This window comes from Miscanthus floridulus, chromosome 12 (genome assembly GCF_019320115.1).
Source record: "Miscanthus floridulus cultivar M001 chromosome 12, ASM1932011v1, whole genome shotgun sequence".
NCBI lineage: Eukaryota > Viridiplantae > Streptophyta > Magnoliopsida > Poales > Poaceae > Miscanthus > Miscanthus floridulus.
Window position 1 is genome coordinate 29,040,910 of NC_089591.1, and position 72,089 is coordinate 29,112,998.

General features: G+C 46.6%; 2 protein-coding genes across 2 annotated transcripts; one reads left to right on the plus strand and one right to left on the minus strand.

Annotated features, from left to right (window-relative positions):
• Positions 1-33,289: 33,289 nt before the first annotated feature.
• On the plus strand, positions 33,290-36,873 carry LOC136496959 (chloroplast envelope quinone oxidoreductase homolog). Its single transcript, XM_066492738.1, has 4 exons — positions 33,290-33,569; positions 34,985-35,126; positions 35,567-35,658; positions 35,901-36,873. Exons 1-4 carry the CDS (start codon positions 33,471-33,473, stop codon positions 36,591-36,593), a joined length of 1,026 nt encoding a protein of 341 aa, XP_066348835.1. The 5' UTR covers positions 33,290-33,470; the 3' UTR covers positions 36,594-36,873.
• A 944-nt stretch (positions 36,874-37,817) lies between these two features.
• On the minus strand, positions 37,818-42,283 carry LOC136496462 (nuclear transport factor 2-like). Its single transcript, XM_066492144.1, has 9 exons — positions 42,056-42,283; positions 41,796-41,939; positions 41,300-41,654; positions 40,977-41,212; positions 40,264-40,423; positions 40,061-40,182; positions 39,895-39,960; positions 38,783-38,849; positions 37,818-38,372 (listed from the first exon to the last, which is right to left on the minus strand). Exons 1-9 carry the CDS (start codon positions 42,134-42,136, stop codon positions 38,110-38,112), a joined length of 1,494 nt encoding a protein of 497 aa, XP_066348241.1. The 5' UTR covers positions 42,137-42,283; the 3' UTR covers positions 37,818-38,109.
• Positions 42,284-72,089: the final 29,806 nt, after the last annotated feature.

Below are 72,089 nucleotides of genomic sequence, written 5' to 3' on the forward strand. Positions count from 1 at the left end.
AAAACCGCATCCTTGGGGTCAGGTGAGATGGAGCCCTTGCCTAAGGGGTCGACAAGGTAGAAACCACGTCCTTGGGGTCGGGCAAGACAGAGCCCCGACCCATAGGCCGGGCAAGGTGGAGTCCCCCACCCAGAGGTCGAGCGAGGCAGAGCCCGTCCCCTAGAGGTCGGGTGAGGTGGAGCCACGCACCTAGGGGTCAATTGGAGCTGTAGTCGCGCTCTAGACTGCTCGAATGAATCAATGTTGATGACCATTAGCTCCTCTTCAGGTACCCTAGTATTAGTCCCCGACTGTAGACCCTGTGCCTGTGGAGGAGTAGAATACTTCTTTAGAGGCTTTTTTGAATGGGAGGACTCTGAGGGCCTTGGCCTTCTTTTGTCACCCATGGCATGTCCTGGGGACGATGATTCCCTTTCATCGTGATCGAACCCTCAGGGGTATAGCCATGAGATTTGGTGGGTCAAAAAAAGTCTTTCCTGGTTCCGACCCCTATGGGGGTCTATCGTTCTACAACCACGTGTTCGGTCTTCTTGTGAGTCCAACTTTCCTCGAGCCTCCACCTATAGTAGAGGTCTGATCGAGCGTCGGCTCGTCTTTGTGATCGTCTTCCCTCAAGCATTTTTTCTAATAAAACAGAGGGGCTGAGCCATGCCATGATTTTTCCTCTATAGACGAATCATGGTGCTCGGTGAGCTATTTAATAGGCTAGTCCGAGTGGGGCCCAGCATCCCATTCATGGGGGTCCGACTTGGGTCAGCTGGTGACCGACTCCAGATTCTCAGCGGTCAATCCATATAGTTCTCGGGTCCATTCGACCAGTCCCGAGGGCTCTCTAACTTTCTTTGAGGAAAAACCATGGATCGTATCTGGCCGAGACTCGAACATGGGCTGCGATGCCCACGGCGCTTGTGCGCCCGAGTATTGGCCGCTAGTGGGCCCATCCCTTTCCACCCCTCACTCTAAAGGTGCCTAGAGTGGTTGTCGAACCCGTGGGTGGGCCAACCTTCGAACTCCTAGGCCTAGACGGGCCATAGGAGCATTTTTAGCTCCATATCCCTCTTACCTATGACGGGTCATGGCCTGTTTGGGGAGGCAAAGTGTCTAGCTTGTTTTTCAAGGAGACGCCATATGTTGCGTGCGTATGCCTTGCAATGAGATGTGGTGATAGGTCATGGTAGGCGCGGAGATCTAGGCGAGTGGTTGGTTTCCTCGCATCCGTCGCCCCTATAAAACCAAAGGGCTAGCCCTTCGTGTTTCATACTCATGCATGCATCCTTACCTCCACAGCCACGCTACCGTTGCCAACACTTAGGTTTCCTGCCTCCACATCTCCGCCGCTATTGAGCTCGCATCCATCCAGCCCCACCACTAATGGATCCATGGTGTCGTTCCGACATCACCTTCCAGCGCATGGAGGGCCTCATCCATCATGGTCTTCTCCACGTGTGGACCTCGGGCAAGGAGTGGTAGCTGCCTGGCAATAAGGATTCATCGTCACCGCTCGATGGCTACGTGGTGTCGTTCGCCCACTTTCATGAGCGTGGGCTCGTGACCCCCACCCACAAATTCCTTCAGGGGCTGCTGCACTTCTACAAGATTAGCTGCAGCATCTCAATCCCAACAGGATCTAACACATGGCAGCGTTTGTCATGCTGTGTGAAGGATTCCTAGGGATTAGACCCCACTTCGATTTGTGGAGGTATTTCTTTGCCGTCAACCTCTAGAAGAAGAGCGAGAAAGGCGGTAGGCAGGAACTACACATGCTAATGGGGTGCGTCGGCATCCAACTTCAGAACAATCAGGTCGGTGAGTACCCATCCATGTAGCTCTCGACATCCAACAAGGGGTGGCACCCATAGTGGTTCTACCTCAAGAATGAGATCACCGCCCTTCTGCCAGAGTTCACCAAGCGCCTAATTGAAGAGGCCCTAGAGCAGTGGAGGAAGTGGAGCATCCCGAAGAAGGACAAGAAGAAGATACAAGACCACATTGCCGCCATCCACATCCTGAAGGAGAACATCCTAAAAGGGTCGGGCGTCATTGGGGCTTACCACGTAGGAGGGTGGCGCCGTTGATGACGTGCATGCTCCCGCTATACGTGATGGCACCCGAGGTGTTGTTTGACGGAACGACGCTCACTGAGAGAATGCTCCCCAACTCTAAGATCACACAACGCATCAAGAAAGCGATGGAGCCTTTGCGGGATGATGCGGGTGCCGCCCTTGACTTCGTCTACCTAGTTGTTGGGTCATCCTCTGATGTGGCCAGAGCTAGGCTACATTGTCTTCGTAAGTTTCCCTTTCTCTAGCCTTCTCTTCAATTGATTTCCTGACCCTATGAGACTAACTTTGAGAGGGGTGGGACCAGCTGAGGGACCTCATCCTCATGATCATGTGGTGCCATTGCTGAGGGATTTAGCCATGAGGGTGGTGAATCACACCGAGGGCGAGCGGCTAAGGAAGGCGAAGGAGGACAAGAAGAGGAAGAAGTAGCAGAAGTTGTAGGCGTGGGAATGAGGCAAGGACATTGACAACGATGATGACGATGGTGATGGTGACAATGATGAGGTGATAGAGGAAAAAGAAATGGTAGCTGACGATATCGAGTGGGACAACCTAGAGAACCAGGATGCGCTGACAGGCATCGGTTGTCCTTGTAGGTGTCGGGACCCTTCCTATTCCATGGAGGGGAGCGTACATCTGGGGAGCCGGCAAAGGCAAGCCATTTCAATGACACCCCTAGGAACCAATGGAGGTGGGACATACCATTGGCCTGCACTAGGAGCCGACAATAGCGGGTGGTTCTACCGTCATGCCTGAGGTGCCAACGGAGGCGGGCGGCTCTGCCGTCGTGCCCTAAGAGCCAAGGGGAGCAGGGCGCTCTGCTAATGTGCCCTAGGAGCTACCAGGGGCGAGCCCCTCTGCCCAGGAGCAGGGGGCGGGCTCGAAACGGCCTCATTCTGACGAGGCAGAGCAACGGTTAGGGGGTTCATCCCACAAACACATCTATCATCCGACGACGCTGATGTGAGTTATCAATTTCTCTATTTTTTCCTATTTTAGTCGGATTTCATCATGAGTTATGTTTTTTGTCCCTTGCGGCATCAGCAGGCAGCAAAATCCTTTGGCACTGGCGCCGAAGAAGAGCATCGCCCTCTAATCGGGCCAGTGGTCGTCGGCTAGTGTCGCACCCGTTTTGGGTGGTAGCGGTGCTAGTGTGACCACATCGTTGGCCGATCAAGCGCCGCCCATGTGCCTATGCCCTCAGCTATATGGGTGGACGTGGGTGTTCAAGGGGTGCCTTCGGAGGTCACGGAGCAACCGGTGATGGCCGTGATATCGCTGCCAACGGTGGGGCAGACAGGGCTGCCAACTGAGCTCATGGTGCTGACTGTGGCGGGTGCAACATAGCCAGTCATAACCCTACTGATGCAGGTGAAGGTGGCGGTGGTTGAGATAGATGGGTCACAACCGGACACAACCACCGTGTCGCCTGAGGCATCAGCGCTACCTGTGCCATCGGTGGCCCAAGCAACGGCGCCTGTCATAGGCCAGACAGAGGGGGACATGGCTGAGGGGTCCCCGAGAGTCATGGTGCTAGGAGAGAGGTTCGTGTCCATACCCTGACTCCTTCCCTCACCAAAGGAGGCATCCTGGTAGGGATGTCACGGTGAGAGGGGTCAGCAGTGCTTGGGGTCAACGAGGAGTCATCCCTAACCTTGACGTCGGTGGGTAGCGGCTCACCCATGTTGGGCATCGACGCTTTTTACCCTTGATGACGCCACAGAGAGCATGGAGTTGGAGAGCCTGGACGTAGGGATCGCGTCCGTGCTCTAGGCCATGGACGATGCCACGGACACATTGCACGATGTTGTTGTTCCCTCCGGTGGGGTATTGCTTGGTCCTGCTTCTCGCCCTTTTTTCCTCTATATACTATTTGTATCCTAACCATCGTCTCCCTAAAGTCCCATATAGCTCACAGCTGGAGGAAATCTCAATTCCTTCATCAACAGAAGGAAGCCTGGGACCACCTCATTGAGGAGGCGCGGCTACACAGGGAGGTGATAGCTTAGCTTGTTGCCGCCTAGTAGAGGGTGGTCAAGCTAACTCCCCTTATCGAGGAGGCGGCCAATCTTCAGTCACGGGTGGCCAAGGCCCATCGAGATGCTGACAAGGCCAGGAAGGCGTTCAAGGCCCTGTCGGTGAGGTCATAGAAGGATGATGAAGAAGCCGCTAGGGTCAGGATGGAATGGGATGAGTTGCTCTAGAAGGATGTTGAAACCCGCTAGTGGATCCTAGACCTTCTTGGCAAGATTGAGAAAGAAAGGGATCTAAAGCTAGGGACCGAGGAGAAGATCATGGCCCTAGAGAAAAGGGCGAGCCTAGATGCCGTGATAGTCGTTTGACTACACAAGGAGTAGGATGAGATGATCCAAACCACAGAGAGGCTCTGCTCAGAATGCGGCATGGCTTGCGAGGAGCGTGACTAGGCTTTCGAAGAGCATGACCAGGCCTGCCAAGAGCGCGACAACGTGCAACAAAAGGTTGGCTCCCTTTAGGATGATCTTGAAAGGGAGACGACCTGAAAGCTAGAGGCCGAGAGCGTTTCTACTAGGCTAGCTATGGATCTCGCTGAGGTGAGGAGAAATCTTTAGACAAAGAGTGACGAGCTTGATATCCTAAGCGTTGGCCTCGGAGTGGTCTATGACGACCTTGAGGTGGTGCGGTCAGAGGGGACCAGCTCGCTCATGGCTCGTGCTGTTGAGATCATGGCTCGGGTACGCCAACTTGAGAGGAATGCCCTTCACACCGGGGTCAATCAATCCTTCATGATTGCTCATTCTCATTATGGGGAAAGCATTGATCTAGAGGCGATGAGCCATGGCTACGTGCCCAGTTGTGAAGTCCACAAGCTAGAGGAGATGGAAATGGTGGTGGCCCCCCTTTCATAGGACCTAGTGGATAGGATAGAAGGCATAGTTCTCCCCCAGAGGGGCTAGTTAGTTAAATAGGTCGGGCGGTCATTTTTGTAATAAGCGGACAAGTTCCATCTTTTGTTTCGTTTGAACAAGTCTATTCTTTTGTTTCGTTTGAACAAGTCTATTCTTTCTCCCTTTTATGTGTAAAAAAGGGGTAATGCGTTTCGACCCTTCCCTTTGTTAAGACTATAGAGCTAGAGGTGTGAGCGAGAAAAACTTTGGTCATGCTGCCACGCTGGTAAGCAAGAGTGTCGTAGCCGCTGGGGCGTTGGTTTCTTGCAGTCCGACCAATTTTACTCGGTGTTTGTTTCTGCAAACCTTACCTCTAGGTTTTTAATGTGAGAAAGGGTCAGGCATGGCGACTATTTCAGAAAGGGTATATATATATATACCCTTATCAGCCCACGAGTGAGACCTGACCCCTTATCATTATCGGGGTCGGGTTTCACTAAAGATCGAGGAGACGATAGCAAACTAGTAGGAGAAAGCGTCTCTTGTTTAAGAAACATTATTCTTAGTTTTCCTACGTACCCCCTCCCAAGGATCTGAGCCATCGTTCTACGACCGCACATTCGGTCTCCTTATGAGTCCAACTTTCCTTGACCCCCACATGTATTGGGGGTCTGGTCGAGGGTTGGCTCATCGTTGTGATCATTACCCCATCCATAGTTTCTGTAACTGGAGGGGTTGAGCTAACATCACTTGCCTCGATGGCTCGAGTGTCGCACTCAATGAGCTCATTAACGGGCATGTCCAAGTGGAATTTGGGTCTATTGTTCATAACAAGGTCAACATAGCCCTCATGTGGCATTCCACTGCTCCTTAACCCACCTTCCGGCAGATGCCCGAGTCATTCTAGAGACCGACTCAGGTGGCCCGCTGGCCTTCCCTCGATGGAGATTCTATGGGTATGGCTCGAGGTTAGGATTGAACAAGAAGGTCAAGATGATCCTGTCTGCTTCTGAGCAGGTTGGGCAAGTGCCGCTAGGGCTCATCTGCTTTTTCTCCCCTAGCTCTATTTGACGCGAGGTGGCCTCAAGCCCTTCACGGGCCGGCCTTCGAACCCTAGTCGGTTGTCGCTTATGTTGACGTGAGGCAGCCTCGAGCCCTTCATGGGCTGGCCTTTGAATCCTGGTCGGTTGTCGCTCATGTTGAATGAGATGATTGTAGCTTTGTGTCATGACATGAAGCATTGTGATGCAATAATTGCATATGCGATGCTTGGATGTATAAGAATGGATGAATGCTCATGCACTGGAAAAGTAAAGTGGGGGTTGGTAAAGTTACCTCGATGGCTCAAGTGATGGGTTCGGGGAGCTCTTACCGGATATGTTCGAGTGGGATCCAGGTCCGTTGTTTATGGAGGAGTCAGCATAACCCGCACGGGACATCCTACTACTCCTTACCCATCTCTCGGTAGTGGCCCGAGCAGCCCATTCGACTTGGGTGACCTGCTGGCCTCTCCTCGATGGAGACTTCACCAGTGGGCCCCTCCAAACCCTTCCTAGGAAGGCAAAGGCTAAAGCTTGGGGTGTGGGCAAAAAAACTCTGATCATGTTAGTGAGCAAAATCGTCGTAGCCGCTAGGGCATAGGTTTCTTGTGGTCCGACCAGTTTGATTTAGCGTTTGTTTCCACAAAACTTGCTTTTACATTTTTTCACGTGATAAAGGATTAGGCATAGACAATGTCTACCAAATAGATATACTCTTAGCAGCCCCCATGTGAGGCTCGACCCCCTACCATTGCTAGGGTCAGGTGTCACTTAAAGATCGAGGAGTCGATAGCAAAATTAATAAGAGAAAACATGCATAAATTAAAGATGACCCGTCTCTCGATAGCGGCCCAAGACGTCTGATACACTTGGGTGACCCACTAGCACAGGACTTAGCTCGATGGCATGAGTGACGGGTTCGAGGAGCTCTTGCCGGATATGTCTGAGTGGAATCTGGGTCCGTCGTTCATGACAGTGTCGGCATAACCCACATGGGGCATTCTACCGCTCCTTATCTATGTCTCGGCAGCGGGCCAAGCTGTTCAATCGACTTGGGTGACCCACTGGCATAGGACTTACCTACAGAGATAGAGGATGAGATCATCTCGCCCAAGAAATTAGTTAGGCAGATAAGCCAGGCATCGAACTTGTAATAAACGGACAAGCCCTTAAATTTTGTTATGGCCAAACAGATTTTTAGCCCTTCTCCCCTTTTTGTATAAAAAAGTTAATGCATTTTGACCCTTTCCATTGTTAAGGCTATAAAGCTCAGGGTGCGGGTGAACAAACTCTAATCATGCTGGTGAGCAAAAACGTCGTAGCCGCTGGGGCGTAGGTTTCTTGCAGTCCGACTAGTTTTACTCAACACTTGTTTCCGCAACCCTTGCTTCTAGATCTTAACATGAGAGAGGGTCGGGCATAGAGAATATTTGCCAAGGAGATATACTCTTAAACACGTATTGACTCTATCCATAGTTAAGGCTAAAAAGCTCGAGGTGTGGAAAAACTCTGATCACGCTGGTGAGCAAAAATGCCATAGCCGCTGGGGCGTAGGTTTCTTGCAGTCCGACCAGTTTTACTCAACGTTTGTTTCTACAACCCTTGCTTCTGGGTCTTAACATGAGAGAGGGTCGGATGTAGAGAATGTCTACCAGATAGATATGCTCTTATCAGCCCTCGAGTGAGGCCCGACCCCCTGCTATTGCTGGGGTTGGGTGTCACTTAAAGGTTGAGGAGTTGATAGTGAAACTAATAAAAGAAAGTGTGTGTAAATTAAGGGTAAAAGCGATGTAGCTATTCGATGTTCCAGGCATTGACGAAGACTTCGCCATCGATAGTCTTGAGCTTGTAGATGCCTAGTCGGAGAACATCCGTGATGACATACGGTCCCTCCCACGGCGGAGAGAGCTTGTGGTGGTTCTTGTTGCTCTAGACGAGGTGGAGCACCAGGTCTCCAATGTTGAAGGCCCAACCCCACACTCGACACCTATGGTACCAGTGTAATGCTTGCTGGTACTTGGCCGAGCGGAGGAGGGCGACATCGCATGCTTCATCTAGCTGGTCCATGGCATCTTTGAGGGACGCCTCGGCTCCCTATTTGTCATACGTCCTGACCCTCGGCACTCCATAATTGAGGTCGATCGGGTGGATAGCCTCGAAACCATAGACCATGAAGAATGGTATGTAGCCAGTGGCCTAGCTGGGGGTCGTCCTCAGGCTCTAGAGCACCATAGGAAGCTCTATGACCCATCATCTGCCAAACTTGTTCAACTGGTTAAAGATCCTAGGCTTAAGGCCTTGCAGGACCATGTCATTTGCACGCTTGACCTGCCCGTTCATGCAGAGGTGCACCATGGTGACCCAATCGATGTGGATGTGGTATTCATTATAGAATCGGAGGAACTTCTTTCTGGTTAACTGCGTGCTGTTGTCCGTGATGATGGAGTTTGGGACCCCAAAGCGATGGACAATGTTAAGGAAGAACAGCATGGCTTGCTCAAACTTGATCACGAACATCGGTCGAGCCTCTATCCACTTTGTAAACTTGTCTATGACGACAAGCAAGTGTGTATAGCCCCTGGGGCCCTCTTGAGAGGTCCGACTAGATCGAGCCCCAGACCGTGAACGGCCACATGATGGGGATCGTCTAAAGTGCTTGGGTCAGTAGGTGGGTCTACTGAGCATAGTATTGACACCCTTCATAGGTGCGCACAATCTGTTCAGCGTCGGCTACTGTGGTTGGCCAGTATAAGCCTTGTCAGAACACATTTCTAACTAGAGTCCTAGGTGCGGCATGGTGCCCACAAACCCCACCATGGATATCACTCAGTAGCTACTTCCCTTGTTTAATGGGGATGCAGCATTGCAGGATCCCGGTGTGGCTTCACCTATAGAGCTCACCCTCAATAAGGACAAAGGACTTGGCACGACACGTGAGCCACCGAGCCTCCATTTTGTTCGTTGGTAGCTCCTCACAGAGGAGGTAGTTAAGGTAAGGTGTCCTCTAGTTGACCAAATGGTCAGGCTCTATCGCTAGATCCTCATTAAGGTCCATGACTTCGGGGTCAGATGGAGCCACCGACTGGTTAGCCCCCGAGCCTAGGGCAAGCGGTGAATCACTGGTCTATTCCAGCTCCTCATAGTGGACCGAGGGCTTGTACTAGTCACTGGTAAAGATGCCTGTCGGAACCAGCTCTTGGCCGGGCGCTGTTTTCACCAGCGCATCGGCCGCCTCATTGAGACACCTCGAGATGTGATTGAGCTCAAGACCGTCGAACTTGTCCTCTAGCTGGTGGACTTTCTCGGTAATAAGTAGCCATCTTGGCGTTGTGGCAGCTTGATTCCTTCATGACTTGGTCGATGACTAGCTGAGAGTCATCCCAAATGTCGAGCCATCAGATACCCAACTCGATGGTGATGCGTAGGCCATTAACGAGTGCCTCATACTCGGCCACATTGTTGGAGGAGGGGAAATGGATGTGAACCATGTACCTCATGCATACTTCGAGGGGTGAAACAAAGACCAGCCCTATGCTGGCGCCCTTCTTCATTAGCGATCCATTGAAGTACATCATTCAGTACTCTTGGTCGATGACTGCTGGTGGCATTTGGACCTCGGTCCACTCCATAACAAAATCAGCCAGCACTTGGGACTTGATGGTCGTCCGAGGGCATATGAAATGCCTTGACCCATCAGCTTGAGTGCCCACTTTGTGATTCATCCTATGGCATCCTAGTTTTGGATGACCTCACGAGAGGGAAGAACATCATGACCGTCACTAGATGCGACTTGAAGTAGTGATGTAACTTCCTTTTGGTGATAAGGACGGTGTATAGGAGTTTCTGGATTTGGGGGTAGCGGATCCTAGAATCGGACAAGACCTCGCTAATGAAGTACATGGGACGCTGCACTCTGAGGGCGTGTCCCTCTTCTTCTCGTTCTACCACCAGGGTGGCGCTGACCACTTGCGTGATGCCCACAATGTAGAGCAGAAGCAGTTCCCCATCGGTCAAAGGGACCAGGATCGGGGCCTATATCAGAAGCTGCTTGACCATGTCAACTACCTCCTAGGCCTCAGGTGTCCATTTGAAACGGTCAGCCTTCTTCAAAAGCTGATAGAGGGGGAGACCTCATTTGCCGAGGCGCGAGATAAAGCGGCTAAGCGTGGTGAGGCACCCTATAACTTATTGTACCCCCATTATGTTCTGAATTGGGCCTGTCCTTATGATGGCTGAGATCTTCTCTGGGTTGGCCTCGATGCCAACTTTGGAGATGATAAAACCCAGCAGCATAGCCCTTATGACCCCAAAAACGCACTTCCTGGGGTTGAGCTTAATATCGTTTGCTCGGAGTTTCATGAAAGTCTGCTCTAGGTCAGCTATGACCTGGTCAGCCCCTTCAGACTTGACCACGATGTCATCCACAAAGGCCTCAACGGTCCACCCGATGAGATCCCTAAAACACTTGAGCATGCAATGTTGGTACATAGCCCCCGTGTTCTTCAGACTGAAAGGAATTATGATGTAGCAAAATGATCCGAATGGGGTGATGAAAGATGTCGCAAGCCGGTCAAACTCTTTCATTGCAATTTAATGGTACCCAGAGTACGCATCAAGGAAGCAAAGGGTTTCGCACCCTGAGGTCGAGTCAACTAATTGGTCTATGTGTGGCAAAGGAAATAGATCCTTTGGACATGCTTTGTTGAGACCCATGTAGTCAACACACATTCTCCATTTCCTGCTCTTTTTCATACAAGAATAGGATTGGCTAACCACCCGTGTAGTCAACCCGGACACCAAAAGCTTCGCACTCTCTTCGCCAATGGCCCGGTGTTTCTCCTCGTCCAAGCGATGCAGGCGCTATCTTACCAGCTTGGAGCCTAGCCTGATCTTCAATGCATGCTTGGCAACTTCTCTTGGAATGCCTGACATGTCCGAGGGTCTCCATGCAAAGATGTCTCTGTTGGCGCGAAGGAAGTCGACGAGCGTGTTTTCCTATTCAGAGGAAAGTGTGGTGCCAATGCACACCACTTGACCCTTGGAGCCGCTGGGGTCTATGAGGACCTCCTTGGCACCCTCAATAGGCTTGAAAGATCCGGCTAACTGCTTGGGGTCAGGCGCTTTCTCGATGACCTCCTTCCTAATGGCCGCAAGCTCTTTGGAGATGATAATTGTCGTGGCATATTCGTAGCACTCAACCTCACGCTCATAGGCACGCTGGAAGGAGGTGCTGATGGTGATGACCCTGTATGGACCTAGCATCTTCAGCTTTAGATAGGTGTAGTTGGGGACAGCCATTAACTTCGCGTAGCATGGGCGTCCCAAGATGGTGTGGTAGGTTCCATGGAACCTGACCACCTTGAAGGTGAGGGTCTCCATCCAATAATTGGTTAGATCTCTAAAGGTGATGGGTAGACCGATCTGCCCAAGTGGCATGGCATGTTTTCCTAGCATGATGCTGTGGAAAGGCGCCCCGGTTGGCCGAATGCATGATCGGTCGATGCCCATGGCATTGAGCATTTTAGTGTACATGATGTTGAGGTTGCTACCTTTATCCATCAGCACCTTGGTGAGCCGCTTCATGCTGATGATAGGGTCAACCATGAGCAGATATCTTCTCAGCTGTGGGACACTTTCTGAGTGGTCAGTTCAATCAAAAGTTATGGCGGACTCCGACCATCAGAGGAAGGTAGGCGCGGCTGGCTCGACCGTATAGACCTCGCGGCACGCAAGCTTCTGGCGTCACTTGGAGTTGTAGGCTATTGACCCTCTGAAGATCATGAGGCAGCCATCTAGCATCAAAAATCCGTTGTCCTTCCCCTCAGCATCGTCTATAGCTGGCTTGGGGTCCCTCCTATGCTCCCCCTTGTTGGAGCTTCTAGACAAGAACCACTTCATGAGGACGCAGTCCTTGTACAGGTGCTTGATGGGAAAAGCATGGTTCAGGCATGACCCTTCAAGTAGCTTCTCAAAGTGGTCTGGGGTACCCTCGGCGGGCATTTGACCCCCCTTACGGTCAATAGTGGCCACAAGCGAGCCCTCATGCCGCTGCTTGTTCTTCTTCTTGCTAGGACAGTTGGAGGTGCCTTCGTCAGTGCCCTAGTCCCGCTTTGCCTTTCCTTTGAGGTGGACAAAAATTGCCCCGACCGCCTCCTCGCCTGAGGCATGGCTGGTGGTGATTTTGAGGAGCTCCTTGGTGGTTCATGGGCCCTTATGTCCTAGCTTGTGAACCAGGGACTCGCAGGTCATCCCAAACAGGAATGCTCCTATGATGTTGGTGTCGACGGTGTTGGGCAGCTCATTGCACTGCTGGGAGAAGCGCCGGACGTACCCACAAAGTGTTTCCTTGGACTTCTATCGGTAGTTTTTTAGATCCCATGGGTTCCAAGGATGAGCATTTGTGCCCTAGAAGTTTCTATCGATGTTTGACCACCGATAGCCTGCCATGGGGGTACCTAGGGTAGTATGTTCGGGCTTCAGCGTATGCAGAACTCGATGGTTAATGCAAGAGACAGTCGATTTATCCTGGTTTGGACCCTCGATCTTTGATCGAGTAATAGCCCTACGTCCAGTCGGTCGTTAGCCTTTGCGTTGGATTGATTGTTAAGTGTTGTGTTGTACAATTGTTGTCTTGAACTCCCCGATCTAAGGAGCCCTGCCCTCCTTTATATAGTCAGGAGGCCAGAGTCCTAGTCGGTTTACAATGAGAGTTCTAGTAGGATTACAGAGTAATACTGTTACTAAGATTATAGGGGAAGAATATTAATTAGACTAGGTCCTCTCCCTTCCTTGTGGGGTATCCCATGGGTCCCGCACCGACAAGCCCCCGAGCACTTCATGGTTGAGTTCTAGAAGCCTCGTCTTGTTCCTTCAAGTCTCGTTGAGCAGGAACAAGCGTCGTCCGAGTGCTTTCTTGAGCGAAACCGTGCAGCGCTTCATGAGATCTTTGCGTGGTTGTGTATCTTTTTGAAGAAAAAAGTACTCCTATTTGGATGTAGCCCCCGAGCCTCTGGCTGTTTGGTACAAGGAGCTTGAGGGTCTTTTCTTGAAATCGTCCTGATTCTTCGTCGAAAGGCTCCCGAGCATATACCCGGGTTCTTTGTCGAAAAGAACTCGGATATAGCTTGGTCTGGCTTCTTTTTGTCATGAGCCCTTGAAGTAGCTTTGTCTTGAAGAAGTCTTCTTGGTGACATGTGCTTTTTTGAAGAAAAAAGTGCACTCACTGAGTGTAGCCCCTGAGCCTCTTGCTATTTGGAACAAGGAGCTCGAGGGTCTTGAATCTTATGTTGTTTGAAAATTGCTGTCTTGAAGAAGTCTTCTGAGTGACGTGCACTTTTTGAAAAAAGTGCAGTCACTGAGTGTAGCCCCCGAGCCTCTTGCTATTTGGAACAAAAAGTTGGAGGGTCTTGAATCTAAATTTTTCGAAAAGACTGTATACCTCTCCTTTTGCAGCCCCCGAGCATATATTTGGGTTGTTTTATTTAGGAGAACTCGGATGCAGAGCCTTGGCGTGTTCTCTGGTAGTCTGCTATTGTCAGATGTAGTTGTATGGTGGTGGTTGAGTGTAAATGCCTTTTGTTCATGGGTTGTACTGTGTTGGTATATTCTTTCACATATGCTTGTCTTTAATTACTATTCCTTCATGCCTGAGTCCTCTTTCATTGAATTCTGTCTTTTTCACTGTGTCCTTTGTTAGCCTTGTTTTGTTGGTGCTCTTGGTCCATGTGCACCGCTCCTTTGATCTATAAATACCTTCTCGGAGTGCTTGTTTTCATCCATTGAACATTCTGTTGAAACCTTCGTGGTCATGAACATGGTAGTTTGTGAAGTAGAGCAGCCCCCCGAGCGTGTTTTATAGTTCCTTTGTGTCTTGTTGTAGCTGGAGGAAGTCTTGTGATAGGGATTAGAGGTAGGCTAATCCCATAGTAGCATTGTACCAGGATGTACGTGGCGGTAGTTGGAGGAAGTCTTGTGATGTGGGCTTCATTCCTTCATCTGGTAGTTCTAGGTTGATCCACATCGCCTGTCTTGAGACTATCTAGCGCAGATCGACACCATATCCAGCATCACATCGGTCTTGGGTAGACAAATGCCTGCCGGCCTTTTTTGCTCCATGTTGTCCTGCCATGCTGCTGATTTTTGCCTTGGATGCACTGCGTCCGTCCTTCGAAGAAAATAGTGTAGCCGACGGCGATTTGTCCTTCCGAGTAGCAATTTGGGACACATAGTCATTCTAGAGCCTAGCCATGTTCGTGTTCCTCTTTGCTACTTTACTTTTCATGGTATCGAGTTCGTTGGGTCTTGTAAGATTTGTAATCTTCTATTTTTGAAGTCGCTTGTAATGGAACGAATCTTGTCTTCTAAGTTGTCCTTAACTTTTGTGTTGTAATCCCTGTCGTACATGAGATTACCGAGTTCTTTCCGCAATAACCGACTTCTTATGTTCTTTGTGAGGTAGCCCTTCTTTTCTTCATGGTTGACGGGTAGTTTTTTGCTAGTAATCTAATAACTCTGTCGTAGTGCTAGGATGGATAAGTCAGAAATCTGCCCGTTGAATTGTACCATTACATGGATTTGTGCCCTCCATCATTTTAGCTAGTGTTGGTAAATGGACCATTGTGTTTTCACACGGTGCTTTAATGGGCCTGGTGGGCCAGTTTTTATCGCTGTAAAAATCTATTTAAAGACCCTTCATCTTCTTTTTCTTTACTGCCCTTCTTTTTCCTTGAAACCCTAGCTCTCAGACATCCACCGTCGCCATTGCCGCCGCCGTCTTAGCGCCGCCGTCCAAGCTTTCTTTTCCCCTAGTTCCTTTTTGCCTCCATTAGTACATGGGTAAGAAGAAAGCCGCAAGCAAGTCCTAGTCAACCTTCGTGGACGAGGAGTCCTCACTCTCCGTGATTGAGAATCAGGAGTTCATGGCCATGAGGGCTGCCCAGAAGTCTTGGCCAGCTCCAACAACAACCGAAGAGCAGCTTCGCGAGCTTGTCAGCGATGGCTTGATCCAGAGCAAGGCCTTTGCTGAATGGAGAGTTCTAGGCGAGCATCGGGTCCCTGCCCCAGGTCCTGGTGAGATCGTTCTTTTCATCTCTTTCATTTGCGCTAGACTTTGTCTTCCTACCTCTGCCTTTCTTCATCAATTTCTCAACTATTTTGGGATTTTCCTGGAATCATCTTGCTCCTAATGCAGTCCTTCACCTTTCTGTCTTTGTTCATCTTTGTGAAGCTTTCCTTGGAATTCCCCCTTCTCTCTCTCTGTTTCGTTACTTCTTCCGCCTAAAACCCCAACCCCGCCATGAAGACACCAGTGTTCTTGGTGGTTGTGGGATTCAATTTCGCCATGGTCTTAAGAGCAAGTTCTTTAACTATGACCTGGTTGATTCTATAAGGGATTGGCATGCCAACTGGTTTTATGCCGCCAATTTGATCCCTTCTCTTGCTGTCCACTCTGGATCTAGGCCCTTAGTCAATGACCGATGGGATAAGAACCCTATGATGTCTGCTAAGGTTTAGGCAATCCAGCCATTCCTTGATAGGATTAGTATGCTGAAACAGCAGGGCTTGACCGGTTTGAGCATTGTCTCGAGCTTCCTTCGTCGCTGAGTTTAGCCTTTGAAGGAGCGAGAGCACCTTGGCTTTGAGTAATCTAGGGCTGAGGATCCTTCACACATGGTCTCAGCCCTTGAGTTGACCGGTGAAGAGGTACTTGAGCGTCTCTAGAAGATGCTGAAAGGAGCAAGCATTGTCCCACTTACCATCTCTGAGTTCTCTGCCAACAACCCACCTCCAGTTGTAAGTCGTTTTCTCTTCGTTCGGGTACTTTCTGTATTTCTACTATATCCATTTTTTGCTTAACTTTTCCTTGTCTTGTTGTTTCATTCTTTTTTGTAGGAATTTGGGCGCAACTTTGCTGACCCAATCCCTCTTGATGTTCTCCCTGCCATGGCAAACACTAGGGAGAAACTTGCTGGGGCTTCTGCAACCAGTAAGTTCCCAATCTCCACAGTGTTTCCTGGGGTTTCTTCCGGATTTGGTGATGTATATGAAGAATATGTTCCTTGTCTAGTCCCTCGAGGTCCTCATAGTGTCTCAAAGAGGGGGCAAACGGATGGGTCTTCACCTAGTCTGCCTGCTTCGAAGAAGTCTCACAAACCAAGTACTCATCCAGGTACTCTAGTTATAGCTAGCATGCTCTTAGGTGAGCATGTTTAATACTCTCTATCCCTTTGTTTTCTTGTTTTTATCTTGAACTGAGTACTTTTGTTCTTTTTTAGCGGCTGCCCTAGTGACCTTGGTTGAGACCGAGGGGGAAGAGGATGATGAAGTACCCCTTATCATGCGGCGGTGAGTTGTTTTCATATTCCCCTGCCGTTGAATTTCTCCTCTTTGTCTTGACTTTTAGTCTTGATCTTTTTGTAGTAACCGGACATTGGGTATGGGTTCTTCTAAGGCTCCTACGCCGGCTTCTTCTGAAGCTCTGGTATTGAGATCTTTGGTGGCTCTGGTACCGAGTTCTTCCTTAGCTCCGGTGCCGAGTTCTTCTGAGGCTCCAGTACCAGCTTCTTCCGGGGCTTTGGTATCGACTATACCGCTCCTACCACCAAGTGGCGGGGATGTTTTTGCTATCGTGGTCCCTCCTACGAGGTCCTCTTTTTGTTTTGCAAAGAAGAAGGTGGCTGGGTGAGTGGGTTCTGGCTTTATCTTTTGCTTCTGTTCTCCTGTTCTCTGGTTCTCATTGGTGGTTTCTTTTATCAATTTTCAGTCCTTTGTCTTCTATTGTTTCTTCGTTGACTTCTTTTGAGCCCTCCATTGTGCCTCCGAGTACTGAGCTTCAGGACTTGCAGCGTACTGTTGGTGAAGTGGCTGTGAAGGCGATAAAGCTTTCTGGCGATGGTGCCGCCACAGACTTGGTTGCCCCGGAGGTGACCGTGGCTATGGCGGTAGGTCCTTCGAAAGCATTGGCCCTGGCTTCCCGGGAGATTGCTCTGGTCATGCCCCTCTTCGCCTCGGTCGGCTTCTCCTTCTCCTTCTCTTACCTCCGGTGGTCCTCCTTTCGCTGATGATGTGGTGCAGCAGTTTGATGCCACTCATCGGCTATCGGAGTTAACTGCTGCCTAGGGAAGCTTGTTGTCCCTTGTGACTTCTTTTGGAGAAAAGCTCCAGGTAAGTTTTTTCACCATTCCTTTCTTTGGATGTTCACTTTTCTTTGGTCCTCATTCTTTGTTTTTCTTTGTATCTTTTTGCTCAGTCCTTCTCTCATGATCATACCAGCTTCTTTTTCTCGTCTAAAAATGAGAAAAATTGTCTTTAGAAGTGAGCACCCTGAAAGATGATCTTGACCTCCTCCGGGCCGAGATGGAGGCTGAGCGTCAAACGCATCAGGATGAGGAGAAATCACATCGTGCCCGAGTTGTTGAGACCGAGAAGTAGAGGGATGCTGCTCTTTAGGAGGTTCAAAAGAACTCGGAGGCCGTGAAGAACTTGGAGGCCGTGAAGGAGTGCAACGGTATTGAGGGTTCTTTTTGTTTCTTTCTGCATTTAAACTCTCCTTTCTGTTGACTTGTTATTTGTTGTCTTGTCCAGCTCTCTGGGTTGAAAAGCAGAAGCTCTCAGAGGGCATTGAAGAAATGAAGACTCTTGTTCATACAAGTCACAACAAGGCTGAGGAGGTAATTACTCATGCTGAGGAGGAACTCGCGCTTGCTAAGTTGATTAGGCGCGGAGCTGATAGAGATCTTGTGCAGGCCCAAAAAACCATTGAAGACTTGTCTGGCAAGTTGGTGACGGCTACTAAAAACTGGAAGGCTTTGTGGAAATCCTTTTATTTAGTAGCTGATGTTCTTCGAACTCCAGCGGATGACGGGCAATCTTGGGCTCAGTTGATTCCTCGAATTCCGACTCGTTTCCAAGAGTTTGTGAAGAGGTGCGCTCAACTATGTACCAAGAATGTCCTGGCCTAGGTCCGAGTTCTTTCTCCAGCGGCTAATTTGTCCAAGATAGCAGAGGAAGCTCATAGTTAAGAATACATTGATGCCGTTGAGAGGATGGAGCCTGAGGTTGAAGACTTAGCTAGTAGAATAGTAGATAATCTCAACATTGTTCTCTCTTCTCCTGATGATGAGGCTTGATGTATTTGACCTTTAGGCCCGTGCCTTGTAATATGACATTATGCTTCTTTTGAATGAAGATTTTTGTTGAGGGTCTTCTCTGCCTGGATGCCTTGTTTATTCCTTGGATGATTTATCTAATTGGCTAAAGTTAGTTGACTTGCTGAGCACTTTGTCTTGCTTTCGTCTTAGCCTTGTAAACAACTCTGCGCGCTATTTTGACAAACATTCTTGATTTGTCGATTACTTTTCTATCTCATATAAACAATTCGTTATATATATAGATCTTTGTGCTGACAACCCTTCCTGATCTATCGAGTGCTTGTCTGGCCTTCTTCTGTGCCATGTAAACAACTCGTTATATGTAGGTCTTTGCTGATCTGTCGAGTGCTTGTCTGGCCTTCTTCTGTGCTATGTAAACAACTCGTTATATGTAGGTTTTTGTGTTCTTGGGTATCTCCAGTGTAGCCCCCGAGCCTCTTGCTATTTGGAACAAGTAGCTGGAGGGTCTTGTCTTGAAATTTCTCTAGTCTACGCCCAGGCTTAGTTTCAGTCATTTTGCTTTTATTTCGGGTTTTGGCTTGTTAGCAACCCTCATCGGCAAGCTCAAGCGTCTTTTCAGCTATTTTGCTCTTGGCCGGGATGCTCAGGCGTATTTTTAGCCATTTTGTGTTTTATTTCGGGTGTTAGCTTGTTAGCTACCCTCATCGACGGGCCCAAGCGTCTTTTCAGCTATTTTGCTCTCGGACGGGATGCTCAGGCGTATTTTCAGCCATTTTGCATTTTATTTCGGGTGTTAGCTTGTTAGCTACCCTCATCGGCAGGCTCAAGCGTTTTTTTTCAGCTATTTTGCTTTTGACCGGGATGCTCAGGCATATTTTCAGCCATTTTGCATTTTATTTCGAGTGTTAGCTTGTTAGCTACCCTTATCGGCGGGCTCAAGCGTCTTTTCAGCTATTTTGCTCTCAGCCAGGATGCTCAGGCATATTTTCAGCCATTTTGCATTTTATTTCGGGTGTTAGCTTGTTAGCTACCCTCATCGGTGGGCTCAAGCGTCTTTTCAGCTATTTTGCTCTTGGCCGGGATGCTCAGGCGTATTTTCAGCCATTTTGCATTTTATTTCGGGTGTTAGCTTGTTAGCTACCCTCATTGGCGGGCTCAAGCGTCTTTTCAGCTATTTTGCTCTCGGCCGGGATGCTTAGGCGTATTTTCAGCCATTTTGCATTTTAGAAACAACTCGAAGAGAGCCAAGAGACATTTGTTTGTCGAGAGATAATCATCTTTATTGATCATGAATATTGATGAGTTACAATGATACATAGCGCTATTTGATCATGAACGTTGATCTCCTGTGTCTTGTATACATATTTTCCCTTAAGTTGTTTTTATGCGTAGAATCTTCGTAGCTGACTGATGTGCCATGTATTGTTGACTTCTTTCCCGTCTTTAGCCATGAGCTTGTATGTGCCTGGTCCAATGACTTTTGTGATGATAAAAGGCCATTCCCATGGACTGAGTAGTTTGTGGCGTCCGTCGATTTTTTGTATTCTTCTTAGTACTAGGTCTCCGACTTGTAATGATCGAGACTGGGTGTTCTTGTTGTAGTGGTGTCTTAGTCCTTCGAGGTATGTTGCTGATTGTAGGGTAGTGTTTACTCTGACTTCTTATGTACTATCGAGTTCTAATCTTCGGGTGTGTTCTGCTTCTCCTTCATCATATTGCTCTATCCTTGGTGACATCCAGATCAAGTCTGTGGATAGTATGGCTTCTGATCCGTACACTAGGAAGAAAGGTGAGTATCCGGTGGCTCTGCTTATTTGAGTCCGTAGCCCCCATACAACCTTGGGTAATTCTTCAATCCATTTTGATCCATAGTCTACTAGTTCTTCGTATAGTCTTGGTTTCAATCCGGCTAGTATGAGTCCATTAGCCCTTTCTACCTGTCTGTTGGCTTCTGGATGTGCGACTGACGCGTAATCTATGCTAAAGCCATAATCCTATGCCCAACTTTTGAATTCTATAGCTGTGAAGGGAGAACCCAAATCTATGATTATTCAATTAGACATGCCGAAGCGGTGCATGATGTCTTGGATGAACTTGACTACTTTGGCTGCGCTGTATTTTGCTAGTGGTTTGTATTTGGTCCACTTGGTGAACTTGTCAATTGCTACAAAGACGTACTCAAAACCGCCCTTTGCTTTCTTGAGAGGTCCTACTTGATCCAGCCCCTAGCAGGAGAAAGGCCAAGCGGGTGGGATGCAGATGAGGTTGTGGGCTGGCACATGAGTCTGTCTTGCGAACATCTAACAACTTTTGCATCTTCTGACGAGCTCTTCTATGTCTTTCAGAGCGGTTGGCCAGTAGAAACCAGTGTGAAATGCTTTGCCGACTAGTGTTCTTGAAGCAACGTGATTTCCACAGCAACCTGAGTGTATTTCGTCTAGGATTTGTTTGCCTTCTTCAAATGAGACGCATTTTAGGAGTACTCCTGATGATGTGGCTCTTCTGTATAGCTTGTCCCCTACTAGGACATAATTCTTGCTTCTGCGAACGACTTGTGTGGCTTCCTATTTTTCCACTGGCAACTTATTTTCTTTGATGTAATCAATAAAAACCTGTGTCCATGAATTGTTGATTACCAGAATCTGGTTGTCTTTGGGTGTGAGTACTATGGTTGTCTCACCGGGTTGTTTGATAGAGGGAGCTGATAACTCCTCTATGAATACGCTGGGTGGGACCTTTGCCCTGTTGGATCCAAGCTTGGCAAGAACATCTCCTACAATGTTGGAATCCCGTGGGACAAGTAGAATTTCTAATCCTTAGAAATGTTTTTTGAGTTTTCGGATTTCTACGCAGTAAGCCCCCATGTTCTCTTTGGTGCAATCCCAATCTTTGTTGACTTGGTTGATGACTACTACCGAGTCGCCGTATACGAGTAATCGCTCGATTCCGAGGGTAATGGCCACTCTTAGCTCGTGTATGAGAGCTTTGTATTCTGCATCATTGTTGGTAGCTTGCCAAAATATCTAAAGGACATACTTTAGTTGTTTTCTGTTCAGAGAAATTAGGAGGACGCCTGCACCGGCTCCGCCTAGCTTGAGTGATCCATCAAAGTACATTTTCTAATGATCAAGGATGGCGCTTGATATGGGTTGTTGAATTTCTGTCCATTCAGCAACAAAATCAGCAAGGGCTTGAGATTTAATTGCTTTCCATGGGGTGAAACCGATGTTGAGAGCACTGAGTTCAACCGCCCACTTAGATATGCGTCCTATTACGTCTTTGTTGTGTAAGATGTCTCCTAGTGGGAAATCTATCACCACGGTAATCTTGTGGCTTTCAAAATAGTGAGGAAGCTTGCGTGAAGTGATCAGCAGGGCGTAGAGTAGTTTTTGCACATGCGGGTACCAGATTTTTTATTCTGATAGTACTTCGTTGATGTAGTATACTGGGCTTTGTATTTTATAGATGCGCCCTTCTTCTTCCCTTTCCACTACTATCATCGTGCTGACTATAGTAGAAGTTGCTACAATGTATAACATCATGTCTTCGTCTTTCTTTGGAGGTGTGAGGACTGGTGAGGAGGTGAGGTATGCCTTAAGTTTCTTGAAAGCTTCATTGGCTTCTTTCGTCCATTCAAACTTGTCTGTCTTCTTTAGCAGTTTAAAGAAAGGCAACCCTTTTTTGCCGAGTCTTGATATGAAACGGTTGAGTGCCGCTGATGCATCCGGCCCAAGTGGGGTTGGCCGAGGCCCAATAAATTAAGGCTGCCGGACCCCAACAGTTCTCAGGCACACCCACTCGGGGAAAGGCCCAATATCCCTAAAAGACTAGTCCAATAGGGGAAGGGTGGCTCTCCCTTTTAAGGTGGCTTCCTCCTCCCAAGCTAAGCAAGGTGGGATTATTCAGAGGCTCACACGGTCGCCGCCCGACTACAACTAGGCCACTTGGCCCCTTTGTTGCGTCTTTGCCAGCGGTTAATAGTGGAGGATGTCCTCATCATTCCCACCCCCTTAAACAAGGGCCCAGCTCTAATACCAAATGATGCATCCGGCCCAAGTGGGGTTGGCCAAGGCCCAATAAATTAAGGCTGCCCGGACCCCAACAGTTCTCAGGCACACCCACTCGGGGAAAGGCCCAATATCCCTAAAAGACTAGTCCAATAGGGGAAGGGTGGCTCTCCCTTTTAAGGTGGCTTCCTCCTCCCAAGCTAAGCAAGGTGGGATTATTCAGAGGCTCACACGGTCGCCGCCCGACTACAACTAGGCCACTTGGCCCCTTTGTTGCGTCTTTGCCAGCGGTTAATAGTGGAGGATGTCCTCATCAGCCGCCATGCAGCCTATTAGTTTTTGTACATCTTTGATGCTTCGAGGAGGGCCCATCTCTATTATGGCTTGAATTTGCATGGTGCTTGCTTCTATTCCACGATGACTGACCAAGAATCCGAGTAGTTGTCCTAAAGTAACTCCGAATACACACTTGTTTGGGTTCAATTTCCATTTCCATCTTTTTAGATTCTCAAAGGTTTGTTTTAAGTCTTCAATCAGTGTATCCGGGTTCTTTGTTTTTACAACCACATCATCCACATATGCTTCTATGTTTTCACCGATCTAATCACCAAGGCATGTTTGGATGGCTCTTTAGTAGGTGGCTCCAGCATTCTTAAGTCCAAACGACATGGTCTTGTAGCAGTAGGCGCCGAACGGAGTGATGAAAGATGTCTTGCTTTGGTCCTGTTCTTTTAGTGCGATTTGGTGATATCCAAAATAGCAATCAAGAAAGGATAATAGGGTAGATCCTGCGGTTGAATCAACTATCTGATCAATGCGTGGTAGTCCAAACAGATCTTTTGGACAGTGTTTGTTGGGATCTATGTAGTCAACACACATGCGCCACTCGTCCGTGTTCTTTTTCTGTACCAAAACCGGATTTGCTAGCCAATCTGGATGGAGGATTTCCCTGATGAATGTAGCTGCCATTAGTTTTGTAATTTCCTTTTTTATTGCTGCCTTCTTATCGAGAGAGAATCATCGTAGTCGTTACTTTATAGGCTTGGAGCCTTCATTGACATCAATTCCGTGCTCAGCCAACTCTCTTGGGACCCCTGGCATGTCGGTCGGCTTCCAAGCGAAGATATCCTTGTTGTCCCGAAGAAAGTTAGTGAGCGCGAGTTCCTATTTTGCTGATAGGTGGGCACTGATGGTTGCTATTTTTGAGGGATCACCGGTGCCTAAGTCGATCTGCTTGACGTCGGCTTCTTTTGGTGGTGCTAGGATGCTTGGTCTTTTAGTCGGTATCTCTAGTTCTTCTTGGCTTATTTCTACGGCAATGGTGGCTATTTCTTTTCTTCCATTGTTTGACTGTGCTTTTGCTGCAATTTGGATTGCTTGAACATCACAGAATGCACGCTTTAAATCACTTCGAAGAGAAAGAACGTTGTTAGGCCCTGGCATCTTAAGCAACAAGTATGGATAATGCGGTATTGCCATGAATTTTGCTAGTGCTGGGCGCCCGAGGATTGCGTGATATGATGAATCGAAGTCTGTGACTTCAAACTTGATGAATTTTGTGCAGTAGTTTGAGGGAGTCCCAAAAGTAACCGGTAGAGTGATTTGTCCAAGTGGCATTGCTGCCTTGCTGGGTACTATGCCATAAAAAGGCGTGCTTGTCGGTGTGATCATCCCGGCGAGTTGTAGTCCCATCTTCCTTAGAGTTTCTGAAAAAATAATGTTGAGTCAGGCTCCTCCGTCGATTAGTACTTTCATAACAGTCATGCCAGCAATGGTTGGATCTAGAACTAATGGGTAATGGTCTACATTTCCTATGCTGGTCCATTGGTCTTCTCTTGAAAATTGGATTGGGTATTCCGACCAATTGAGATATCTTGGTGTAGCAGGTTCTGCTGCCATGATGGTTCGTAACGCTAGTTTTTCTTGATATTTGCTTCTGGAATCTGGAACCCTGGCAAAGATTACTGCCACTGCCCCTCTGGATTTTTGGAATCCCTTGTATTCATGGTTGTCTCCTTTTTTCTGATTGTCTTCTTTATTGTTGCCCTTGCTATCTTTTCTAGTGTATCTTTCGTTGAAGGAGTAGTAATTTCTGATGGTGTGTTTTCCATTGGGGTGCAAGGGGCAATGTATGTTCTCAATGTCATCATATCTTCTGGGCATGGTAAATTTCTTTGATTTGTCAGCCATTGCTATTGTGTTGTCTACACCTCGCTTTCTCTCCTGATGTCTGTTACTTCGAGGATTTTGCCTATCCGGGTTGTCTCTATTGTTTCTATCTGGAAATCTTTCTCTTGTTTTTTCCTCTGCAGTAATCATCTTTTCCACTATTCTTTTGAATTCTTCATTGTTTCTTGGGTTTTCTTTGTAGAAGTCTTGAAATTGCCACCTAGCCATGATTCCGTGAGAGAAAGCTTCGATTACTTATTGTTGTGTGATGTCATGTACTTGAGCTCGTTGTTCTCCAAATCTTCGATAGTAATTTCTGAGACTTTCACCTCCTTTCTGCTTGAGTCCTTTTAATTCTGCATGGGTGATTGGATGTGTAATAATTCTCGCGAAATTTTCACAGAAAGCACTTTGCAAGTCTTCCCAATTTCTGATTGATCCTGGATTCAATTTGTCAAACCATTGAAGCGGCATGGTTTCTAGGGCCATGGGAAAGAATAAGGTTTTGATGTCATCGTCTCCCCCGGCTAATTCAATCGATTGTGAGTAAATCCTGAGCCATTGCTTTGGTTCGGTCTTGCCATCGTACTTGGAGTGGTTGGATGGTTTGAACTTGTGAGGTAGTCGTATCGAAGCAAGTCTGTTTGCAAGGCAGGGGAATCTATCATGCGTTCTGGCTTCTGTATATTCTGATTCTGCACCCCCTTCTTGCCAACTATCGTCTTGGTGAGAGTAGTTCTGTGTGGCTATCCGAGTAGGTGCTCTGCTTCTGTCCTTTCTTGGTTGCTCGACTCGGTTGTTTTGACTGTGGTTTCTTCGGCTCTCTCCGTTGTGACTTCCACTTGGTCCAAGTATTTCAAAAGCAGACTTCCTTTGATTTTGATCTTCCTATTCATGAGATGTTGCTCTTCCATCGCACGTCCTAAGGACTATTGATCGGAGGAAGTCCCGGAGCTGTTCTTGTTTTTCATTGGGATGTGAAGTTGCTCTGAGTTCTTCTAATGCTTCCCGGATCTTATCATAGGGTGTATTTGCTGCTCGTCCTTCTTCGACTTCTCGCTCTGATTTTCTTCTATTGTACTCGGCTAGATCTGACTCATATTCGATCCAAGTATCCTTTCGTTGCTTAGCACGGTGTTGACATCCTTGTTTCAATTTGTTCTTTCTTTCTCTCGCTTGCCTTTGACTTTTAGTCTCACCATCGTGCCCCTGGATAAATGGTGATATGTTGGATTCGGATTTATCTGAAGACCTTACGTTGGGTGCTTTTGGGGGGATCAATGGTGATCGAGGATGGCGAATCATCAATACTTCTCTAGCGTGAGTTGTTTTGTCATCGTTGTTGATCTCCGTATAGCCAGAGCTGTTGATAACTTCAGTAGAGGTTTCAAGGTCATAGATTGAATCTCCTTCTTGGTAGGGTAGAATTGCTATTATCGTATCGTCGACTAGTTGGGTGTCGTCATCCTCAGGAACGGTACCTGGCCAGTGAATGATGTAGTCTTGAGATGTTATAGTTAAAACGAGACCTTCCTGGGCTCCTTTTAGTGGCATTCTAAGCATAGGATAGGTGGGTCCTTCGTGCCATGTCTAATAAGGTGTTGCCATGTTGTGGAGTCTGAACGGAAGAGGACCTGACTTCTTTGAAGTACTTTTAGTGAACTCCGAGTAGTATTCTTGATATGTTGACGTCATGTTCTGGAGCTTTGTCAGAAAAGAACTCGGTTTTCCAAAAGAACTTAGATAAGACTTCGTCTCAGAAGCGGAACCTGAGTTCGAATCGGATGCGTGAAGTCGCAGAATCCAAGTTGGATTGGAAATCGATAGATGCGTGAATCTTCCAACAAGCTGATCTATCGTTGTCGTCAAACTAAAAGAGTCCTGATGATGATCTAAATCTTCGAGGAGATGGCCTTGGAGCTTGCCATCATCGCCTGCCTCACAGATCCATGAACCGAAGATGAAGATTGATCCCTTCGAGAAGATCATGTTGTCGAGGTTCATTGAGCTCTCGGATGCAAAGTCACCGAAATGCCCTACCTGGCGCGCTAGCTGTCGATGTTTGACCACCGATAGCCTACCACGGGGGTACCCGGGGCAGTATGTTCAGGCTTCAGCGTATGTAGAACTCGATGGTTAACGCAAGAGACAATCGATTTATCCTAGTTCAGACCCTCGATCTTTGATCGAGTAATAGCCCTACGTCCAGTCGGTCATTAGCCTTTGCGTTGGATTGATTGTCAAGTGTTGTGTTGTACAATTGTTGTCTTGAACTCCCCGATCTAAGGAGCCCTGCCCTCCTTTATATAGTCAGGAGGCCAGAGTCCTAGTCGGTTTACAATGAGAGTTCCTAGTAGGATTATAGAGTAATACTGTTACTAAGATTACAGGGGAAGAATCCTAATTAGACTAGGTCTTCTCCCTTCCTTGCAGGGTATCCTATGGGTCCCGCACTGACAGTTTCCCATGAAGATCTCTTTTAGGTTCACCCAACTTTGGATTTGGTTGGGCGGAAGGTGTTCCAACCACGTTCGCGCCGAATCAGCCAAGACAATGGAAGGTTGCGGATAATGAAATCATCATTATCCGCTCCACCGGCTTGGCAAGCAAGCCAATAATCCTCGAGCCACAGTCCAAGATTTGTTTCCCCAGAGTATTTTTAGGATGTTGGTTGGTGGTCAATACCATGGTGGGAAGACGACGTTGAGAATGTGTTGGCCAAAGGCCTGAGGTCCCCAACAAGTCGGGGCTTAGGCTTCGGTCCTCGCCGCTATCATAGTGTCCGCCATGACAAGGGTGGTAGCCATGGCTAGCCTCCACCCTCGCATCACCACGGGTACACCTACAGGTGTCGAGGGTGTCACGCACATCACGGTTGAAGGGTCGAGATGGTGACTAGAGGGGGGTGAATAGTCATTTCTAAAACTTAATCGCGTCGGCTAACCAAAACAAGTGCGGAATTAAAACTATCGGTCTAGCCAAGACTACACCCCTCTATCTATGTTCTCTAGCACCTTGCAAAGATCCTAATTAAGCAACAAAGGTGTCGGGCTAACTAGAGCTCACCTAACCTATTCTAGAAGCAAGGTCACACAAACCTATGCCACTAGTATTTTAAGCAATGAGGGAGCTCCTACACATACTAGTAAGCAAAAGCACAAATCCAACTAAGCTCACTAGCAATGCTCAATAATAAGGCAACCAATGCCAAATTAGAGAGCGCAAATACTTAGCTACACAAACTAAGCAAAGCGACTAACAAGGTTACACAAACCAAATTAGCCACACAAGGGAGCTACTTCTATGCTACACAAGCAAGAAGGTAACTAGTGAGCTACACAAGCTAACTAATTACAAGGGCAACTACACAAGAACAATGTATATAAAAGTAATCACAAGCTTGTGTAAGGGGATTGCAAACCAACAGGAAGAACAAGGTTGACACGGTGATTTTCTCCCGAGGTTCATGTGCTTACCAACACGCTATGTCCCCATTGTGTCGACCTCTCACTTGGTGGTTCGGTGGCTAATTGGCATCACCCGCCAAGCCCGCACGTCAGGCACCGCAAGAACCTACCCCAAAAGTGAGGGTAGCTCAATGACACGCTCAACTAGAGTTGCTCTTCGTGGCTCCCGTGGGGCGAGCACAATGCCCCTCACAAAGCTCTTCTCCAGAGCACCGCACAAGCTTCTTGCGGGCTTCGACGGAGACCACCACCAAGCCATCTAGGAGGTGGCAACCTCCAATAGTAACAAGCACCACCGGCTTGCAACTCAATCACCTAGTGCCACTCGATGCAATCTCACAATGAAACGCACTAGAATCACACTCACTCGCAATCGATTTGCACTCTTGCAAGCACAAGTGAGTTAGAGGACATCCTAGCACTCCTACACAAGCCACATAGGCATGAGGGTGCTAAGCGACCAGCCCAAGGCCGACCACACACTCCTTTTATAGCCCTAAGGGCTAAAATAGCCGTTACCCCTTCACTGGGCAATTTTGGGACGACTGGACGTAGGACCCCAGCGTTCAGTCACCCAATACCTGCCACGTGTCACCGGCTTCAAATGCTATTCACCCGATCTCAATGGTCAAGAGATGACCGGACGCAGCTGCTCAAGTGACCGAATGCTGAACCCCAGCGTCTGGTCGTTTCTAGTAAGCATCTAGAAATGACTTTTCACGACTGGACGCGTCCAGTCATGCTTGACCGGACACACCCAGCGTCCGGTCACTCGGTGACTCCTCTGTCCACTACCACGTTAGTAGGACCGAATGCACCCTGTCAGCGTCCGATCACTGAGTGACCCAGCGTCCAGTTAGAAACCGATGCTGCGCGCCCTCTGCTGCCACTGACTGGACACGCCAGTCCAACCAAGACCAGCGTCCGGTCACTTATAGTGACCTCCGTCTTTTCTATCTAGGGCGCTGATGGCACCATCGGACACTCCGCCGATAAAGTTCCTAACCCTTCTCGCCTCCGTTCCATCGCTGAGTTGATCTACATCAACTCCAACTTCATCTCCTTTATAAATGTGCCAACACCACCAAGTGTACACCACCATGTGTATGTGTGTTAGCATTTTCACAATCATTTTCCAAAATATTAGCCACTCAACTTGCCACGCCACTCAATCCTAGCGATGATGCAAAGTTAGATCACTCGAGTGGTACTAGATGACCGATATGCAAACAAGTTTGCTCCTCTTGATAGTACGGCCATCTATCCTAAACTCGGTCACCAACTTCTCTGCACACCTATGACCGATGAAATGAAATGCCCTAGGTTATACCTTTGCCTTGCGCATTCCATTCCATCTCCTGCAATGTCGATGCAACACATGCACCAATACAATCAACAATGATATGATCTACTTCATATCATCACATGATCATATTGGTTCATCGATCTTGACTAGACTTGCTTTTCACCGTTGCCTTCATCCATCGGTACCAAGTCTTGCTTAAGCTTCACCGCCACGTGGCCCATCGCTCCAAAGCCTCCAACTTGCCCTTCACACTTGTAACCGGTCCATCAAGCCAAGTTATGTCTTGATCTTCTCCACCTTGATCACATGACTCAATGTCATGTCTCATTTGCAATGAGCTCCTTCATCATCACATGTGTGAGCTTTGCAACATCTCCAAGCCATTTTCACCTTCATGGCATATGTTGCTCACACACATGTACCTGTGGACTAATCATCTGTGTATCTCACATAAACACAATTAGTCCACCTAGGTTGTCACTCAATTACCAAAACCACATAAGGACCTTTCAACGGTGGAGGCCAAAACGTTGATGCACTAGGACCGCGGTGCATGGCTCGCTGCCTTGCCATGCCTGGTGGACTGACATGTCCTTGTCAGGTCGCTCTAAGGGCGTGCACTAGCTGGCAATGAGCTCGCATCATCGGGACAGCGAGCTCTTGGCCTGCTATGCCGCTACACGCTCAAGTAGCGTGTGAATCTCATGATGGCCCGATGATCCTTGGGTGTCGCAGGTCCCAAAAGCCCCTGGAGCAAGGCTGTCGCAGGAAGGATGTTCTGGCTTGCCCGGGTGAAGTGTGGGAGGGCTTCATCATCCTCGATGATCCTTCAGTTCACGTCACAGGCCATAGCATGCGCACGCCCACTGTCTCTATGGCACTCGAGCTCCATGCGTTCCTGCTCAAGCTAGAGTCGTGCTTCCTTGAGGTCTTGGTGTCGGGCCTTCAGCTATTCTACCCACAAGCGAGGTGGGCCCCTACATCCCCCTTGACCTCATTGTCGAGGTTGTTTGTTGGGGTAGCCTCTCCCTCGTGGATGCTTTCGACATATCCCTCGGGGATACCCACCATGAAACATTCACGTGAGGGGTGATGGCTCCTCCTGCTAGAGTCAGAGTCGGAGAGCGACTCTAATTCTCCCGCGAGGAGGTCATGGAAAGATTCCACGACATATTCGATCATCCCGACAAACTCGTCATTCGTAGGGGATGGAGGCGTGCATTGAATCACAAGGTGGCCAACGGTCTCTATGGCGTTGCGAAGATCGGACGGGAGCGCTGTCGGGGCGCTTCGAATGAGGTATTCTAGGGAGAGCGGCTCTCCTCCAGCAAGCTGCGTCATGACATTGATGAACGAGAACATGAGGCGGCCCAGGTCCTCCTAGGATGGTCGGGGTCCTAGGAAGGCGCCGAGCTGGCGCTCTAGCCTCCCGTAATCGAAGCCGAGGAGCTGGTCGCTCCTGGGGGCATGGTCCTTCGGTGCGTGCAGCTACAACTCCTCGATCGCCTTGGCGATCACGTCGAGGCCGATAGAGTGAAGAGGTTGGACGGCGGCGGGAGCCTGTGCCAACTCTCCCTCTGTTGTAATGATGAAGTCCAGGTTTCCAAAGCGCATGTGCGCACCCGAGACCTAGCTGACACCGTGACTAGCCATCCGAGGCCTGATGTGAACGTCGAGACGCACAAAAGGCCCCTACCTAACGCACCAACTATCGGTGTTTTTGAACCATCGATGAGTAAATTTGTATTTGCGCGTTTGGCTCGGATGGTGTGCTCAGAGGACACAAGGGTTTATACTAGTTTGGGCAGAACATCCCTACGTCTAGTTTGCTGCTGCTCATGTTACCGGCACTTGGTTTGCAGTAGGGGTTATAAACAGGCAAGAGAGGGAAAGGATCCCAAGTCTTTGGTGGAAGGAGTGAACGGGTGCTGAGAGCTCTATTGCTGCTCAGCCGTGTGTTCGTGTCGTCCTCTGGTGTTTTCTATCTCATAGTTTAGCCTCGTGCGGATCTGGATCCCTCTTCATTGGGTGCCCTGCTTCCCCTTTTATAGGTGAAGGGAAAACACAGGTTACAGCGGAGGAGAAGGAGAAGAACGAGAGAGAGAAGAAGGCTTCCAGGATCGCTGGGTCCTTCTTCCTCTTCATGCGGGTCCCACCGATCCTGTAGATGTCAACGGGGATAGCTCCACGTCGCAGCCCTGTTCGTCACTAACACCATGCGTAGGCGTCGTCTGCCTGTCATGGCGTTCTATTCCATCCTGGCGGACGTCGTGGTGAACTGACATGCTTGTCAGCATTCGTACGAGGGTTAGGCAGAACAGCACCAGCACGCTATTCTTGATATGAACCATCAGGTTGGCTCATCATGGCCATGAGTTATATCGAGGCGTGCCAATCTCTTCCCTGGTGTCAGAGTTTTAACCCAAGCCCATACGCTTAGACCTGAAGTGGTAGGAGGTGGTATGGGTCCCCGTCGGACGAGACGGAGCGCGAACCCAATGGGTCGGGCGAGACGGAGAACGAACCCAAGGGGTCGGGCAAGACAAAGCCCGCACCCAAGGGGTCGAGCGAGGCGGAAACCGCATCCTTGGGGTCGGGCGAGATGGAGCCCGCATCCAACGGGTCAGGCGAGGCGGAAACCGCGTCCTTGAGGTCGAGCAAGACAGAGCCTGCACCCAAGGGGTCGGCGAGGCGGAAACCGCGTCCTTAGGGTCGGACGAGACGGAGCCCCCGACCCAGAGGTCGGGCGAGGCGGGGCCCCGACCCAGAGGTCGGGCGAGGCGGACCTTGTGCACCTGGGGGTCGATTGGAGCTGTAGTCGCGCTCTTGACTGCTCGGATGAATCAATGTTGATGATCATTAGCTCCTCTTCGGGTACTCTAGTATTGGTCTCTAACAAATATGTTCATAAAGGTATATTTGTGGGTTCATACAAATAAGCATATGTGTATACCCTCTGTCCGTTTTTAAGTGTCACTATAGTATTCTTGTTGGTCAAACTCTTTTAAGTTGGACTAAATTTATAAAAAATATTACTCTCTCCGTCCTAAAAAAAATACAATCATAACATTCAAATTTTGTCCCACACAAAATACAATCGTAGATAGCTGGATAAGATACCATGCCCTACGTGGGACCCATTTGCTAGGCACATCCATCCATTTTGATGTTACAAAAATGGCTGCCGTACTCGTCAAAAAGTAAAATGATCTCACATGCGAACGTCCAGGCACCCTCTCCTACACTCATTTTTTGTCCACACCGTATGCTCCAGAAGCTTCTGTGGAGTACTACAGCATGGCTGGTACGTGGTACCTCGAGTGAATGCACCGTGTGTTGATCTCAGGGGCATTTTAGTAATTTTCCTATCTGCATTGGTGCGCTCGCCTCATTCTACCATTGTATTTTTTTAAACAGAGGGAGTAACAATATTTATATCTTCAAATAAATTTATTATAAAAATAAATTTGAGAATATATCTAGCGATACTATAATTATGTATCATAAATATTAATATTTCATATATATATATATATAAGGTTAAATTTGAGTACGTTTGACCTATTGGGAAGCGAGAACGACGATTAAAAGAAGACGGACCAAATATACTCACTCTGTCTTAAAATAGAAGTCGTTATGGTATACATGCAACCCAAACCTTCTAAACTTTGATTAGAAAATGCGTACAATATTTATATCTTAAATTAAGTTTATTATGAAAATCTACGTAATAGAAATAATTATGTATTATAAATATTAATATTTTTTATATATTTAATCAAAGTTAGAAGTGTTTGACTTCTCGAAAAGTAAAAAAAAATGGCATCTACTTTGGCACGAGGGAGTACGTGAACATCTGTTCGTACTGCTGGGCTTGCAAAACCTGAAGTTCGGAGTTTTGGACTTTGATTTGAAGGCGAAGACAGGACACGGAGTGAACGAGACAACGTACAACCACTAATCTGTTTGTTTGCCGCCCAACGAAGCAACCTGGCGGCAGGCGATGCGTTGAACCTGGACGTGTACACATCGCACGCCGGAACCTGGCGGCACGCTCGGGCACCCGCCTGCTCGCGGACGCACCGCGTCAAAACCAGGTCACGCGAACCCTGACGGCGCCCGCCCGCGTCATCCTCCCCGTCCCGTGTGCACACCTTTCCCGCCGGGCCTTCTAGAAGTCACCAACACACCCGTCCGGTCCCGTCGCTTCGCGTCACGTCGCGCACCAACGCAAATCACCAACACCAACACGGACTCTCAGATTCGGTGCGGCCATATATTCCTTTCGCCACCACGCGGGAGAGCCCAACCCAGAAACAGAGAAGGCGTTAGGCGTGAACACCGAGAAGAAGAAGCAAGCCAGCCAACAAACCGACTCCCTAATCGAGTCATTGTCCAATTGTCCCCTCCCCTCTCGCCGGCGCTTCTCTTGCCTGCTCCGATGGCCGCTGCCGCCGCCCCCACGAAGACGGCGAACATCCCTGCGACGATGCGGGCCGTGCAGTACGACGCCTGTGGCGGGGGTGCCGCGGGACTCAAGGTAACCGGCTAACCGCACAGCAGTTCCAGTTTTGTTCCCCCCCCCCCCCCCCCCCCCCCCCCCCCCTTTCTTGCTACTTCCTCTGCTGAGGCTTGGTTCGCCTGCCCTTAAACCTGGCTTAATTATTTTTTTTTTTCGGAATAATGTTTTTCTCTTACAAATTCATCTAACATTTCTCCAAACTATCCAGATTCCTCCAGAATTCGAGGGGCCCATATTGCCCACGCATGTACTAGATTGGATTGTTCGTTAGCGTGCGCTAAGGACGACAACAAGTCAATTGGTGGATTCAGCAGTCCATGTAACAGTCGGTTTATATCTAATTAATGTATGACTGGCTTAGTGCAAGCGATTGGTTGTTTTAGGAGGCTTTTACTTGCATGCCATTAAAAAAGTTTGTAATTATACATAAGCTATTAAAAAAGTTGAGCTGCGACGACATGGCCTGTGACGGCGAGCAAGTGGTCACCATCTCTGGGTACGAGGACGTGGAGGCCAACGACGAGCAGGCGCTGCTCAAGGGCGGGCGTACCAGCCCGTCAGCGCCACCATCGGCACTTCTCTACCGTCGCTGAGGTCAGCTCAGCCTCCGCAGACTACCGTGACGAGAGGTTGTCGTGTTCGTGCTCACCGTGTCGCGGGATCCCCAGTTGAGGGGACGCGAGCCGGGGCTCATCGCTCTGGGCGTCGGTGTCTCTGTGTCTCTGTCAACCTCGGCCTTGGCATCCTGCACTACTGAGGCTCGCCGCCACGCCAAGCCGGGATCCAACCCCACCGTCTGTGACCTCATCAAGCTGGCGTTCAAGCCTAAGGCCGCACCACCTTGAGCACTCGGGACGGTAACGAGGGCGGAGAACCTGGCCACAGCGCAGAGCTCCCTCGGCCCTTCGTGTGCATAGGAAATAGAAGAGAGAGAAAGAGAAAGTTTGGGTGGCTAACAAATGGACTCCACTGTAGGGTAAAATGGTCATTTCACCTGTCGGTTGACACCGTTAGATCTTTCTATATATAGTCTTTGTTGGCGAAAAGAGCACAGCAGATTTCCACTTGGTGTCTACTGCAGATTATCTTGCCCACAACTCCACGACAGGTCAGAGGAATGAAATTAATCTACGGTTACTGGGTGGTGTCAATTGGATGGCTGAGTGTAGACTGGTTCTGAATTTGGGTGACTCTCTGACTGATGAATGCTTTTTACACACAGGAAAACTAATTTGATCTGGGGGATCTGGTCCTTTGCTCTAGTACTTTCTGTTGTTACGTAGTCTGAGTCAGCAAGATTTTAGATTTTTCATTTTGTTTTTTGGTTGAAAATATACTAGGTCGACAAAATATTCCTTGTGTTTTGAGAATCTTTCCTTTGTGAGGCAAAAAAAAAAAACCAGCCCACTGATTTTCAAATGCCTCTAATGCAGCATGTGGAAGTTCCAGTCCCGTCGGCCAAAAAGAACGAGCTTCTATTGAAGCTGGAAGCAGCAAGCATCAATCCAGTGGACTGGAAGATACAGAAAGGGATGTTGCGGCCTTTCCTGCCTCGTAAATTGCCTTTTATCCCAGGTAATCATGCTTATTACTCATTCGATAGTAGTTGATTCTGACTACGATCAATAGTTGGCCATTTATATTTCATTTATGTGTTACTCCACTTGCCTTTAAAAGCTTGTTATCATGCTGATGTTTATGCGTTTAACTTGGCCTGTGCCGTACTATTTATGTCCTTAATCTTATCTATCATCTTCTTCTTTTGATACTGTCTATCATCTTCTGATAACAGTTATTGATGACATGTATTTTAGGAATATTGGATCATTTATACATTGTTATGCTTGTATCCTAGAAACAAATAAGTCAGTTTCTGTTTCACCTTATTTGTGCATATGCAATATCCTGAACATAGAAATTTGCATCACACAAGAGATAACCGGGCAATGACTGTCATGCAATGCTCTGTCCAACTTCTCTAAGGTTGTTTCTGCTAATTCCTCCATCTTCTGCAGTGACTGATGTGGCAGGAGTTGTGGCTGATGTTGGTCCAGGAATCAATGGATTCCAAGCCGGAGATCAAGTCTTTGCTATGCTGAACTCATTTGTAAGCACATGTTCTTGACTTTTTTTTTGTGAACAACTTGACTATGTTATTTTGAGTATGAAGGCATCAACTCTGCGACATGCGGAACCTTGGTGATCTTTTTGTAGTTCAAAGCTGTATGTTGGATTGCTAGAATCATTTGTAGTGCATCAGTCGACCTCCATATGTTGTGTTCAATTCGCTGATCATTTATTGGAAGGGATGTTCTGACTTGATGTTAACAATGTCCTCTGTTTTACCAGAATGGAGGTGGACTTGCAGAGTATGCTGTGGCATCAGAAAATCTGACCGTCAAGAGGCCTCCCGAGGTATCTGCTGCTAAAGGCGCAGGGCTGCCCATTGCTGCTGGTACTGCGCTCCAGGCGCTTAGGACCATCGGTGCCAAGTTTGACGGTACTGGCCAGCCCTTAAACGTTCTGATCACCGCAGCATCAGGTGGCGTCGGTCTCTACGCCGTGCAGCTCGCGAAACTGGCTGGTCTCCACATCACTGCTACCTGTGGCGCGCGTAACGTAGAGCTGGTGAAGAGCCTGGGCGCAGATGAGGTGCTTGACTACAGGACGCCAGAGGGTGCCAGCCTGCAGAGTCCCTCAGGTAAGAAGTACGATGGTGTCGTCCACTGCACTGTCGGGATCAGCTGGTCGACGTTCGAGCCTGTGCTAGCCACCGCAGGGAGGGTGATAGACCTTACCCCAAACTTCACTGCCATCCTCAAATCAGCGCTGCATAAGATGACCTTCGCCAAGAAGCGGCTGGTGCCGCTGCTCGTGTCGCCCAACAAGGCGGACCTAGAGTTCCTGGTCGGGCTGCTGAAGGACGGCAACCTCAAGACGCTGATTGACTCGAGGTTCCCACTGAGCGAGGCGAGCAAGGCGTGGGAGATGAGCATCGAGGGCCATGCCACCGGAAAGGTCATTGTCGAGATGGGAGGCTGATCTGGGATGCCTCTATTACCGACGGACTTGCAGGGAGAATATACTTAGTATGCTTAGATTCTGAGTACTAGTGTCTGAGTTTGGTCGTCGTACAAATTATTGGTGAGTGGTGAACCAGTTTATAGGCTTGTTTTTCTTTTGTTTTCAACTATGAACTTAGCTTCTTGTACAGTTCAGGGGTTTATGGATTTGCACGATTGATCAGCAAAGTCGCATTGTAATTACATGTTTGGGAGTTGCTATATTTCTGCTTGAATTTTTAGCAATTTTTAGACAACAATCTCACACAAACAATTAGTACAACTGAAAAGACAGCTCATAAGAGATTTTTTTTTCTGTAGACAAACAATGACAAAATTACTTGCTAGTCTACCAACTAGCGTTTTTTATGTGAATGCAGGCAACTGTGTAGAAATCCTAACAGTACAAATCTATCTCGTGTTTGTTTCTTGTGACTCGACTGTCAACATAGTTGCCGGTTTACTCTGTAGGAAATTTCTCACTGCTTAGTGCTTACACTGACCCAAATTAACACACATCTGATGTGTTGTAGTTATATTGCATCGATGACACATTTAGAAACTTAAGAACTGTCCTAGTCTAGTGGCTACCTGATGTGTTGTAGTTATACTACATTGATGAGAAAGTTAAGAACTGTCCTAATCTAGTAGTGGCCAAGGAAGACGTTGCAGGTATAGATACACTTACATGCAGGCATGGAGCTATTCTCTTGATAAAAATACATCAAACAAGGGCTTGAAAAATTAGAACAAAGGAGCTCAAAATCAAGAAAAGCATTGCACAATACAAAATAGCAGATGCTTACAGAGGCATGTTGGGCTGGACGTATTTCACAAGAAAGTTTTGTTCACCTCAAAACAGTTTCAAAGCACAGATTGGGGGTATTTCCTATTTAAGTTTTGAAATTTAATACAAAATTTCAATTAAAAAACTCAATTTTACAAGAAAATAGAGCTCAGCCAAACGGAAGACATTCCGACTGTACAAGATTCCAATATCCCAACTGTTTTCCATGCCTTTCCTCCTAGCAATAATGCAATATGGCACGGAATGTAGCTGCTGACAAGAGGTAGCATAAAAGGAACAGACATTTCCCAGGGCATTGGCATAATCCAGAAACAAGAAAAATATCTTATTCATATTAGCAGCACTAGACCATAACTTATTCCACGACAGCCAATAAAATAAAATACTATAAATTGCTGGCACCTCAAATCAACCTCTATAATTTGGCAATAAGTAACAAAGGGAAAACACAAATCAGCTGCTCGCCGAAGCCAGTCATACTAGGACATCTCAACAGACGTATATTCTACAATTAGTAACCGATATCACCACTGCTTTGCCTTGCCACAAAACAAGGAAGCATCAATTTATGACCTGACTTTTGTTGATAATCCTCACATGAACTCAAATCCCCCATACCCACCACTCTTTTGGTCAACCTTGATGGTGGCCATAAAACTCAACTATTACCGACTCAGCTACCAAGAACTCACTTTGCAACAGCAGTGGAGGCAGATGGTGCCCTGGCACCACGACCACTGGCTGTACCAGAGTGGTCAACCCGCTGGTAGCCGACGTCACCTCCACGTGATGAGCCACCCCTGCCACCACCTCGGCCTCCATAATCTGATCGATAACTGAACTCGCCCCTTCCGTACCCTCGGCCTCCATTGTATGTACCACGGCCTCTAATGCCTTCACCTCGGAAGTTGCCACCTCTACCCGGTGGAAACCTTCCTCCCCTGCTACCACCTGAAGCGAGAAAATGATGACCATCAGTTTAAATGATAAAGACAAAAAAAAAAGGTGAAAGGCAAGCTGTCTATCATGACCAAGAAAAATGCACATGCATGGTTTTACGCCTGAACTTATCTTGTTATTTTCCAGGTCATTTGTGCTTCAGAAATGACACTTTTCCATAGACAACCAAAATAATAAGTTAATACTCTATAATCATTTTGTCTGATGATTTTCTAGGTACTATCATGGACTAATAGTCTTCACCTGCATCCTAAAATGCAACCTGCAACAGCCATGCTTTTGTTTACCAATATTGTCAGAAACAAATACATATCCTTTCCCAAAATAAACAAACTGGCATTCCACAACTAGTAACTATTATTTTAGGTAGAAAATAATGGCAGAGGATTTTATGGACTTGCCACGAGAACCAGTAGTTCTTTTCTCTTCAACATAACATTGCCGTTCACCAATAGTAACAGGAGAAGCCTGCAATCAAGAACTATTATCAGATAAAGAAATATCAATTATAATAGGCCCATAAGCCTATCATTCAAGTAGGCAGCACTTGTTGGAGCAGTTGTAGAAGATACTCCATTAGAAAGAGAAAAACATAACTATTGCATTCATGTTTAAAAAGGAGTTACACAACCCCCAGAACACCATAGTACCATACCAGATGACCAGACCCAAAACCACACAACTGAGCAGAAGGAATCAAGAAAACAATCAAAACATAGTGGGTAATCGAGGTTTGTGGATGGATGAGGGTGTGATGCTCTGTGCCAGAGGAGAAAGATATCCAGACAGGGAAAAAAATATAGCTGACTTCAAATTTAAGAATCTATCAGTTGTTAACTAGACAAAGCACTGGAGGGTAACAAGAAGAAAGCAAAAACAAATTAGTTCACTGGTGGCGTTCCAACAGCATCTTCATGCCAAAACAGCAGACAAGGGTCATCGGTAAAAAGCCATGGGCTAAGGCTATGACCAAGAGAATAAACAAAACAATAGTGGGTCTGGATCCCCCTCTATAGTTTGATACACAATGTTCTTTGAGGGCGCTTGATGTGATCCAACCCAAACGAAGCATGCCAATCTAATCCCCTGTGATACTACTATAACAAGAACTTGCCACAGAAACTATAATTCAGAAATAAGTGCCATCATCCAACACAGCGCACAATCAATTAGCAGAAGTATGATAAATGCCTGTAACTATAAAAGTTAAGTAGCTCAAAGAAAAACTGTGCTCTTTTGTGTTTTCTGCCAAAGATTGATTAATGACTTACAGAAACTAAACCCACAATATACCAATATACCACCTAACTTATCTACTGGAACACCACTTTAGTGACACAAAATTGTTTACTCCAAGTAAACTAAACTCACTAGTTACACAAACCTTATGGTTATGGAATGACCCAACAGTCATTGAAAAGAAACTGACATGAGAACAGGGCGTGCATAAAATTAGATTAACTACCTATACCTCATATCATAAAGCAACCTGAGAAAAATGTAAGGTTAATACCTCTATTGCAGTTTGAACTGCACTGGCATCCTCAAATTCTACAAAGCCATAACAAAACCCTTGGATCTGTGTTTACTCAACAGAAATACAAAGACAAATTAGAGAGTTAGACTCACTGAAGGCTCTTAATTTTTTTGAGAACAAAATTGAGAAGAAAAGCAAGTACCTTGTTGCTTCTAACTTGGATGCCTTCATGTTTAATGGCGCCAAATCTCTTGAATTCTTCCTCTAATTGTGGTGGTGTGGCATTTAATGGCAGACTTCGCACATATATGGCATGAGCATCAACTTTGAAGATGATTGTAAAGCATGTGAGATGGCGCCAACTGAAATCAAAGTTTTAGCTCCAAATTTGGGTTTGGATAGTACCTTCTGGATCTTGAAAGCTGCCGCTCTGAGGATTAGGGGTGAAAGCTGGAGCATCGGCAACCGGAGCGGGGGCAGGAGAGGCTTGCTTCTCTGTTTTCGGGGGTGCAGGTCTGGAAGAAACTGCAGGTGCTGGTGGTCGATAGTCTTTCACGACTTTTACCTGGAGCATATAACAAAAAAAATGTCACAATAATGGTAACAACAGAAAAACATAAATGGCATGAAAAGTAGACTCATAACATGCTATACAGGTCACAACCAACATCACAAAATCAAGAAAGCCTCAGAATTTCTTCACCAGAAGGCAACAACTCCATTACAAGTAAAACAATACAGCCACAAGAATCAACATGAAAATAATCAAATTTTCATTCATGTTCCCAACCAGAAAGTTACTTAATGCAGCAATGTTGGGAATTGTTCAACAGATCACTTAATGCAGCATTGACACTAAGAACTTAGAAGTTTGACAACATTTAAGCTTCCGGTTACAGACAATGTTGGGAATATGGCAAAATCATCTCTATTGCTAACACAAATTCACTATAATGATACAAAATATAATAAGAAATCCCAAAAAAAATTGAAAAAACTTTTTTGCCTTGTACGACCAGATATAAGATTGTCAGAAATGCATGCACAAATTAAGGTACTAATTTTATTCCATGATGTTGAGCATGATACAAGAAAATGAATGGCTTTTGAAAACCTACAATTGAAGCATATGACTTCTTTGGTGCCTCCTCCAGTGGTACAGGGGGAGATGAAATTGGTGGAGCCACTGCTACATTATTCGGCACTTCATTTATGACCTCAGGAACCGGTGTTTCCTCAACAACAGGCTTCTCCACATCATTTGGCAGGTTACAAACCTCCTCCCCGTTCAGAAATTCCTCCTTTGGATTAAGGAAAGGCTCAGCCACCTGGCACTCGGGCTGCGGCGAAGCATCTACAAACAGACAAAGAAAAGCGGTTCAAACACATGATTCAGATCACAGCAACAAAACAGTTTCAAAGATGTTATAGTGCCACACACCCCGAGGAACCGTCACTGTGTCCCCTCCGACAGTACCGTTGGCCAGGATAGGAGCAGGGGTGGCGGTCTCCACATCCGCAGCAACCTCCGGTGCCAGCTGCGGCGGCGGCGGCTGCTCGTCCCCCTCGTCCCCTCCCCCCTCCCCAACGTAGCGCAGTATGTCGTTGAGAACGAAGTAGCCCTTCTCCTGCGGCGCAAGGAAGAATGACTGCACGAACTCGCGGCTGACGCCGTTCCTCCCCGTAAGGTGGCCCATGACGAGCACGGCGACCCCGCCACAGAGCGATTCCTGCGCGTCCACCGCCTTGATCTCCGCCCGATCGATGCCCATGGACACGATCTTCTCGTTAATCGCCTGCAGAACCAGACGCGCGCGCACACACACAAATCAGAGGCACACCAAAACCCCCCCTCCATTGAGGTGAGAATTAGGCCTGGGGGCGCCCAGATCTGGGCTGCGGGAGAGTAAGAGAGGCGGCGTGTGCGAGGAACTTACGTCCATGGTGGTGACCGTGTCCATGCCGTCGGCGCCGGTGCCGGCGGGGCGCCCGAGGCGGCTGGCCTCCTGGTAGAAGCGGTAGACGAGCTCCGGCGACTGGTGCAGGATGTTGTAGTACTGATGCACGAAGGCGTTGCCCACCTGCGCAGAACAAGAGGAGGGCCGCCACGGAGCACGGCGCACGAATCGAGTCAGCGCGGATCCAGCGGGCGAACCCGGCCCCGGCGGCGGGCGGATCGGGGGCACGGTGAGCTTACCACTTGCGCCGGCGGCGGCGATCCGGACGCCGCGGCGGCTGGGGCAGCGGCTGCGGCGGGAGGCGGCGGCGGCGACGCCATCTTGGGAGGTCAAGGGGTTAGGGTTTTAGGAGGAAGTGGAGCGGGGACGAAAGAGGCAGGTCGGGACTCGGGAGAGAGGCGGAGAGGAGGCGGGGTTTGTCTCTGGTGACCCTTTTCCCGCAAAGCTGGCGAGAGGAAACACAGAGCGAGAGGGAAAGGGTGATGGTGGCGGCGGCGGCGGGGGTCATACACTCATACGGGTACGGGCTGGGGGCAGTGGCACGTGCGAGCCAAACGCGCGTGAGGGGCCGTGGGCCGGCCCGTGGGACGTTGGGCGTTGGGACTCGGGAGCGCGGAGGCTGAACGGCCGTGATGGGACGGGAAGGACGGCGCGGGTGGGTCCGTGGGTGATGCGGGTGATGCAGCACACGCGCGTTTTCACCGTCGGTTTGAGTAGTTGCCGATCGGGGCCTCGTTTAGATGCTGAAAAAATTTAACCCAATGAATAGTACTATTTTTTTATTTTATTTGACAAATATTGTTTAATTGTGGACCAACTAGGCTCAAATGATTTATCTCATGATTTTCAACTAAACTGTGTAATTAGTTATTTTTTTACCTACATTTAATACTCCATGCAAGCGGCTAAAAATTGATGTGATGGAGAGAGAGTAAAAAAACTTGGAATTTTGGTGGCATCTAAACAAGGCGCGGCTGCAGGTCGCGCAACGGCGCAGGGGTGCCCGCATTGATGGAGACAAGTGAGATTTCTGTTTTATGAATAGTACTAGTTAGCGCGCCCGTTAATTGCTACGGGACAACTAAATCTTTTATACTAAAAATATACGGATCATACGATAAAATAATAATACTGTTAAATTAAATACCGACGTCAAAGTAATATTTAATTCAAAAAGCAAAGTTCGTGAAATTAACACAGTCACGGAGAGCGCGACGTCATAGGCTCACAAACTCTGCTGTATAGACTTTTTCGTGATACGGCTAAGATAATATTTTATATCGGCAGAAAGAATTCTACGATATCAATTTTTTTCATGCGCCAATAAATTCATGAATAAGTTCCACTGTATCTCTATATAATCATATACACACAGATTCGAGTATATATGTAAATAGGTTCGTGCTTGTGTGTTGCTACGAGACAACTAAACTTTTGTACTAAAAACACACGGATCGCACGATAAGATAACAATACTGTAAAAGTATATGACCGACGTTAAAGTGACATTTAATTCAAAAAGCTAAGTTCGTGAAATTTACACAGTCACGAAGAGCATGACGTCGCAGGCTCATAAAATCTACTGTATAGATCTTTCCATGATGCGGCTAAAATCATTTTTTATACCGGCAGGAAGAGATTTTCGATATCCATTTCTTTCATGCACCAACAAATCCACGAATAAGTACCACCACATCTCCATACCATCCTATACACGGTGCTGGCAAGCGAATCAGCCACAACTTATGTAATTAATTTTATAATTAGCTCTTGTTTAATCCTCCTAATTGATATCTAAAAATTCAATGTGACAGGGACTAAAGTTTAGTCCTGGAATCCAAACACCCCCTAATTATTGACTCCTGCTGGCTACTCACTTGCACCACCATGCCTATGTGTCTACACGTATATACTCTAATGCCAGAACATCTAAGATGGGGCTTGTTCGGCAGGACTGAAAAATACTGTTCCGGCTGATTGTTGTGAGAGAAAAATACTGTTCTGGCAGAACGTAAATAGTATTTTTGTGAGGTGGCTGGCCAGCCGGCAACCAGCCAGCCAGCCGAACACGCTCATGGTCTTTATTGTCCACCCTTTAAAAATATCGTAACTTTAAGGTTGTCATTTGTGTTTGCTATAGGATTGGATGCTTTGCACTGATCCATAAGGGTGTTCATGAGAGTTGAAATTTTTTATGCCATTATGATGTCTAAGCTTACCAATCAGACAGAGACGAACTTGCTTTCATATACTCCCTCTGTCCCAAAATATAATTTATTTTCGCTTCCCAAGAAGTCATTTTTTTAACTTCGACCAATTATATATAAAAGAATATTAATATTTATAATACATAATTAGTATCATTACATAGACCGTTGAATATATTTTTATAATAAATTTATTTAGAGATATAAATATTGCACGTATTTTTTATAAACCTAGTTAAAGTTGAGAAAGTTTGACCTACACACATTTCATAACGACTTATATTTTGGGGCAGAGGAAGTATATGCTAATGGGAGTAGTCAACTAGAAGTCGTGATGAACAACACAATACTTTCATATTATATGCTAATTGGAGCACGAAGAAACGCAGGGGAATGGACCTATATACTAATGGTGGGAATATTTATTTAGGAAATTGTAGAAGGTTCACCAGTCTCACCATGTATAACCTGCACATCTTTTATTTGGCACCACTGATGTTCTCAAGGAGTAGCTACTTTTTAATTTCAGGTCTGCATGCTGGAAACACTAAAATTAAGGGCCAACCTCATTAAGTTGTCTTGCGTGATCTTTATCAATTGTTTCCTTCCATGCATGATTATTGTTTTCTTCCATGCATATGGCCTTAGATGATCGATTTGTTTCTTTCAAAATAGACGGGGATCGTAGGGATGGCAGTTTCTTTTTCTATCGCGCGGGGTATCGCATGGCCGGAAGGGAGGAGTCTTACTTGATATTTGCCAATTGTTTCCTTCCATGCATGATTATTGTTTCCTTCTATGCATATGGCCTCAGGTGATCGATTTGTTTCCTTTAAAGCAGGCGGGAATCGCAGGGATGGCAGTTTCTTTTTCTATCGCGCAGGGTATTGCACGGCCAGAAGGGAGGAGCGACCCAAAAAAGTCGCACCAAAAAATAGTCTTACTTTTAGTCTTTTTAGTTGTAGGAGATGAGTCGAATATGATACGATTGATATCGATATCATAAGAATGTGATTTAAGTATTTAAATTCAGGTACGGTATTATATATTGAATATTCAGACGTGGATACGAATGGATCTAAATTTCTCTACGGCTTTGTTTGGATGTCATTGAATTCACCTTAATCCACATGTGTTGAGATGGATTGAAGTGGAGTTTAGTTCAAGTTTCACTCTAATCTATCCTAACACATGTGGACTGATACGAATCTGAATACATCCAAATAAGGCCTAAATGGAGTCAAACTTAGATACGGTCAGAAAATATATGTACCATTTTACACACTTGCTAAGGGTCACTTTGGTTCATAGGCAAAGAAAAATATATAGGAATCAGCGATCCTATGGAAAAGCACTTTAGATGCCTTCAACTTTTGTAGGAAAAGTGGCAAAGAAAAATATATAGGAATCAGCGATCCTATGGAAAAGCACTTTAGATGCCTTCAACTTTTGTAGGAAAAGTCAAGGAAGAAACATCTAGTGAAATTTCATTGTTTTGGTTTCTTATATGTTTTTCTTACACTCAATCAAACACCCGTTCTAACAAAAATTTCTCTATTTTTGGCATGCATTCCTATCATATTCATGTCATTTTTCTATTCCTATGCTTTTTTAATCCTGCGTTCCAAAGAGGGGCCTAAGAGGTTTTAAGAGCTCAAACCATCTTCATCGTGCAAAAATATTTACCTTGTATATTATAGTGATTTTTAATGATATAAATAAAACTTCCTTTTAAACTTCACTATATGCCTCCTCATGAGGCGAGGCAGAACGAGATTTTATGGTATGGGTTTTGTTTGAATGGGTTCTAGTAGTTTGCGGGTCGGGGCCAGTTGGGTTTATTGTATATGCGAGTTGGTTTGGGTTGGAATGGAATGGGATGCAAACATGTAGTCAAACGCGCTGACGCATCTCGACAGCCTGATGAGTTGCGTTGCGCCTCAACGTCGCTCGCTGCACAGGCTCCAACTGCAGCCTCACACATAAACTTGCATCATCTTGCACCACGATTGTGTGTCGGCACACTATGCCATCATGGAGTACCTATTGCCGACCACCGGGGAAAAAGGACGCTAGCAATGGAGGAGGAGGTGATAGCTAGCTACAGGCGATGAGAATTCGAAGTCGGTGGATGGACACAAAACAAAACTCACTCTGTAAGATCCTCCCCGTCTTATCCCAACACAACACTCCCCCGTGTCTCTCCAACGAACCAACAAACATGTCACCGGCCACCATTCTCCTAGTGTGCATAGCCATGCCATCGGCTAGGTGCCAGCGAGGCATGCCCACCATCCATCAAATTCTCCTTGCTACTCGGAGATACTGGATAGCACCTGGTGGAACCCGCCCCCACCATGACTGGACGGTCAATGTGGAGAAGGCGGGCATGGTCGATGCGAGCTTATGGCCGTGGGCGCCATCATGGCAGTAGCCAATGGGATGGCGTGGCCGCGCATGACCTTCATCTTCGTCCAACGGGGCTCATAATGGAGGATAAGATTGGGTACTCTGGGACAGGGCGGGATCACTCATTGATTTTTTATGTAGGGTCAAGTTGGAGGAATCCTCTCATGAGCTATGAGTTGGGGTGGGTTTAGCCTCATTAGCAGGCCTACTCCACCGAGCAGTTGTGGCAGAACCGCCTGAAATAACACGCTTTCGGAGGCGCTTATGGCAGAACCACCTAATTTAATGCCTCATAGGAGTGCTTGTCTTTCATTAGATACTAAGCACTTGAGGGAGAACACTAAATTACTCGGTTCTATCGGGCACACCCCAGAGGAGAACCTAAAAATCCATATTTTTGCCATCAGGATCATAAATGAGAGAATAAAGCTTACATCATTCGTAACCATTTCTTACATCACTTTACATGTACATCAGAGTATAATATTTATTAACATAACAACGGAACAGAAACATATGAACAGAGTTACAGCAAAAATAAACATCTAATAATGTCATGATGAAGTATTGATATATAGACTACGACAACAAATTAGGAAACTTTCGTTTATAAAAGTATTTAGTGAGAGTTATAAATAACAACTATGATCGCAGCGTAAAGAAAATCCTCTTTGAGCCCACCAGGAGGAATCCACACACAAAGGTTAGCTCAAGCCTCCACCTGTTACCTGCAACAGGGGAAATAAAACCCTAAGTACTCAATTGTACTCAGCAAGACTTATTCGACAGGAGAAAAGAAAAGACTTCAAGGATATGCAAGGTTATCTGGCTTGTGGGTTTATTGCATTTGTAGGAAGCATTACTAAGCGTGCGTCCTTATATTCAATTTTTATTAATAACCGCATTGGTTTATTAACTAACCATTCTATGTAAGCACCTGTGCTACTTTCAAGCAGGTGGTAAGCAACCAAATTACCTTTATCCATCTTACATCTTTCATCTTTCAGTTCTTACTACGATGCTAAACCGTAGACAAGCCATACCGGATAGTCCGGCGATTCGTGAATCAATGCCCCCAGCTGGGTACCCTGAAAACACACGCCCCGCTTTTACCCCAAGCACAAGCAGGACCAACCCATCACTCTCCTGTCCCGGGTGTCCAGGTCCCCATCCAAACTAGGACTCAAAGCCCCCGACCCTAAGTCCTGGACTCAGTGCGGTGCAAGGACCTCCTCCACCAAAAACAAACCCTGACAGTTGGTCTAGAAAGAGCCGGATCCACGACAAGAGAGCAACAAGTCTTCCAAGCGCCCATACACAAGTATGTGCTCGGGATAATAAGTCTGTGACCTGCCTAGAGTCATATGCAACGATCGGTCCTTAACCGACCAGACAGGGAAAAACGGTGTAACCAAGCTATGACCCGCCTCCGCGACGATACAACTTCTTACACCCAACAATACCCAAATCATATCCCTGCCCTGCCCGGTCACTATTTTCCTTTCCACCATTTTATATATTCTAGGTGATAATCATATAGTAACATATTTCCTATATCTCGCGAGTGACAGGCAATCGCTCGACTTCTACCAGAGTCCTGTAGCAAAGCAATCTACACGATCATGTCATACTAGAAAGACTCATAGGATAAAGATATATATATGCAAGTGGGTTTCATTCAACTCCTTAAAACTTAATGCACAAATATAATTTAAACTGCAGAAAAATAGGGGTTATGCACCGGGGCTTGCCTGGGTAAGATATATTAAAAAGTTAGTATCTGCATCTTTAGATCATCCAACAGCAGCTGGATAGAAAGCCCGTTGCATCATCTCCTAGAGAGAATACCAGTACACCATCTTCGAATTCCCAATCATCCTTCGATTGATCCGTTGAGCCATCATCGTACCTATATGATATGCATGCAATGTAATGCAAAGATGTACTTAATCAACTACAATCGTGACTCGTAAACTACGACGTACGCCTCTCAAGTTACGGGCTAATTTTAACGACGTCCGTACTTAGACTACATATACACGTTGTCGGATAAGGCGTTATTTCCCAACAGTTAGTTTAGTTATATAAACCCAAGTTGTTTCTTTATTCCTATCTATCGATTTAATCGTTATTCAAAATAGAGCATCATTAGCTACCTAGCAAACTAATTATTATTGAGCTACCAAATTTACAGTGGGTAGATTATAATATTAGTAGTTTACTATCAAATTTTTAGAGTCAACACTATTAACAATTTCCCACGGAAATTCCTACAAGTTCTCCTTTAACCCTATTAAGCATTTTTATAATAATTAGGGTAACCCTAAAAACATATGAAATCTATGCGCACAAAATACCCTATCGGATAGACCGTGATTTTAAAAACTCAACGGAACTGGTTTGGTATTTTTATAATTTTGCTACACCTTATTTTCAATTTTGAAGAGCACTGATTTAACAAAATAACCGAAAAAACCTATAAATAGAAATAGGCCGAACAGCCTAGCTCGGCCCGCAGACGCGCCCTGGCCCGAGTGGCCCAGCGGAGGTGGCACCAGGCCAGCGGGACATGCGCGGCCCAGCGCAGCGCAAACTACGGCCCAGCGCGGGGCGAGTATGGCCCAAACAGCACCGGCGCGAGCGTGGCCCAACAGCCAGCCCAGGCAACCAACCCACGCGCGGCCTACCCCCAAACCGGCCTAGCAATTAAGCAATAAGGACCCTGCGTCTCACGAATTTAACCCGCAGTCTCGAGTCCTATTTAACTGAGTCTCGTATTTTGCAAATAAAACCCTGTATAAAAGCTCAGCTTGGATTTATACCCTTCTCATCCTCTTCTTCCTCCAGAGCAGTGCATGCGGTGGGGGAGAAACTCGCCGGCCAAGGAGCAGCTCGCCGGTGACGGTGCAGTCACGGGATGACGTGTGGAGCAACAGTAGCCCTGGCTGCACCCAAGGACGGCAACAGCTCGGCCGAACGGACCCGGTGGAGCATCCACCACGCGCACACAAGGACGGTCGTGGGATGACGACGGCGGCTGTCTCGCCGGCGCCAGGTGGCCATCGGTGGCAGCCGAGGGAGGTCTCCACGGCTCCGGGCATGCACGACGCACCTCCAGCAAGGCCCTACTCAAGCCTTGCGATGGCAAAACAGCAGGGGTGGGTCGGCGCGGCCACAGACGATAGAGCAGTCACGGTGTCCACGCAGTGGTGCGATGCCTCCAGCACGAGACCAAGGGCATCCACGTAGGGAGCATGCCAAGGTGGCGCGGCTGCTGCCACACAGCAGCGGCACGGTGTGGCCCCGGCGAGCGCTGCGGGGAGGGCTTCGCAGCTCAGACTCCCAGGCATCGGTGAACCAGGCGCGCGGGACATGGGAATGGAGCGGTGCTGCGGGGCAGTGGGCGAGTAGCGCGAATCGAGGGCGCCTCGGCGGCAGCGGGCCGAAAGGCGCACGCACACAGCGCTTCCACGTGAGGTGACCAAGACGATGCCTCTGAGGCTCGGTGGAGGAGCACCAGTGAGAAGTGGCACCGTGAGCAGAGCAGCGGGGGATGCTGGAATCGGCGGACGGAGCCATGGCAGGGTCGCTGTGGCCTTGCGCACGTGAGGAGCTCGGGCGCTCATGGTGGGCGTGAGGCAGGAACCGAGGAATGGAGGTTGGTAAGGACGGCTTCGACTGCTGGCCTGGTAGAAGAAAAGGGAAACAAAGTCAAGCAGACAAGGACAGCAGAGGACAGGCAGAGATAGGACACGAGCAGAGAAGGACGGGGAGGATTTGGCCTGGCCAAAGATAACCAGTAGAGCATGTCGGTTGGCACAGACAGCTCTAAGGAGGTGCACCTGCGCGTGGTCAACTGCAACAGCGACGCGGAAGGACAGCATAGGGACACCGATTGAAATAAAAATAGCAAGCCAGAGATGGGGAAAATAGTGGGAAGGAGACAACAGCGACCAGCAGGCAGACAAGAGGAGACCAGAAATATCGAGGAGCAGTCGGTCAATTTGTACAGTCAAAGGCTACAAGCATACGTTTGCTCTGCCTTCTAATCCATTGTTTATGAGTACCGTCGTAACGTATATATACCTATATATATCGTTCTATTTATTTATAGATTTCATTTTACTGATAAAAGTCGCTTTTCCTGCCTAATCTAACAGAACAAACCCTTCGTTATTTACTTGCTAAAATCATTATTGGACATTCCTAATATTTCTACGCACTACATAACTTAACTTGAGCGTTTATTTACTCCCCAGAACTAAGTCACATAGGATTCACTCATCGTGTCGAGTATGTAAAAATTAAAAGAAATCCGAGCAACTCATTTTGTAAATTTTTACTTAGGCCTAAATCACGGCGCTAAATAGGATCGTAACACTGGGGTGTTACAACCAACCCCCCTTAAAAAGAATCTCATCCCGAGATTCGAAACTAGAAGCAGAAAAGGGGAAATGCAATTACATTCCGTAGATCAGGGACCACATGAAAGATTACACGACTTCGAATACTAAACCACACAGGGAGCTAGGGATACATGGTTAGGAGCAACTTGATACAACCGAGATCTAATCTAGAAGTCAAGATAGATGAGGACAATGGAGAAACAACAAGATAATGATTATCTAAATCATGGCGTAACACCAACAAATCCAGAAACAGTCGACTGAGAAGTAAAACATTGTGAATCCTAAGGCCAACTAACCAAGGGAACTTGAACTTCTTCAACGAACTGGATCCTTTCTTCTTCTTCTCAGATCACATCATCACCTCAAACTGACGAACCTAGCTTTACAACGTCGACTGGATCTCGTAGCTATGCTCCGAATATGGGGGAATGGGGATGAAGAAGAAGAGCAAGGACCACGGGTATTTATAGAGGTGAACGGAGAGGGAAAAGCAACACATCGGAGGCGGATGCGGTGGGGATGGGATACACAGACGGTTCATGCTGTGGAGATAAGATCGAAAACATGGTGTGCTTCCAGCGCGAGCGGCGAAGGGGGAAATAAAGGAGAGTAAAGGAGGTCCACTCGACGAGGCAGGCGTGCGGGCGGTCGTGTCACCAAAAGAAGAAGGAAAAGAGAGGGAAGGGGGTCCGATACGAGAGACGAGGCATGAGAGTTGAGAGCCGACCGGATGCTGGGGAAAAGGAGCAATGCACAGTGCACAAAGACGGCAAGCACTGCACGATGCCGTGGCCATGCGAAAACAGGACGATAATGGACCTGACACCGACGACGTTCGCAGGGCACACAGCGAAATGACCCAACATGCGTAGCGGTCAACTAAGCATAGGGCTTTGGACAAGACATCCACTCAAACTTTTACAACTATCCATGGCTAACCTTCCATTACTACTCTTCTTTTGCTTTCCTTCCTTGACCACATTCATCTTTTCTGTAAACCTAGATCATGCCATACTTTCTTTCTCCAAACCATCTCTTGTTTACCTTGAGAGAACACCTCTGCATCAACCCATTGTGGAATTCCTGTTTGAACACCTGAACATTTCCAAGGAGAAAATTTTAAAACAAACGGTATGGTGGTGTAACTTGGTAAAGGTACTTGGTCAAAAACCTCAATATGAGCGCGTGCCAAGCAGCGTCACCATGTGGTAGCTGTTCCACCGGGAGCCCTCGGTTTTGTCACGGCACTGTAAGCTATTAACTAGGCAACTACTACCAACTTACATGCCATAATGGCAGTGGGGTCATAGACCATAGAGTAAGGGGTATCGCAAGGGAAAAATTCAACAACAAAGGTTTCCCTCCACAACAAGGGACAAGGAATTCAAATTCAACGACGGATTTGTTTTCAAAAGATTCAAGTGTTCTATTGAGACATCCACAATTAGTCGATACAGTGTCCAATAACACCCAATCACGGCTGATCTGCTAGTATCGGAATGGCAACTTCTCTTGTAACCCACTAGATATCACCCTTGAAACTCTTAAGCACACCTAATGAACTTAAGGTAGATGAACGTAATAAACACAGCGAAATAAATAAAATGCATGTTCCAACGGTCTTATACGGGTACATCATACAGGCATTCAGCTCCCATTCACAACACAGCATTCACCTATGGTCGAACGAGCTCAACCTCTACGGACGAACAACAACGACAAGAATACAATACCGGAGGACAGCGACGAAAAGCACTACTACTATGGGTACAACATCCCAAGGCAACTAATCTACATCCTCACGGGACAACGGCTGAGCGAGAGGAATCAAGGGTTCTTCTTCTAACACTTCTGAGGGTGGAGGTGCTAGCGGTGCTGCAACACCGGTTCTTCTTCTCTTGGGCGGGTGGATAGGGATCCCCTCCAAGATCGGGGCATCCTGCCTTTCAGTAGCCAATGTCCTCTGTTTGGCCCTAGTGACAAGATAGGCCACCCATAGCTAATGAACATGCCGATCTTTGGCCTTCTTTAGAGTTTCCTCCATGGTAGCCTCTCGGCTCTCAGCAGCTGCAGCGCTAGCGTGTGCTTCGGCGAGCTGCACATAGAGCATCCGGTTGAAGACCTCAGCTTCCTCGGTGCGCCAAAGGCACGCCCTCAGCTCCAAGGCTTGATGGTCATACTACTCATCCAGAGCGAGCAGGTATGTGGTCAAGTGCACCATGGTGGGACTGTCCTCTTGTACATCTCGTCCTTGTAAAGCCTCCATGCGGGCCCTCCATGCCCGCCGATTCTTGTCCAAAGGAGGGAAGAACCGCATGGGGGTACGAGCAATGGGCTCCTCATAGATCTGGCAGAGGTACCGCAAGGCTTTGCGGGCCACAACCTGGTAGGTGTCGACGAAGCGAAACCCGGTTGCGGTCACACTCCAGGCTTCAGTGATGTCGGGGAACTCTTCACTCTTCCCGATGTAGACGGTAACCTCACACCGCTCAGTACCATGTTCCTCATACTCACGGCCCTCATACTCGGGGCGATCATTGACTCCAAGCTTTTGTAGGGTGGCATGCAGGATTCTAGGAAAACCCTCAACGTTCAGGCAGTAAGTACTAACCCAGGCTCCTGCCATCTTTGGCGGTGGTTGCAAGGAAGGCTGAGTGAAAAGCTGGCTCAAGGAAAAGCTAAGCAAGCTAAAGTGCGCCGTGTGGTGGTACCAATGGCTAAGCTAGGCTCTACTTATAAAGGCGGAGCGTTCAGTGGTCCTAGCACGGTTCACCAGGGTTCCCACATGAGATCGCTACGGCGGATCGACCAAATTCTGCACGTTCGAGGCGAGCGACGTGTGATGCCATTACTAACTAGTATGACTGTAGGGCAACGGCCTGACAAGAGCACAAAAAAGGGGTACAGAGAGACGTGGGTCACGACCGGCGCAAACCATGGGCAAACATTAGATACGAAGCCACAGTGCAGACCTAACTCTCGAACAGGAATGAGTCAGTCGTGCACAATACGAAACGCGTGACACCTAAGGATAGCATATCTACCAGCAATATTGCCCTATAATGCACAAACAGGATATGCATGAATGCACGTCCTATATGTCCTTGCACTGTTGCCACATATAGGGCAACCATTCTCAGAGTTTTGGCACATCGTTCTCTCCCTGTAACTAGCCGATACTATCGGACTATGCTCGAGTCAGTGTACCTGTAGAAACTTGATTAAGTCTACCTAAGTCAGCAGAGTGTCATCTATCCTGGATACATAACCATAGTAATAGGGCTACTTATATAACTTTGCATACAAACGCACTAACTTTTTGCAAAAATAGGTTGTCAAATTTTAGTTTAGAAAAGGTTTTCGAAGCCTTATTTCCTCATTTGCGCTCTGATACCACCTGTGGCAAAACCGCCTAATTTAATGCCTCACAGGAGTGCTTGTCTTCCATTAGACACTAAGCACTCGAGGGAGAACACTAAATTACTTGGTTCCGTCGGGCACACCCCAGGGGAGAACCCGAAAATCCATATTTTTGCCATCAGGATCACAAATGAGAGAATAAAGCTTACATCATTCGTAACCATTTCTTACATCACTTTACATGTACATCAGAGTATAATATTTATTAACATAACAACGGAATAGAAACATGTGAACAGAGTTATAGCGGAAATAAACATCTAATAATGTCATGATGAAGTATTGATATATAGACTACGACAACAGATTAGGAAACTTTCGTTTATAAAAGTATTTGGTGAGAGTTATAAATAACAACTACGATCGCAGCGTAAAGGAAATCCTCTCTGAGCCCACTTGGAGGAATCCACACACAAAGGTTAGGTCAAGCCTCCACCTATTACCTACAACAGAGGGAATAAAACCCTGAGTACTCAATTGCACTCAGCAAGACTTACCCGACAGGAGAAAAGAAAAGACTCCAAGGATATGCAAGGTTATCTGGCTTGTGGGTTTATTGCATTTGCAGGAAGCATTACTAAGCGTGCGTCCTTATATTCGATTTTTATTAATAGCCGCATTGGTTCATTAACTAACCATTCTATGTAAGCACCTGTGCTACTTTCAAGCAGGTGGTAAGCAACCAGATTACCTTTGTCCATCTTCCATCTTTCATCTTTCAGTTCTTACTATGATGCTAAACCATAGACAAGCCATACCGGATAGCCCAGCGATTCGTGAATCAATGCCCCCAACTGGGTACCTCGAAAACACATGCCTCGCTTGTACCCCAGGCACAAGCAGGACCAACCCATCACTCTCCTGTCCTGGGTGTCTAGGTCCCTGTCCAAACTGGGACTCCAAGCCCCCGACCCTAAGTCCTAGACTCAGTGCGATGCAAGGACCTCCTCCACCAAAAACAAACCCTGACAGTCGGTACACAAGTGAGTAACAAGTCTTCCAAGCGCCCATACACAAGTATGTGCTCGGGATAATAAGTCTGTGACCTGCCTAGAGTCATATGCAACGATCGGTCCTTAACCGACCAGACAGGTAAAAATGGTGTAACTAAGCTATGACTCGCCTCCGCGGCGACACAACTTCTTACACCCACCAATACCCAAACCATATCCCTGCCCGGTCACCATTTTCCTTTCCACCATTTTATATATTCTAGGTGATAATCATATAGTAACATATTTTCTGTATCTCGCGAGTGACAGACAATCACTCTACTTCTACCGGAGTCCTGTAGCATAGCAATCTACACGATCCTGTCATACTAGTAAGACTCATAGGATAAAGATATATATATATGCAAGTGGGTTTCATTCAACTCCTTAAAACTTAATGCACAAATATAATTTAAACTACAGAAAAGTAGGGGTTATGCACCGGGGCTTGCCTGGGTAAGATATATTAAAAAGTTAGTATCTGCATCTTCAGATCATCGACCAGCAGCTGGATAGAAAGCCCGTTGCATCATCTCCTGGAGAGAATACCAGTACACCCTCTTTGGATTCTCAATCATCTTTTGATCGATCCGTTGAGCCATCATTGTACCTATATGATATTCATGCGATGCAATGCAAAGATGTACTTAATCAACTGCAATCGTGACTCGTAAACTACGACATACGCCTCTCGAGTTATGGGCTAATTCTAACGATGTCCGTACTTAGACTACATATACACGTTGTCGGATAAGGCGTTATTTCCCAACAGTTAGTTTAGTTATATAAACCCAAGTTGTTTCTTTATTCCTATCTATCGATTTAATCGTTATTCGAAATAGAGCATCATTAGCTACCTAGCAAACTAATTATTATTGAGCTACCAAATTTACAGTGGGTAGATTATAATATTAGTAGTTTACTGTCAAATTTTTAGAGTCAACACTATTAATGATTTCCCACGGAAATTCCTACAAGTTCTCCTTTAACCCTATTAAGCATTTTTAAAATAATTAGGGCAACCCTAAAAACATACGAAACCTATGCGCACAAAATACCCTATCGGATAGACCGTGATTTTAAAAACTCAACGGAACTAGTTTGGCATTTTTATAATTTTGCTACACCTTATTTCCAATTTTTGAAGAGCACTGATTTAACAAAATAACCGAAAAACCTATAGACAGAAACAGGCCGAACATCCTAGCTCGGCCCGCAGGCGTGCCCTGGCGCGAGCGACCCAGCGGAGGTGGCACCAGGCCGACAGGACGCACGCGGCCCAGCGCAGCGCAAACTACGGCCCAGGCACGTCGACCAAATCGGTCGGCCCAACGCAGGGCGAGTATGGCCGAAATAGCGCGGGCACGAGCGTGGCCCAATAGCCGGCCCAGGCAACCAGCCCACGCGTGGCCTGCCCCCAAACTGGCCTAGCAATTAAGCAATAAGGACCCTGTGTCTTCATGAATTTAACCCATAGTCCCGAGTCCTATTTAACTGAGTCCCGTATTTTGCAAATAAAACCCTACATAAAAGCTTAGCTTGGATTTATACCCTTCTTGTCCTCTTCTTCCTCCAGAGCAGAGCATGCGGTGGGGGAGAAACCCGCCGGCCAAGGAGCGGCTCGCCAGCGATGGTGCAGTCGTGGGACCGCGTGTGGAGCAACAGCAGCCCTAGCCACACCCAAGGACGGTAACAGCTCGGCCGAATGGACCCGGTGGAGCATCCACCATGTGTGCACAAGGACGGCCATGGGATGATGATGGCGGCTGTCTCACTGGTGCTAGGTGGCTGTCGGTGGCAGGCGAGGGAGGTCTCCACAGCTCCAGGCATGCACGGCGCACCTCCAGCAAGGCCCTGCTCAAGCCTTGCAACGGCAAAACAGCAGGGGTAGGTTGGCGCGGCCACGGATGACGGAGCGGTCACGGCATCCACACGGTGGTGCGACGCCTCTAGCGTGAGACCAAGGGCATCCACGTGGGGAGCATGCCAAGGTGGCGTGGCCGCTGCCACACAGCACCGGCACGGCGTGGCCCTAGTGGGCACTGCGGGGAGGGCTTCGCAGCTCGAACTCCCAGGCACCGGCGAACCAGGTGCACAGGACATGGGAATAGAGCGGCGTGCAGGGCAGCGGGCAAGCAGCGTGAATCAAGGGCGCCTCGGCGGCAGTAGGCCGAAAGGTGCGCGCGCACAGTGCTTCCACGCGAGGTGACCAAGACGGTGCCTCCGAGGCTTGGTGGAGGAGCACCAGGAAGAAGTGGCGCCATGAGCAGAGTAGAAGGGGATGCTGGAATTAGCGAACGGAGCCATGGCAGGGTCGTTGTGGCCTTGCACGCGCGAGGAGCTCAGGCGCTCATGGTGGGCGTGAGGCAGGAACCGAGGAATGGAGGTTGGTAAGGACGGCTCCGACTGCTGGCCTGGTAGAAGAAAAGGGAAACAAAGTCAAGCAGACAAGGACAGCAGAGGACAGGTAGAGATAGGACACGGGCAGAGAAGGACGGGGTGGATTTGGCCTGGCCAAAGATGACCGGCAGAGCGTGTCGGTTGGCACAAACAGATCTAAGGAGGTGCACCTGCGCGTGGTCAACTGCAACAACGACGTGGAAGGACAGCGCAGGGACACCGATTGAAATAAAAATAGCAAGCCAGAGATGGGGAAAATAGTGGGAAGGAGACAACAGCGACTAGCAGGCAGACAAGCGGAGACCAGAAATATCGAGGAGCAGTCGGTCAATTTGTACAGTCAAACGCTATAAGCATACGTTTGCTCTACCTTCTAATCCATTGTTTACGAGTACCGTCGTAATGTATATATACCTATATATATATATCGTTCTATTTATTTATAGATTTCATTTTACTTATAAAAGTCGCTTTTCCTGCCTAATCTAACAGAACAAATCCTTCGTTATTTACTTGCTAAAATCGTTATCGGATATTCCTAATATTTCTATGCACTACGTAACTTAACTTGAGTGTTTATTTACTCCCCAGAACTAAGGCACATAGGATTCACTCATCGTGTCGAGCACGTAAAAATTAAAAGAAATCCGAGCAACTTGTTTCGTAAATTTTTACTTAGGCCTAAATCGCGGCGCTAAATAGGATCGTAACACCAGGGTGTTACAGTGCTCGTCTTCCACTAGACACTAAGCACCCCAAAAGTAAGCTAGACCAAGCGGTTTCGTCAAGCACACCATAAGGGAGAACCCGAACAATCCACGTTTTTCATCTAGGATCCAATAATGAGAACGAGTTTACAATACTTACTCTATTTCATACAACAAGAGTTCTCATAAATACATTATTACAATACCAAGTTCAGAGTGCAAAATTTAAATAGCGGAATTGAAATAAACATCTAACCATTCTATGTAAGCACCTATTCTACTTTCAAGCAAGAGTTGAGCAATTAGATCCATTCATCCCCTTTCATCTTCTAGTTCTTACTACGGTGCTAGACCACAACCAAGTCGTACCGTATCACACGATGATTCATGAACCAATGTATCCCCGCTGGGTACCCAGAAACACATGCCCTGCTTGTACCCTAAGCATAAGCAAGACCAACCCACCACTCTCCTGTCAAGGGGTCCAGGTCCCCGTCCAAACTTGGACTCCAAGCCCCCACTCCTGAGTCCCAGACTTAGTGTGGTGCTTAGACCTCCACCATCCCTGCCTCCAATCAGCGGGTCCAGAAAGAGCCAGAACCCATGACAAGAGAGCAATGAGCCTTCCCGCTCCCATAAGTAAGTATGTGCTCAGGATAATAAGTCTGTGACCTGACTATCATCCATAGCAATGGACGGTCCTTAACAAACACAGACAGAGAAAACAGTGTAACTAAGCTATGCCCCATTGGCCGTGGGACACAACCTATTACATCCATCAATACCCGTACCATATCCCTGTCTGGTCTCTATTTCCTTTCACCATTTTATCATAAGAGTAATAATAATAATCACCTATTATGAGTAATGGCAGATTACTCATGGTACCGATAGCCTAAGCATAACAGCTACTCGACCTATATTAGTAGGACTCATAGGTAGGTTTATCTATGCATGTAGTTTCAACATAAATCATGTAACATAAATGCACATCACATATATATATATATATATATATTCAGCGATTATTCAAAATAAGGGTTATGCACCAGGGCTTGCCTTGGGCAGGCGGATTGTCAGCTATGTCAGTCGTCGGTGGCTCCATGGCTTCCTCTTGTACGAGGACCTCCTCCTCATACTCCTCATACTCCTGCTCTTCGGTGGTCACAAACTCCACCAACTCGTTCTCTACATGCATGCAATGACGATGCAACCCTTAATATTAAGGCAACAACAATTCTTAAAATAAGAATACATCTACTAAGCCACTAAGCTAGCTCTAATGGCTAAGATACTAACTACCTATCATTTCGACCAAAACAGGTCTGGATTCATCTAACAGGTATTAACTTAGCAACTACAATGTAATCTTACTCTTATTAGCGATTTAACTTATATTACAACAAGGAGCACCAAACTATTCTAGTGCTTAGCCTATTCTAGGGCTACAAAAATTACAGCGAGCACATAATAATACCAGAAAGCTACCATAAAATTTTTAGGATTAAAGCTATCACCAATTTACCACAAAAATTCCTACAATATTTAACCTAATAATATTAAGCACTCTCAAATGATTTAATAGCTCCTGGTATCAACATGTATATATATGAACTAAATAAACTGATAGATAGAGCATAATTTTAGGAACTTAACAAAATTTGTTTCATAATTTTTGGACACCTACATGATTTTATATGATTTACCAAAGATCAGCTCAAAAATTATATTAGAAAACTATTTCTAATTCCTTAAGAAAAAGAAAATTGAATTCTCCCGCGTGACCCACATGTGCGGCCCATGCGATGCAGCGTGCGCGCATGGCGGCCCACGGTGCTGCCCACGTGGTGCCGACCCACGCGGAGACACCCGCAGCGGGGAAACCCCACACACGCTGACGTTTTTTTATAAAATAGACCTCGCACTTCTCCTGAATTACAACTAAGTACTAATACTATTTCCCCCTCTCTCAGAACTTCTCACTTAACCCCCTGTCTTTTCCTAATTCACCCGCGCGCACCCTATGCGGGTAAGAGTAAATTCTGATTTAAACAATTACCTAAGTGAACTAGAAAGAAGGTGGGGATAATGCTTCAAGATATAGCTTTCTTGCTCCCATGTTGCTTCGTCCTCTGAGTGATTTTGCCAATGAACTTTATAAAACTTCACCACATTGTTTTTAATCACTCTTTCTTTTTCATCTAAGATCTTAACGAGATGCTCAATATAAAACAAGTCAGGCTAGAGGGGAAGTCCTTCAATTTCCATGGCTTCATCGGGGACTCGCAAATATTTCTTTAATTGGGAAACATGTAAGACATTATGTACTACTCATAAAATATTCGGGAGCTGGATACGGTAGGCAACAAAACCACACAGGCTAAAATCTTGTAAGGTCCAACATAGCGAGGGGCTAGCTTTCCTCGGACACCAAAGCGATGCACCCCTCTCATGGGAGACACTTTGAGATACACATGATCACCAACTTCAAATTGTAAGGGCCTTCTTGAAAGGTCCTAATGGCTAGAGCGGGTGAATAGCCTATTAAATATTCTACAACAACACTTAGCAAACCGGTTAGACAATATGAGGCAAAGCAAGTGTTGCGCTAGCCTACTAAAATTGCAAGCCACTTACCACAATTCTAGTTTCTATCCACACAATGGCTATGTCACTATACTAAGTTAGTGTGCTCTCAAATGCTAACTAAAGAGCCACACTAACCAAACTAATAAGCTCTCACGACTAGCTACACTAAAGAGCTTGACAACTAGTTTGCGGTAATGTAAAAAGAGTGAGCAAGGTGGTTATACCGAAGAGTCGAGGAATGAACCAATCAATCATAAGAATAAATACCAATGAAGACCAATCACCTCAGAATCAAATGATGACACAATGATTTTTTCACCGAGGTTCACTTACTTGCTGGCAAGCTAGTTCTCGTTGTGGCGATACACTCACTTGGAGGTTCACGCGCTAATTGGTATCACACGCCAAACCCTCAATAGGGTGCCTCACAACCAACACAAGATGAGGATCATGCAAGCCATGAGTATTTTACTAGAGTACCTTTTGGCTCTCCATTGGGGAAAGGTCAAGAACCCCTCACAATCACCATGATCGGAGCCAAAGACAATCATCAACCTCTGCTCGATGATCCTCGCTGCTCTAAGCCATCTAGGTGGCGGCAACTACCAAGAGTAACAAGTGAATCCCATAGCAAAACATGAACACCAAATGCCTCTAGATGCAAACACTCATGCAATGCACTTGGATTCACTCCCAATCTCACAAAGATGTTGAATCTATGATGGAGATGAGTGGGAGGGCTTTAACTAAGCTCACAAGGTTGCTATGCCAATGCAAATGGCCAAGAGAGTGAGCTTGAGCCAGCCATGGGGCTTAAATAGAAGCCTCCATCAAATAGAGTTGTTGGCTCAATTATTGGGTTGACTGCGCATCGACCGAACGCACAGGTCATGTGCATCAGACGCACCAGTCATGTATACCGAATGCATCCGGTCGCTACCTGACCGCCATGTGTCCAATTCAAACTAATGTAGTCATTGCTACCACACATTCACCTGCGATCGAATGCTCTGTTAGAAATGAGTGAACGTTGCATTAGAAACAACCGGACTCTGAGCCGTAGAGTCCGATCGAGTCTAGAGAGCACCCAGGGCCGACCGGACGTGTCATTAGAAAATGACAGAACGCTGAGCCTCAGTGTCTGATCGAGTCCAATAAGCTCCCAGGCCTGACTAGACGCGTCCGGTCACTCTAGACCGGACGCTCCCAGCATCTGATCAACTGTTTGACTGAACACTGACTTTGTTGATTCACACCGGACGCGTCCGGTATGGCGACTAGACGCGTCTGATTGCTTTCTGTAGTTCAGTGCCGAGCTACATACCGGATGCGTCCGGTCGCCACACCGGACGTGTCCAGTCACTCTGTGACTAGCGCGACTAACTCCTTTTCAACTCTATCTTTTTCACCCTTGCTCAAATGTGCTAATCACTAAGCGTATCACCTTATGCACATGTGTTAGCATATTTTCACAAACATTTTCAAGGGTGTTAGTACTCCACTAGATCCTATATGCAAATGCAATGAGTTGGAGCATCTAGTGGCACTTTGATAACCGTATTTCGATACGAGTTTCACCCCTCTTAATAGTACAACTATCAAACCTAAATGTGATCACACTCGCTAAGTGTCTTGATCACCAAAACAAAAAAGGCTTCTACCACTTATAACTTTGCCTTGAGCCTTTTATTTTTCTTTTACTTCTTTTCTAAGACCAAGCACTTGATCATCACCAAGGCAACACCATCATCATGTCATGATCTTCATTTGCTTCACCCCTTGGAGTAGTGCTACCTATCTCATTATCACTTTGATAAACTAGGTTAGCACTTAGGGTTTCATCAATTCATCAAAACCAAACTAGAGCTTCCAATCTCCCCCTTTTTTGTAATTGATGACAAGCCTTACTCAAATATATGAATTGAAATTTAATTGAATCCATGTTTCTTACCCAAGCATATTTACCATGTGTAATAGGATATGGACAAGTTTCATGAACTCCATATGGTAGCAATTGCTCCCCCTACATATGTGCTAAGAGTTTGGATTGTAGCTTGCACATATGCTTAGATAGGAAATATATGAGACAATGTCTACCAAATGATGCTGAGATATAAAAGATAGACCTTTGAAGCGTGATACCAATCGGAGTGCATCAATATACCATCCTTAGCACCATTAGTAACTAGTCATACGCAAAAACTAGAATACCCCATGAGATCAACATTAGAAGTAAGGGTCTAGTTTTCATAATGTGAGCATAAGTCTAGTTACTTAAACCTATGCATGCTAATTTTTTATTTCATCATCTAAACTTACAACTAACATATACCACACAAGCATGGAAATTGAAATTTAAAAACTTGTGCCATACAAGCAAACATATGAAATACACATTCAAATGCACCATACAAGTTCATGAGCTTGGTCCCCCTACTTGTGTGCTCAAAATTTTAATTGATCCCTTCCTTTTTCATATCTCTCCCCCTATGTCAAATTCTCCCCCTTGATTGTCTTTTCACTATCTTTGTACACTAATATCTTTGTTTTCCTCCCCATAGCACTAATATCTTTGTTTTTCTCCCCATAGCACTCATACCTTTGTTTTTCTCCCCTTTGTCATCAATGACCACAAAGGTTCAAAATATAGATAGGTTGAGATTATCAATGTCAATCAATGGGGTGAGGATTATTTTCCCAAATTTGGTCCAATCTAGATCATTTGCCAAAGATATTTAACTTGGTTTTATCCAAGGACAAGCTTCTTCACACCTCCAAATAAGGGTTATCTTGTACACATGTGTTAGCATATTTTCACAAACATTTTCAAGGGTGTTAGTACTCCACTAGATCTTAAATGCAAATACAATGAGTTAGAGCATCTAGTGGCACTTTGATAACCGCATTTTGATACAAGTTTTACCCCTCTTAATAGTACAGCTATCAAACCTAAATGTGATCACACTCGCTAAGTGTCTTGATCACCAAAACAAAAAAGGCTCCTACCACTTATACCTTTGCCTTGAGCCTTTTATTTTTCTTTTACTTCTTTTTCAAGTCCAAACACTTGATCGTCACCAAGGCACCACCATCATCATGTCATGATCTTCATTTGCTTCACCACTTGGAGTAGTGCTACCTATCTCATGATCACTTTGATAAACAAGGTTAGCACTTAGGGTTTCATCGATTCACCAAAACTAAACTAGAGCTTTCACTTCTTCGCTTATCCGCATAAGTTTTCTGACGACTTTGAGCAGTCTTCAAATGACTTTGAATAACACTGACTTGCTCTCTTGCTTCTTTCATAAAATCAAGTTCAAAATAACAATGGTCTCCCACCTGAACCCAATTAAGTGGTGTTCTACATTTCTTGCCATATAAAGCCTCAAATGGTGCATTCGAATGCTTTCTTGATAACTATTGTTATAAGAAAACTCAGCTAGAGTCAAGCATTCATCCTAGTTTTCAGGAAAAGAGATGACACAAGCCCTCAACATATCCTCAAGTACCTGATTGACTCTTTCTGTCTCACCGTCAGTTTGCGGATGATAAGCTGAACTTCTGAGAAGACTAGTACTAAGACATTTCTGAAGTTGCTCCAAAAAATGAGAGACAAAGACTGACCCTCTATCGAAAACAATGGTAAGAGGAACTCCATGTAGGGTCACAACCTGATCAAAATACAACTTGGCATACTTCTTGGTTGAATACCTTGTATCCACTAGGAGGAAATAAGCAGACTTGGTAAGGCGATCCACAATGATCCAAATAGAGTCATACCCCTTTGTCGTGCGGGGCAAACCCACAACAAAGTCCATGGAAATATCCTCCCATTTCTAAACAGGGATAGGCAAGGGCTGTAGAAATCCAGGCGTACACATATGGTCCGCCTTAACCCTTCCACAAATGTCACATTCTGAGATGTATTTGTTAATATCATGTTTCATATTTGGCCACCAATACAAGTGATGCAAATCATCATACATCTTGTTACTTCTCGGATGAATGGATAATTTGGAGTTGTGAGCTTCGTCCAAAATTTTTCTCCTAAGCTCATCACTTGAGGGAACCACCAATTGATTCTTGAACTTCACCACACCTTGATCATCAACACTAAAATGAGGACCACGCCCTTCGACAATTAACTTCTTGATATGTAGAATTTCCAAAACATCTTGCCTTTGCTCTATAATAATTTGTTCAAGTCAATCTGAGACTAGAGCAATATGGGCTAACACATCAAAATGGTTGAGAGACAAAGATTCTTCTTCAACTTGATGTGACTGTCGACTTAAGTTATCAGCCACCACATTAGCTTTTCTAGGATGGTAATGAACCTCCAAATTATAATCCTTTATTAGCTCTAGCCATCTCCATTGCCTCATGTTCAGCTTGGACTGAGTGAAAATATACTTGAGGTTCTTGTGATCCGTATAAATATGCACTTTATTTCCCAACAAATAATGACTCTAAATTTTTAGAGCGTGCACCACAATAGCTAGCTCTAAATCATGGGTGGGATATTTCACCTCATGCTTTTTCAACTGGCGTGAAGCATAAGCTATCACACGTCCATCCTACATAAGCACGCATCCCAATCCAGTCCTCGAGGCATCACAATACACATCAAATGGCCTATCAATATCTGGTTGGGCGAGAACAAGAGCAGTGGTAAGAAAATGATTCAGAGCTTGAAAAGCTTCTTCACAAGCCAGACTCCATACAAACTTGACATCTTTCTAGAGCAACTTGGTCATTGGTTGGACTATTTTGGAGAAGTCAAGCATGAAGCGCCGATAATAACCAGCGAGACTAAGGAACTGATGGATCTGATGTACTGACTTTGGAGACTTCCAATTTAACACATCTTGCACCTTGCTTGAGTCCACAGAGATACCCCTAGGTGTCAGAACATGTCCCAAAAACTACACTCGATCTAACAAAAACTCACACTTACTAAATTTGGCATATAGCTTGTGTTCCCTTAATCAAGTCAGTACTATCCGAAGATGTTGTGCATGCTCTTCTTTGTTCTTAGAGTATATCAAAATGTCATCAATGAACACCACTACAAACTTATACAATTCTAGGCATGAAGACTGAATTCATGAGATACATGAAGAATGTAGGAGCATTAGTGAGACCAAAGGACATGACTAGGTATTTATAAAGCCCATATCTAGTAGAGAAAGCTATCATTGGTATATCTTAGTGGCTGGATCTTAATTTGATGATACCTAGAATGAAGATTAATCTTTGAAAACACTTTTGCACCAGCCAACTGATTGAACAAAGTATCAATATGAGGTAAACGATACTTGTTACTTAATGGTTACCACATTGAGAGGGCGATAATCCACACACATCCGTAGAGTACCATCCTTCTTCTTCACAAAAATAGCTGGGCAACCCCATGGTAAGAGCTAGGACGGATAAAGCCCTTCTCCAATAATTCCTCTAACTGCTTCTTTATTTCTGCTAGTTCTTTAGGAGCCATGCGGTAGGGACGCCAGTGAAATAGGAGCAGTGCTAGGTTCTAACTCAATAGTAAACTCCATGTCCCTATTTGGTGGCAACCTAGGAAGATCTTCAGGAAAGACATCTGAAAACTCATAGACCACTAGGAATAGAAGCAAGATCAAGAGAAGCTTCAACATGAACAACAATTGGTAAGGCTAGATCTGAGGGCATAAGGAGAGACATCCTATCCTCAGAAGAAGAAAGCCATAACTCAGCAACTCTCTGCTTAAGGTTCAAGACTACCTCTTAAACTCGCAACCAGTTTATGCCCAAAATTGCATCTATGCCTTGCCTAGGTAGCACCATGAACTTTAGGCGGTAAGTGTGAGTGGCTAGCACTAATCTGACTGTGTCCGTCTGAGTATTAATGCACAACTACGCACCTAGAGTACTGATTCTATAGGCAATAGGAATAGCCATAAGAGATATATTGTGCCTCTATGCAACCCCATGCTTATGAATGAATGTGATGTACCAGAATCAAACAACACATGCTAGGTGGGAATCAATGGTAAACATACCAGCCATCACAGGTTCATTCTATAAAATCTCCTTAGCCTCAGTGAAGTTGACTTGTCCAGAGTGGCTTATGGGCACCTTCTTCTTGATAATCGTCCTCTTGACTAGACGAGAGTTGGCTCAAGGCTAGAAAGACTATGCAGGCTGGTTCTGTGGACACTCCCAAGTATAGTGGCCCTCCTTGCCACACTTGAAATAACCACTAGACTTGTTTCCTATCCCTGATGAGGTAGAACCTGCTGTCCCTAAGGCTGCTGTTGCACCTGCTGAGTAGGTGCACGATATTGGGTGGGAGGTGCCTAGTAAGCCTACTGAGATTGATGGGATGGTTGTCCACCTAGAGAGTGATAGGACATCCTTCTGATGACCTATACCTTCAAAGCCTATGGATGACTAGAAGATCCAGCGATCACTCGCTTGCGCTTCCACTCTGCCTGAGAATCATGTTGAAGTCCCTCCATAGCAATGGCTGCATTCATCAAAGCACTAAAAGTCTGATATCCCTCAGTGTATAGCTCATTTTGCAAGATGCAAGAGAGGCCACGATAGAAACGGTCCCTCTTCTTCTCATCAGTGTCTACATGGGTCCTAGCATACTATGCAAGATGATTGAACTTGTTCACATAATCCATCATAGTCATACTCCCTTACTTCAAATCCAGGAACTTAGTCAACTTCCTGTTCAGCAAACCAGTGGGAATATAGTACTCATAGAAAGCAGTAGTAAACTCCTACCAAGTCACATGGTGGTTTACCGGTTGCATGGAATTGAAAGTATCCCACCACGCACTGGTAGACCCCCAGAAGCTGCTATGCGGCAAAGCACACCTTCCTGCTCTTCAGTCAGAGTGAGCAGCTAAAACTTCTGCTCTAGAATACAAAGCCAATGCTCCTGCATCTAGAGGCTCAGCAGTTGGTGCAAGCATGGGTGGGTGTGTCTTTAGGAAGTCCTAGTAGGAATAGGACCCACTGGGAGCGCGGAGCACCACCCCCTGTTCCCATCATTGCCACCGGGGCCTCTATGGGCGAAGCCACCAATAGCCTAGGTAAGCATCTCCAAGGCATGGGCTGACTCGCGCCAAGCAGCCAGCATCTCTGGCATCATCTCCGCATGGGTCATCAGAGGTGGTGGTGGTGAAGGAGGAGCCAGAAGTGGGGCCTCATGGCTGTCCCCATTGGTGTTGCCATTGTCCTCACCACGGCCATTATCACCCTAGTCTGCCCCAGCGCCGGTACTCCCCCGACCTAAACCTTAGGTTCATCTATAAACAGATAAGAACCAACCATTAGGGACAATCCTCCAAATTAGAAACAAGAGACTTAGAGAAATGGTAAGGACTTTTATTAAAGCATTCTTTTAGGTTATCGTATCAATTCACTAATCCAAATTATACGTGTGGATGGAGTTTAGTTTAAGAAAGATTCTCTTTTCATGATGCATGCATCGGCCTACCCGTACACTCAAGCCGGAATATAGCGGCATTCGCAAAATTTTTGGCACATCGCACACTCACTTTCTGCTTGCTAAATGATTCTTACGCAGCGTAAGTTAGTGTACCTATAGAAAATTGATTAGATAAAACCAGTGCAGCTATCCTAGATAGACCATATTGCTCGGGCTTATACTTATTCACATAATTTTATCGCATCCTATTTTTGCAAAACTTTTGTTGGTCAAATTTTAGGTTTTGAAAAGAGTTATGAAACTCGTAACTTATTATTGGCTCTGATACCACCTATGGCAGAACCGCCCGAAATAACATGCTTTTGGAGGTGCTCGTCTTCCACTAGACACTAAGCATCCTGAAAGTAAGCTACACCAGGCAGTTCCGTCGAGCACACCCTAAGGGAGAACTCGAACAATCCATGTTTTTCATCCAGGATTCAATAATGAGAACAAGTTTACAATACTTAGTCTATTTTATACAATAAGAGTTCTCGAAAATACATTATTACAATATAAAGTTCAGAGTGCAGAATTTAAACTAGTGGAATTAAAATAAACATCTAACGATAAGATACAAGGATCGGTTTATGCCTACCTAGAAGAATCCTCCACACAATAGCCACTCCTCAAGCTGCACCTACAACAGGGGTAAATAAACCCTGAGTACACAATGTACTCACAAGACTTACTCCGACTAGTGAGAATAATTTCCCGACTCCAAAGGATATGATAAGCTTTATGGTTTGATGGGTTTCCTTTTTGTGAAAAGCATTACTAGTAGTGAATCCTTATGTATGTGTTTTATAATAGTCATGATTAGTTCATTAGCTAACCATTCTATGTAAGCACCTGTTCTACTTTCAAGCAAGAGTTGAGCAATAAGATCCATTCATCCCCTTTCATCTTCTAGTTCTTACTACGGTGCTAGACCATAGCCAAGTCATACCAGTATCACATGGCGATTCGTGAACCAAAGTATCCTAGCTGGGTACCCCAAAATACATGCCTCGCTTGTACCCTAGGCACAAGCAAGACCAACCCACCACTCTCCTATCAAGGGGTCTAGGTCCCTATCCAAACTTGGACTCCAAGCCCCCTACTCCTGAGTCCCGGAACTCAGTGTGGTGCTTAGACCTCCACCATCCCTACCTCCAATCAGTTGGTCCGAAAAGAGCCAAAACCCATGACAAGAGAGCAACGAGCCTTCCTGCTCCCATAAGTAAGTATGTGCTCAAGATAATAAGTCTGTGACTTGACTACCATCCACAGTAATGGACGGTCCTTAACCAACACGGATAGGGAAAACAATGTAACCAAGCTATGTCCCCATTGGCCACGGGACACAACCTATTACACCCACCAATACCCGTACCATATCCCTACCCGGTCTCCATTTCCTTTCACCATTTTATCATGAGAGTAATAATAATAATCACCTATTATGAGTAACGATAGGTTACTCACGCTACTGATAGCCTAAGCATAGCAGCTACTCGACCTATGCTAGTAGGACTCATAGGTAGGTTTATCTATGCATATAGTTTCAATATAAATCCTGTAACATAAATGCACATCATATATATATATCCAGTGATTATTCAAAATAAGGATTATGCACCGGGGCTTGCCTTGGGTAGGCGGATTGTCAGCTATGTCAATCATCGGTGGCTCCAAGGCTTCCTCTTGCATGAGGACCTCCTCCTCATACTCCTTGATCACCTCGTCGTACTCCCGCTCTCTAGTGGTCACGAACTCCACCAACTCATTCTCTACATGTATGCAATGACGATGCAACCCTTAATATTAAGGCAACAACAATTCTTAAAATAAGAATACATCTACTAAGCCACTAAGCCAGCTCTAATGGCTAAGATACTAACTACCTATCATTTCCACCAAAATAGGTCTGGATTCATCTAACAGCAACGCACCCCCGGTGACTCAGTCCACGGCGGCACGGAGCGCCTATGCCTGCCACCTAGGACCTATGCGGGCCCACCTAATGGGTCAATCACCGATATCTGACCTGAGCGGCTATGCTAAGCGGTGGTGTAGGGTGACACGACTGGCTAGGGAAGGCTATAGTGGCGCGCTGGCCATCTACGACGGTGGCTGCCACTGTTCCGGTGAGCTAGGGCGGCTACAGACCTAATCGGTTAGAGCATGAGCATCAGGCGGCTACCATGGACCAGGCCGAGGTGACATTTGGAGTGGAAGATGACAGAGGAAGGCTGGCCACGTGCGGCCGAGCCGTGCGGCAGTGCACCACGCAAAACGGTCGCGTCAGCAAGGAAAGGGGATGCAGTAGCAGTTTGACTAAGGTGTGTAAGGTGGAGAGGGAGTCAAGGCGATGCTAGGGTTGCAGGTGAATTGGCTCAGGAGGGAAGATGGGAGAGCTGCCCACACCCATGGCCGAACGCGGCCTTATTGGCACGGCGGCAAAGAAACTCCAAAATTGGTGCTCGACCGGGCGCCATTCAAGGCGGGGTGGGGGCGGGTAGCTAGGCAGCTTGATGTCAGAGTCAACAACACAACAAATCGACTTGAGGTGATCTCTCCCTGACGAATTTAATGGCGTGGCTCGACGGTGGCAATAGAGGGAGAAAGAGGGAGACGGGGCGCGGCAGGTGGCTCGACTCGTCCTCTCCTTGGCGGGACGCGAACGGCGCGATCAGGACACCCACGAACTGGCGCTACGGACAAGGCATGAGCGCGTCCGACTGGCGTGGCCTGGGCGGCCGCAGTGTCTTAAATGACAAGGCGACGGTGGCTCGGCAATGTGCACACGGCAGTGGCGGCCTTGAACTGGGCTGGCAGTGGCGTAGAGGGTACAACGGACAGGCGCGAACACGACGATAATGCGACGGCAGCGGCAGCGGCAGCATCACGACACGAGGCAGTAGTGGGCGGACGCGACGGCAGCGCAGCGCGAGGTGGGGCAGCAGGGCACGGAACCAGCAGCTCGCTGCGGCCGGCCTCTGCCAAGCCCAGGCGGCCCGACCGGCCAAGCGTAGCGGCACGGGGTGGCCGCGCGGGACGTGGTCATGGGCGCGGTGCGGGGTGGCCACGCGGTGACCGCGCGCCTGGTGCCACCATCCTGAGACATGTGACGTGCATGAATTTTAAAGCGTCCATAAAAACTAAATGGTTGCTTCTGGACCTAAACCATCTTCACCATGCTCAAGATGCCACATGAGACCACCAAATCGAGCTATAACACTACACCACCCTTTAACCCAATCTCTCAAAATAATTAGCTAAACATAGCAATGTCTAGCTGTTGACAACTTGGAATCTTTCTATATTTTTGAGCTGAACTGGATTTCAATTTACAATTTCTAGGCTATTGAAAATATTACTAAGCAATATTATTTTTCAAAAGCAAGTATTTCATTGCCATCTTCAAAGTTTGTGCTTCAAACTTTATTTCAGTATCACACACATGTTCTATAGTATTTTTGCTTAATAAAAATTAGTTTTAAACCCTACTTAATATGCATGAACTATCGAATCAACTTTATTTAGCATTTTTATTGATCATTTTGAGTTACAGAAATTGATCTACACACTTTATCACATGCATTAACACATAAACATGATGTCCATAACATGTTTTAATAATTAATTTAGGGATGTAACACTAAGGATGTT

Bases quoted from the DNA above. Each gene is read 5' to 3' on its own strand.
- LOC136496959 (XM_066492738.1), top strand. From the start codon at position 33,471: ATGGCCGCTGCCGCCGCCCCCACGAAGACGGCGAACATCCCTGCGACG. The intron at 33,570-34,984 runs GTAACCGGCTAA...CCTCTAATGCAG, and splicing joins GGGGTGCCGCGGGACTCAAG to CATGTGGAAGTTCCAGTCCC. The intron at 35,127-35,566 runs GTAATCATGCTT...CATCTTCTGCAG, and splicing joins TAAATTGCCTTTTATCCCAG to TGACTGATGTGGCAGGAGTT.
- LOC136496462 (XM_066492144.1), bottom strand. From the start codon at position 42,136: ATGGCGTCGCCGCCGCCGCCTCCCGCCGCAGCCGCTGCCCCAGCCGCC. The intron at 41,940-42,055 runs GTAAGCTCACCG...TGTTCTGCGCAG, and splicing joins CGCCGCCGCCGGCGCAAGTG to GTGGGCAACGCCTTCGTGCA. The intron at 38,373-38,782 runs GCAAGTCCATAA...TTCTCGCTTCAG, and splicing joins AAGAACTACTGGTTCTCGTG to GTGGTAGCAGGGGAGGAAGG.